Raw genomic sequence first — 72089 nt, forward strand, 5'->3', positions numbered from 1 at the left:
GAAGATAGGGCAGAAGGAAGGAAGGGAGGAAGGAAGGAAGATCACAAGTGGGGTCACAAAGAGTCAGACCCAACTGAAACAACTGAATAACAATTCATTAATTATCTTGGAAAAAAGTTTCTCCCTTACCTCTGGCAATGAAGAACCTAAAAAAATACCAATAAAAATGGCTGACCAAATTCAACTTTAAAAAAAAAAGGGGGTGTAAGAAGGAAGGAAATGAGGGAGGGAGGGAGTAAGGGAAGGAAGGAGAAAGGAAGAGAGGGAGGGGGAATTCTAAAAAGGCAGAGGGGAGAAGGGAAGGCATTCCAAGCATGGAGAATAGGCAAAACAATGTCATGGAGACAGGAAATAATCTTCATGTATGAAAATTACAATGCAAGAATGTCAGTTTGACTAGACAGTAGACTGCAGGAAGTAGAGTGTAAGGCTAGACAAGTAGGCTGGGACCAGGTTGCAAAGGATTTTAATTGACAAACAGAGGAGTTTATAGTTGATCCTGGAGTCAGAGACACTGAAAGTTATTGTGCAGGGCAGTGACATGCTCAGAACCTCACTTTAGGAGAATCACTTTGACAGCTGTGTGTAAATGGATTGGGGCAGAAAGAGACTTGAGACAAGGAAACCAGTTAGGGAAGTATTACAACAATCCAGGTGAGAGTTGCTGAGCATCTGAAAAAATGTGGGGCTCATAGGAGCAGAGGAAAGGGGACAGTTGTAAGAGAAGTTGTTGAGATAGAAATAACTGATTGGATGTATGGGGTGAGTGAGAGTCAAGGATGACACTAAAGTTGTTAAGCTGGGTGCCCTGAAGGATGGTGGTGCCTTTGACAGAGCTAGAAAAATTTGGAAGGGGGATGAATTTGAAGGGAAATATAATATCTGCAATACAGATTACAATTCATCCCCAACTTCTTGTTCTATATCACTCAATCTCCCCAAAAACAAAAGGGGAAAAGAATTCTTACAAGGCTATTTCCTTGGTGTTCAGAGTCATCTAAAGAGTGTTTCCAATAGCCACAAACTGATGGGAGAGGTGTACAGTACACGTTGTGGGTATGGTAGAGGAGGGAGGGGATTTTTATCATGGCACCTGCAGGGTTATTATAGGTGCCTGGGTCAGTTAGGTTATAACTCCTTTAAGGAATTGACTCCAGATGGAAGGTCAGGAAATGGCACAGCGGCCTGAAAATTGCAGAATTGGGGCTTGTTGAATAATAAGGGAATATTAGGGCTGTGATTGGATACTACTGGGAGTGTGGGAAGTGACTATTCTTTCTATAGTTGTTTGATCGGGCACCCCCTGGGATGATACTACAGTTCTGAAAGCACCCAATTTTGAGACCACTGATTGAGGCAATAACACTTTTAAGGGGCATTTAAAGACTTTCACAAACTGGCTTTAGGCTTATAACATATTATACCCCTTCAAATATTGTACAATACAACCAAAGTTGCCAACTTAACATTAGTCAGTCAAGGACATTTCATGTTCCAACCTCATAATTTGAATGTACTCTTTCCTTATATCAACTTTTTAAAAAATTTAATTTTTTTTGTAATTTAAAAAATTCATTTTAAACTTAAATACAAAATGAGAAAAGAAAAAAAAAAAGATTGCCATGTACACAGCAGAACATAAGAGAGGATTCAATATAAAACAATACATTTCCATTTCAAGAAAACCTACATAATAAATTCTACACGTTGTTTTCAAACAGCTTCTTTTTGCTTCCTTGTAGGTTTACTTTTGTTCTCTGCTGTGTACTTTTTGCTTTATTTTCCTCCTCCTCCCCCACGCCTGCTCTGAAGAAGGCTACAATTAAGCATGCATATTTCTACATGTCATCTCTTTTCTTGAAGCATTTTCCTTTATAAGTCTAAGCCTTTCCATGTTGTCCTAAATCAACCAGCTCATCATTTCCTATACCACAGCAGTATTCCAACTCAATCATGTCCTATATGAGAGATTGTCTATGACAGTTTTCCCCTCAATTTTCTGCATTTCTTCTATTGTTGTCTGCATTAGTTTTATTTATACCAGAAAATTTTAATTTAAAATAATAGAAATTATCCATTTTACATTTCAATAATGCTCTCATCTTATAATATAATTCAAGGTCTGCTACTGTTGAATCTGCTTCCTTTACATCTTTTTTTCCCTGTCTTATGTCCACTTTTTAGAATCTATAGCTTCTTACCACCTCCTCTGTTATATTTCGCCAAATTATACTTGCATTGATGGGTTGGTAAGAAGACGCCTGCTACCTCAGGTTTTAGGGGTAACCTTTTGGGTGGCTACTTCTACTTTTGTAGTTCATAAACTACTACCAGCAAGATTCTCATTAACTATAAACCACTAATGGCAATTAGCTCTTAGTAAAGGTATTTACTCAGATAGCGTAGCAAGAACAGAAACATTTTCTGTATAAACCTGGGGCTCACTCTCTCACAAATATACAAAATGTTCATAGGAATTGCAGGTGCAAACCTAGAGAACAGTGGTAATGGGTTACATATCTGGGACAAATAGCTTGCATTGGTATTCTGTACTTGACTCTTTGAAAAAGGATAGCTGGCCTAATGATTTGACATGACCTTAAGAGAAATTGGCCTGTTCTGAACAACACTTTGGGGACTGAACCTGAGGGCAACTGATAGGAGTTATCAGAAGAAAAGAGAAAATGGAGATTTAGTAGATGTAAGAGTTAAGGGACTATTTATGACAAATAGAATATTGCTCCTAAGATGCTCACTTTTATGGCTAACTTCGCTATGCGAAGTAATATAAATGCAATATAAAACTCATTAAAAACACAATTTCGATTTATAAGTTTTCATCTACTGGCTGATTTATGCTCAGAGTTAAGATGAGTTATGCATTTCTATTACCTAAATAGAAATGAAGATTTTTTTCCAGAGAAATTAACCACAAATAACTATAATTTAGTGTTTTGCTATTTTCCCTCAGAATAACAATAATAGTTCAAATTTTTCTTCTGAAGAATTTCTGGAATCTATACACATTCATTGAAATCCAGAGAACTTTTGTAAATAATAGTTCTTCAAAAAGACCAATAATTTTTATCCATTGATTCATCAAGTATTTCCTAGACACTTACGATATGCATGATCCTGGCCTAGGTGCTAGGAATCTGGAACTCCTTCCACAGGTGAAACAGTTGTATAGGAAGGCCAAGGAAATTTAATTCACATATGCAAATAATTCCTTTGATCTTCAAAGTTCTATCAAATTCATGTAGAAGTAATTGTCTATCTGAAGACAGATCAGAGTGGAGGGATTCTCAGATAAGGGTGCTTGCATTTGTAATTGCCTTTTTAAACTTTTTTTTTCTCTTAAAGGTAGAGGGTTCTTTAGATATGGGAGCATGAGAGTAGGTAGAAATAGTAGCATTTTGGCCACTTAATTTTGAAAACTTTAAGAATATACATATGAATATGTATAAGAATATATATATATATGTATGTATACACAGTTGTGTACATATACCTATATAGCTTTCATTTGGGGAATCATGTATGTTTCAGGAGAGAGGGATAGTGCAAATAGAGTGGATGTGGTACATTATTCAACTAAGGACAGGAGACCTAACATATATTCCAATTTTGTCCCATTCAGGCTTAAGCAATTTGCTCAGCTTTCCTGCCTTTCTATCTCTGAAAAGGTGTACAACATTTTAGCTATATCTCTGTGACTTTGTCAAGGATTAACAACTTGCTTCTTAAGATAAGATGAGGTTCCTGCAAAAAAAAAATGCCTTTAAATCTGAGTACTGTTGGAAAGCAATTTGTTAAGCAATTCTGGCTCTAACATGGGGAAAACAATCAGCCTTGTATCTTAATCATAGATCCTGGGAGAATTCTATGCCATCATTTGTAAGAACCATGATTAGCGAAGAAATGTCAAAGTAAAAACTGGTACTTTGTACTACAACTCACTCAAGAATATTAGTCAAATAAAAATTGAATAATACCTTGTTTTATTTTTATTGGCCAATTGGAAAAGCAATAAGAACCTAAGTATGTTAGAGTCACAATAGGTCAATTCAACTGAGAGCAAGAGTCTTGAGGAACATGCCTAAAATACTAGAAGTGTCTTTTTGGCATCATTAGACATTTTAAAGTTTGTTTACATTGGACAGTTGTATCTAAAAGTTATGTTTTGAAGTGTTTGTTTTGCCTCCCAAGGCAACCCTGTCAACTGAAATATCTGTTCCTTGAGCAAGACAGGGAGGGTGGGAGTTTGTCACTCTGCCATTCCAAATGAAGAATGGTCTCAGACTCATGCATGTTCATGGATGAAGAGATAGCCATTGCCCCTACAGTTGTGTGGTTTGTCCTTGGTTCTCAAAGAGGACTTTGATGTCAGGGAGATAATGACATGACTTGCAATTGAGTTTGATTTGAGTGAGGGAGGGCACCCCTATAGCTACCAGAGTAGCAGTGAAACCTAAATTATCCAGAAAATAGTTAACTTTAACTTTCAACTGTATTGTCCCTCCTGGAACAAGACTGGACTGGTTGCAGTCTGTGCTGAGTGATTCCATGCCACTGCTTCATTATCTGTAGAAGCCAGGACCAGGAAGTACCTGCACAGACAGAGTACAGAAGCACCATGAGATAAACCAAGGTTAGAAGTTAGGATTCTGGTTGTGCAAAGACACAGGAAGAAAGTGGTGCCATGAATAGAAACAGGATCAAAATCAAATCAAAAAAAAGTTCAATGAGGCTTTTGAGAAAAGGGTTCCAGGGTCAGGCTATAGAATTGCAGTATTGAAGAAACCAATTGGGAATGTTCAAGCATGACAAAGGATTCTTTCAATTTGCTGCACTCAATGATCTGTGAACATGTGCACTTTTTTATTTGTTTGTTTTGACAGGCTGTGTGAGGCTAGGTCCACCTTCTATCTTCCTTTGAATTCAATGCACAGAGGAAGCATGTATTAAGAATTTAGCACAAATACAAGGTATAAGCTGGGTGGGGTGAGCATAAATTCAGCTCTATTGTCTTTGCCTTTGATTGCTACAACACTGAGCCATGATCAATAACAAAAAGGATGATTACCTTGAGGCACTGAAAAATTCTCAGTCACCAAGCAGATGGCAACCTCTCTTCATTCTATTGACTGACTGAGAAAAATAGACTAATTTGGCAAAGATTTTCAATAATTCTTGACTCAAAATTTTTCATTAAATTTGATAAATATAGTCATACTCATTTATTGGTAACAGAATCCCATTTCTTCTCTCAAAACATGTAATGCTTTAATCTAGCTTCTTAAGAAAACCACTAAAAGGTGAAGAGGATATTGGAAATTCCAGGCACCATTTCAAGCCAGTAGGGGAAAGATTTCTGGCCAGAAGTCTTTCTGGACTTCTCAAAACAAGAAGCGAGTAACTCCTCTGCCCATGGGTAGTGTTGTCTGGCTTCCAACTTTAGCTTTGACATGGTAAATATCCCCTTTTACAAGTTGTCTGACCATAGTTTAGCAAAAAGAGATGCATTTTACATAATTTATTCTTCTTTTTAAGCATTCCTTTTAAAAATGTTGAGTTTCAAATTCTTGCCAGCTTCTTTCCACCCATTAAGAAGGTAAGCAATATAAAACTCATTATACCTGTGAAGTCATGTAAAATGTAATTTGACATTAGCCATATTGGAGGAAGAAAAGTAAGAAAAATAAAGTGAAAAATATGCTTCAATCTGTACTCAGAGTTAATCAGTTCTCTCTCTGGAGGTGGATAGCATTTTTTCATCATAGGTCCTTTGGCAATGACTTGAATCACTGAATTGATCCAAATAGCACAGTCTTTCACAGTTGATCATCATTGATGTTACTGCATAGATTGTTCTCCTGGTTTTGTTCACTTCACTTTGCATCAGTTCATATAAGTATTCCCAGGTTTTTCTGATATCAACCCCCTCATCATTTCTTATAGCGCAATAGTATTTCATTGCAATCATAAACCACAACTTGTTCAGCCATTCTCCAATTGGTAGACATTTTGTCAATTTCCAATTCTTTCCCATCACAAAAAGAGTTGCTATAAATATTTTTGTACATATAGATCCTCTTCCTTTTTCTTTGAAGTGATGCATTTTTTTACATTTAACAAATTTTAAAAAATACCTCCCTTATGAATGTTACTATTTTTATTTTCTGTATTGATATAAGGGAACATGGATTTAGTTCTCTCACCACCTCACCCATAATTGATGTAGTCACAGAAAACAAAGAGTAGATAAAAGAGGTAATGAGTTGTTATTACCTGGAGATAACTTTATGAAATTCAAAAGCCTTTCTCTATGGAAATTAAAGAGAACAAGCTTATTGTATGATCTAAAATGGCCATTCCTTTGCAAAGCTTTAAATAACTACAATTTGAGGTAGCCCAAGCCAAGATTGAGCAGTAGAGGAAGAACCCAGTCCCTTAAAGGGAATTGTAGAGGAAGAAAGGGTAAAATAATCCAGATCCTGGACCACTTAGAGGTGCTACAGGAAAAAAATCAGGACCAGATATAGTTATAAGAAAATTCTATTAAATATTCAAACAACAATAAGTTCCAATATTCAAAAATGGAAGGAAAGGGGATCCTACCAATTCTTTTTGGAAGATGAATGTGGTCCTGATATCTAAACCAGATATCAATGACAGAGATAAAAGAGATGGAAAAAAAAAACCCTACTCTAAAAACTACTTTACTGAATATTAATATAAAAATAGTGGATAAAATATTTTCAAAAAGGTTAGAGCAATATATTTAAAAAAACTACACACTATATCCAGGTTAGATTTATACTAGGGAGGAAGGGTTGGTTCAATATTGGAAAACAGTAAACATAATAAATTAGGTTAATTATAAAGCAATAAAATTCCCATAATTATGTCAATAGATACAGGAAAAATATTTGACAAAATACAATAACCATTTATGTAAAAAACATTAAAAAGAGGAATAAATGGAACTTTCCTTAGTATGATAAATAGTATCTAACTAAACCAAGAGCTGGTATTATCTATAATGAAGAAGCATTAGAAATCTTTCTAATTAGATCAGAGATAAAAAATGAAGTCCATTGTAACCACATCATTAAGCTCCAAAGAGATGTGTGACCTAGATATAAAAGGTCTTATAAATAATTTAAATAAATTGAGAAATAAAGAAGATACCTTTCATAGCTATGGATAATAGAAGGGATCTTGACCCCAAAGAATGATCAAGGAAGAGGAAATGAGCAATTTCAATAATGTAAAATTTGGAGGGTGTCTGCACAAACAAATCTATTTAGAATTAGGAGGGAAACATTTAACTTAGGCAGAAATCTTTGTAGCAAATATTTCTGAGAAAAGTCTGATAATCAAGATATATGAGGAAATGATACACACACACACGAGCTCAATATGAACAGGCAGTTTTCAAAAGAAAAAATAGAAATTATCAATAAACATGTGAAAAACACTATAAATCCCTAATAGAAGTGCAAATTAAAACAACTATGAGTTCCATCTTATATCCATCAGATTGCCAAAGATTACAAAAATGACAGTTGTTAAAAGAAATGTAGGAGAACAGGCACAATAATCCACTGATAATGCAGCTGAGAATTAGTTCAACTGCTCTGGAAAAAGTCTTGAAGGAACCATTCCCCAATTTATTAAACTGTATGTAACTCCCACATATCTGTTAATGAATTTTCCTATATGCTAAAGAGAAAAAAGATAGAGGGAAATGATGCACACATATATATCATAATTTTTTTTTTTTACACAAAAGCTCTTTTTCTGTCCCTTTCAACAACCAAACTGTTCATGTACAAAAGGGGCAATACTTTTCACTGTCAATGAACATTAGTGGCACATCTTCTGAAACTAGGGTTCTGTGACAAGTGGATGTCAATCCAGAAGGTGATTTTGGATACTCACCATCTTAGCAGGATACAAAAATAAACATAAAAATCATATGTAACTTAAAATGAAATTTTTTCCCTGAAGGAATAGATTGCTGTTATTTATATTTAAAAGAGTAAATATTTAGACTTTTAGTTTTCAAAAAGTGAAATTTAATAGTCTTGGGTTTGACTCAGTAACTAAAATTTATGCTACATCAGTGATTAAAATGTCACCATTTGTTTCCAAGATATATTAGTTTGGCCATTCCCTACACTTTCCTTCCCTATCAGAATAAATTCTGTGGTCCTACTTTTGGGAAAAATGATACATTAAAAAAAGTAATTTACTACAGAGTATCCACACTGTTCAAATTTTATTAGATCCTTTTTATCTTGCTAACAATATCATAAAACTATACATTTCCCAAATTCCATAAAACCACAAAGGAAACAATTGCTATGGTAAAAAGATATGATTTCAGCCATAATTTAATTATATCCCTCAGAATGGCAAGTATAAGTTCATTGTAACATCAAACCTATGGAATAATTTGTTTTAATTAGAAGTAATTCAATGGTTTAACAATAAGATTGTTTTCATTTTAAAACAGATTTTACTCTGGTCCATTTTTGAGGTTTTTAAAAAGAGGTCTAAGGATCTCCAGGAAGTCTATAAATAGATTTCAGTGGGTCTGTGAACTTGGAACTTTAAAAATTTTTGCTAATTGTATTTTGGCATAATTGTTTTCCTTTTCAGTTCTATGTATTTTATTTTATATATTTAAAAAACTCATTCTGAGAAGGGGTCCATGGGTTTCACCAGAATGCCAGACTGACACAAAAAAGATTAAGAACTCCTGGTCTACTATATATAATGAAAGTATTAAAAAGAAACATATTCTGGGTCAATACCCCTGGATCTGAAATCTAGGACAAAGGGCTAGTTGCACAATCAGACCAGGAGTACTTGGGGAGGTGAGAAGAAGAAGCGGTCTTCACATGTAATCTAAACTCTCTGTGATGAGCAGAAGGGAAAAAAAAACAGCTCTTGAGAAAGTCTAAACCCAGTATTTGGCCTCTGGGCTGGGGGACTATTAGTGGCCAAAACATATGCTACATTCTCTAGGGACTTATACATTTAACAAATAAATGAATTTATTGATTGATGTTTTCTTGCTCAGATGGTTGCAGAAATAGAGTGGAGAAGGCAGGTCTGAATGGGCATAGCTTCAGCAACACTACCAACCCTATACCTAGCACTTCCATCATCTGTCACATGTTCACATTCTACAGGAATCTCTCCCCCAAAAAGGAATCACTGTTTATCACATAGCAGAACAAGAGGAAATTTTGGATTTCTCAGGATTACTAAGAAAAGTAAAATAAAGTCTCTGACTAAGATAATGTTCCTACTGTACAGGAATATGATAGATGTGATTATTCACTTTATCTACTAAACACGTACTAGATGAGAACCCATCCCAGACACATAGCAAAGGCTAAAAAATGCTACTTATTTCATCAACTGATGAGGTCCCTATTTGTCATAAAACAAAAACTTACTCCTGGCTAAGAAAACAAATTTGTAAGCATGATAGTAAAGCCCATATTCCTAATAAAACTTTAAGGAGTCTGGGTTTTTCTAAGAGACACGCAGATTCCCAAAATATCAAGTATAAAGAAGCCACGAAGATTCTTAAAACTGTGTGAGGATAAATTCTTGGGCAGACAAAAATCGGTGTTACCAATCTAGCTTACTAGTTGGACCCAGGTGATTATGTTAGCACCAGTTCTGGTGTCTTCTAGTGAATTGCCTCTTCTCTGGGATTAATAGGAAAAATTTTGCACACAAGAAAATACTGAACTTAATGACATCAGGAAAAATCTGTCTCTATGGATTGGATTTTTCATAGCAATTTGTGTAGGTGACTGTTTCACTTCTAGACATAATCCTTTGGAGAATTCAGTACAGAGAATTTGTCTTACTTATTACTAGTTTATTGATTCAGACACCACCTCTTAGAACTAGAGAAAAAGAGAAGAAAGTAGCATGCTGTAGTTTAAAAAGTACTGGACTTGAATGTAGAAGGACCCAGGATTGAATCTGGCTTCTGAGACTAGAAGTTTGATTTTGAGGAAGGCACTTAACCATCCATAAAATGGGTATAATAATGGTGACTACCTCTCAGAACTGCTGTGAGGTTCAATTGTGATGACATGTATAAAGTGCTTTATGAACCTTAAAGTGCTGTGTAAATGCTAGTGATGATGGTGATAGAATAATGATGTTAATGCCCTTTGGCACGATGGATGACAAAAATTTTTTTTTTAATTGATTCATTAGTGGGCTCTGAAAGAAGACTTAGCAACAGTAACATGTGAAAGGAGAAAGAAAAGACAATGGGTACCAATTAATATTATCATTAGCTCATGGTAACAGGACCCAAAAAAGTAATCAAATTAAATGCAAATCCATTCTTGCCTACAAGATTGGTACATGATCAAATTCTCTGTTTATCACAAGATGAAGATAGTAACAATAATAATAGTTCACATTTATGTAGTGCATTAATATTTGCAAAGTGCTTCACATTTATTATCTCTTTTGACCCTCAAAACAACTCTATGAAATAGGTGCTATTATTAGTCCCAATTTACTGATGAGGAAACTGATGCTGAGAGGTTATATCACTTGTTCAGTTGCCTATAGCTAGTAAGTGTCTATCTGAGGTCAGATTTAAACTCAAGTCTTCCTGACTACAGGCCCAGCAATCTATTGTACCACCTAACTGCCTAATTAATGATAATGATGCTAAAAAGGATTAATGATAATGATGCTTTAAAAAAATGAAAAGAACTAGCTGTGTGACTCTGGGCAAGTCACTTAACCCCAATTGCTTCACCAAAAAAAAAAAAAGAAAGAAAGAAAGAAAGAAAGAAAGAAAAGAGCACCAAAGGAACATTTTAAAAATACACACGGAGAACTGAGATTACACAGATAAACTGGACATCTTTGGAATTAACATTTTGAATTTATTGCATAGTATAAGAAAACAAGTGGTGCATAATAGATATTTGTGGTTTTCTTTATAGCCCTCTTAACTCTCTTTTTCTCTGTTCTTTGTATATGGAAATGCTCATGATTGTTGATATTTGTTAAGTTCAGAATAACCAAAAAATTAAAATTAGCATCTTGAAGAAAAATCCTTCAGTGGTATAAGACCTTTGCTGGGACCAAAGATAGATTTCTACGCTCTTCCCATCCTTAATCTTTTCTCTCTACAGACAGTCCCAATGCATTCATTCTCTTGGGAACTAGAGTTTCCCAAGGCTTATCCCCAGTGATATGACGCAGGCAATCTAGGCAGTGTGGCTACATTAGGGTACAAACAAACAAAGATATTGGTGGTCTGAAGAATAAGGCTCAATGAGAATTCACTCATATACTGATTGTCCTTAGTGTCTTATTTCCTTCTGATCTCTCCTGCTTCTGTACAATCCTGGCCTCTGTCTGAGGCCACATTGGTCACTTTCTCCTTAGACCTGCTTCATGTGCTGGTCTTTGAGTCTTTTGAGTTTTCCCTCAAGGCAATTGGTGATTAAAAACTATTAATTAGGATGTTCATTCAGTTCCATTATTCTTAAGCTATTTGGAGGAAATGGGTCATAATGATCATAAGTGGCAAATGCTAAAAATTATTTCTGTAGTCATAACATAATATGATAATATTAGCCAATGCAGATCATTCTCATAGGGCATTGGAATCATCACGAGCAACATATCTTACTGTATTTCCTAACACTGGGTTAACAGAAGATTCAACACAAATCTGTCTTGTATACTGAAACAGGATGATGAGTAGACTTAACATAGAAAATACAAACCCTCTTTTTATGGCAAAAGTGGGAAGTGAGCAAGTATCAACGGCAACAGCGTCCAGGCTTCCCATATTTGGATTATAAAAGACAAAGAGATGTGACAACGAAATTTTTTTGTAATTTGAAGATGTAAGAGAAAACAGATTTTGTGAACAAAAGCTTTACAGAGATAATGATCCTGTAATGCAAATAAGTAGGACTTTTTTTAAAAAAAGTTTCCATTACTAGGTCACGAATGCTAATTTTTATAGTTATGTGATGATAGCAAAAATTTAGATGTCTCATGAGAAGGGAGAGGAAAGGAAATGAATCAGTCTTTGAATAAATGATCTATTTTAGGCTATCAGAATGGACCAAGAATGATGATTTGCTTGCCTAGGTTATACACATTTATGATTAAAATTAGTTACTTAAAAAAAAAGACAGAGGAAATGTTAATATCCTTGGTAATATTCCAGGACTTTCCCAGAGGTTCTCCAAAAGATTTATTTGAGGTTGATCAAGATAGCTGGTTGAATCTCAACTAGCCAACACATTGGAAAATTTTTAAATGCCCACTAGGTATCAATTAACCTGAATTCCTATGGAAATTAAATCAATGTCACCTCAACTTTTGACACTTGGTTGACTATGCCAGAATCTAGGCTTTTGTAGCTATTTATTCTGAACTGATTGTATATCTCTATTTTCTGTTAAATCAAGAACCAGATCATGGTCAAACCTAAAATATTACACAAATCACTCAAGTTCTCCAGGCCTCAGTTTTCTCATCTGTGAAATGAAGCACTTGAACTAAATTTATCTCTATATTTCCTTCTGTGTCTTAATCCTATAATCCTAATGGTTACACAAAGTCTTCTTGGCAAAGGTAGGCCTTAGGAAGGGACATTGCTAGGAACCCAGAAACATTTTCCCACTCCAGGATTTAAGGTTTAAGCCATCTCTGAAGACAAAATATATAAAGAAAAATAATCCTCTTCCTCAGCAAAAAGCCCTATAACAGTACAAATCATAGGGCTTACTTCCTAGACTCTGCTGTATTTGCAGTGTGGAAGGTATGGAGTTATAGGCTCATTGGGAAATGAAAGATTCCTAGTTTCCCTTGACCATTTTTAAACTATTAAACATTCAGAGAATTTCCATAGAAGAATAAATTCTTTACTAGAAAATATTGATGTCAGGCAGGTAATGTTTGAAAAAAAAAACCAATTTGAAAAAAAAAACCAAATCCATTGTTCCCTATTTGTTCACCTGATCTCTCACTTCTGTCCTCATTTTCTCTACCCACATGGCTATCACCCTAGTTCTGGCCCTCAACATCTCTTACCTTGACTATTGCAATAACCTCCTAATTGGACACTCTGCCCCAAATATTTCACCTCTCTAATCCATTCTTTATACAGCTGCTAAGATGATTTTCCTAAAGTACAGGTCTGCCCTATCTCTCCTCTACTCAATAAAATCCAATGACTCCCAATTGCCTTTAGGATAAAATATAACTCCTCTCTTTGGCACTTAAAGCCCTTCACAACCAGACTTCAACCTACCTTTCCAGACTTATACATTACTATCCTTCATGCAATCTACAATTCATCTCAACTGATTTTATTGCTGTTCTTTGCATAGCACAACAATTCCTATCTCTGCTTTGGCATGGCTACATCCCATGCACACAGTTCTCTCTCTTCTTACCTCTACTTTTTGGGATCCCTTGTTGCTGTCTAGACTCAGCTCAAACATTACCTTCTATATGACTCTTTACTGATCTTCTAGTATCTGGCTTCTACCACCCTCCCTTTCCATGTTGCCTTATAAATACACACATAAGTATGTGTGTATATTCTATGTACACCTACTTATGTACAAGTACATGTTGTCTCATCCAATTGAACGTGAGTTTCTTGAGGGTAGGGGAAGCTTCATTTTTATTGTCATGTGCCCACCACTTGGACCATGGAAAGCACTTAATAAATGCTTATTAATTGGTTATGGGCATTTTTCATCTTTGTATTCCATGAACCTATCCAAGTATCTTGCATGTAGTGAACCTTCAGTAAATATGGAAGGAAGAGAAGAAAGAAAGAAAGAAGGAAGGTAGAAAAGAAAAAAGGGAGGGAAGAAGGAAGGGCTGATGGGAAGAAGGTAGAGATGAAGTAAGGGAAAGAAGAAAAAACTGAAGAAGAAAGGAAAAGAGGAAAAGAAGAAGGGAACAAAGGAAGAGAAGAAGGAAGGAGAGAGGACAGAAAGAAAGAAGGAAGAAAAGAAGAAAGAGAAGATTGGATTGAAGAAGGAAGGAAAGGAGAGACAGAGGCAGGAAGGGAGGAAAGGAAAGAGGTAACAAGGAAAGGAAAGAGGGGGAAAGGAAGGAATGGAAGAAGAAAGGAAGGGAGGCAGGGAGAAGGGAGAAGAAGAAAGGAGGAAGGGAAAGCCAATTTGTCAAGGATGAGAAAATCTAAATGGAGAAGTTTATATTTTATTTTAGAAGAAACAGATAGCCATTGGTGTTTGCTGAGTAGGGCAGTGACATAGTTAGAGACTCACTTAAGGAAGGGAGAGACTGAAGAAGGAAGGAAAAGTGGAAAGGAAGGAGGGAACAAAGGAAGGGAAGAAGGAAGGGTGGGAAGACAGAAAGAAAGAGGGAAGAAAAGAAGAAAGAGGAATGGTAGTAGTTTGGAGGATGAACCAAAGAGGGGAAAGACTTGAGGCAAAGGAGACCAATGAGGAGGCAATAATTTTGGTGAAAGATGATGAGGTCCTGAACTAAGGTGATAGCTCTCTGAATAGAGAATGGTTTGGGTGTGAGAGGTATCGTGAGGTAGAAATGGCAAATTTTTGCAACTGGTTAAATATGTAGGGTGAGGAGGATTGAGGTGTTGTGGATAAGATTAAGATTATAAAGCTGGGAGAGTAAAAGAATGGTGGTGCTGTTTTAGAAGAGGGTAGGTTTGGTGTGGGGAAGGGGGTGAAGAAAATGCTTTGGATGTATTGGATGTATTGAATTTGAGATCTCTGGGATATCCAGTTTGAAATGATCAGCAGGCAACTGGTGATGGGGAAGATCACATTAGAAATAGAAGGGTCCTTAGAGTTCATCTCATTTAAGAAATGAGGAAATCAATGACCAAGGAAGCAAAATGACTAATCCAGTTCACAAAGATAATAAATGGCAGAGGTAGGATATTACTAAAATAGACTTGACCATGTCTTTTGACTCCAAATACAGTATCCTTTCTACCACATCATGCCATCTCTAATGCGGATTGGTGAGAGGGAAGACTGAAGGCAGAAAGACCCATTAGGGAAAAGTCTACTCTGAGGAGGAATTCCAGGTGACTGAAAAACAATGGTACTGAACATCAGTACCATTCAAATAACCATCTGAAGAATTGTTCATAATCATTGATAATTTAAGGAATGCAGATTAAAATAGCTGAGATATCACCTCACATTTGTCAAATTAGCAATATGGGAAACAATAGAAGAATACAATGCCATAGAGATGTTGGGAATATAGACACATCATTTACTACTAGTTGAACCGTGAATTGGTTCAGTCTTTTTAGAAAAAATTTGAAATTATGTAAGAAAAATTAGCATAATGTTTATACGGTTTCATCTAGAGATTTGAATTACACCTCCTGGGAGATTATTGACAAGGAAATGTCCCTATGTACGAAAATATTCATAGCAGCATTGCCAATAAAAAGCTAGAAATAAAATTGTGTTCAGTGATTGAAGAAATGCTGAATAAATTATAGTATGAGAATGTAAAGGAATATTACCAAAGCGTAAGGAATAATGAATGTGACAAAATTCAGAGAAAAATGAGAATTCTTATTTGAAGGCACCCAGAGTGGAGAAAGCAGACCCAAAATTTAATGACTGCTATGAAAATACAGTTGGCATTATACTTCCAAAATTTAGTCATACACCCTTTCTTTCTGTTAATAACTAGTAAGCTACAAAAGTGAAAAGTTCTTTGCACTGAGTCATAATCTTATTATTAGGTAGCATTGCTTAACTAACTTTGGGGATATACTTTGTAGAGGGAATTATTGGGAGAGAGAGTTGTTAAGAAACATCTGTTATTTTAAGCATATGTATTTATCATTTATCTATTTACCTTTAATTAAATCTAAAGAAAAGATTATAGATAATCTCATAACTTAGCTTATAACATAACTCTTTCTAATGAAGATACGATTGAACCTGCCCCAGACTTAAATGTGTCCTTGGATAGTGAGTTCCACACTCATGCTGCATCTATTTGATAATTCTTGATTAAAATGGATAAAGTCTCAGGGCAGCTAGGTGGCACAGTGGATAGAGCACTGGTCCTGAAGTCAGGAGGACTTGAGTTCAATTCCGGCTTCAGACCAAACACTTGACACTTATTAGCTGTGTGACCCTGGGCAAGTCACTTAACCCCAATTGCCTTAAAAAAATGCATGAAGTCTCAAATCACTTTTTAAAAATTTCTTCTTTTTGGAAACCTTCAAATAGATAATTTTTTAATTTGTTCATCTCAACTTCTGCATGTCTGTACTAGAGATCATCATAATTCAAGTCATCCTTGACTCTGATGGGAGGCAGCGTGCCATGGTAGAAAGAGTACTGACTTTGTAGTCAGAGGACCTGGTTTCAAACTCCACCTCAAATATTATTGTGTGACATTAAGCAAGTCGCTAAAATGATGAAATTGAACTGGATGGTCTCTGACTTGCCTTTCAGTTCTAGATCTATGATACTATAGTCTTCTCCCTTTTTCACTTCTCACATCCCATCAGTTGCTCAGTCTTGACAAGCCTACCCACACAATACTTTTCAAATTGGTCTGCTTTGCTTTATTCACATGACCTCTTAGTTCAGGCTCTCAGTACCTCTGTCTTGAATTAGAAAACAGTATCTGAATTGGTGTCTCTTCCTCAAATCTTTCTCTCTCCAAAACATCTTCCACAGTGTCACTAAATTGATATTACTAAAATAGACGACTATGTCACCCTACTAGTCAAAAATTGACCTTGGATCTCCATTGATTTTAGCATATTTATCAGGTTGGCATTGAAATTCCTTCACAAACTTGTTCTTACCTCTCTTCATTGCTTTATTTCTTATTGTTCCACTTCCTGATCCAGCCAAACTTGCCACCCCTATGCCTTTGCACAGGTTATGCCCTGTATCTGGAATGCACTCCTTCCTCACCTCTGCCTTTCAGAATCTTTAGCTTCATTTAAAGCACAGCTCAGGTATTTTTGCATCTCCTTACTCCCATTTGCTACCACTCTCTTCTTAAAATTATTTTATGTATAAAATATATGTACTAGTGTAAATACTATACCCTCCGAGGAATCAATAAACTCCTTATAGGAAGAAATAATTTTATTTCTGTCAAGTATAGTGCCTTACACATGGTAGACACTTAAAATATTAAATTTAATTATTCTCATCCCTTAGCTTTAGTGCTTCCAACTTATACTTTTCATAGACTTGGTGTCTGGGGACTGGTTACAAAGCTTCCAGTGTTTTGCTGTTTTTTTTTCTGTTACATTATAAATATTCTTGCCTTCCTAGGTAATTCATTTTTTGATAGCACAATCTGATGTTTTCCATTTTGTGTGTGTGTCCCTCCCTAGTGCCTAGGAGAGTGCTCTACGCAAAAGGATTCTCAGTAAGCATTTTTTACTTGTGGAATGAAATTGTTGTGGAACCAAGGGTATTTGACCTTGGTGGAACTTTGCCAACACGAACATTGGTTTCATGTAAACAGATGTATAATATGACACAATTCCCCCATGCTCTACCGATGTTCTTTTTTATCAATTTCTTTTAAAATTCACTTCTGAGAAGCCAAGGGCAGCAATCAATAAGAGAAGACCCAGAAACATTGGATTTAAAGTTTGGTTTTAATTGTATCATTTTTTAAACCAACAGCAAGTCATTAAAACCTGACAAAGAAAACATTCACTTTTTTGTGAAATAAATCTATATACATCAATAGCATTTGTTCTTTCTACTCTCATGATTCCTGTAAAAGATAAATGTATACTTTAATATGTTATGTCAATATTATTATGATAATTTAAAATTAGCAAATAGCAAATCTTGCTATTGAGCATGACCAAAACATCAAGGTACAATGGATTTATATCAGTCTTTTAAGACAGGAATCATGGCATAATAGATACAGAATGGGCCTAGAATCTGGGAAGACCTGGGTTTCAGTCTTGTCTCTGTACTGGTTGGATGACCTGGGGCAAGTTACTTAAACTTTCAGTGCTCTTAGAAACTTCTAAGACTATAATTTGATGACCTGAATTGGCAGATGGAGTTCTCTTACTCGGGATTTCCCTATAGCAATGACACCAAAGGTCCAATTACTATCCCTTGTTCTTTATGCTATGTGGTTATAACTCTGGTTGTTCAGTAGACTTGTTTTGTATATTTAGCCTGAATAGTTGCTAAAGGAAGCCTAGGACTGATCCTGGATCTCACCATACGTACTTGAATCTGTCTTCTATGTAAAGACATTATGAGGGTAAATTTGTGCTTGTTACCAAGTTTCCTGGATAACTGAGTTTGGAGCCTACTAAGGATGGTGGGGAGGGAGAGGGTGCTGTGCATGTCAATACCTCATGATGGTGGAATTCTTGGGGAGTCTGAGAGAATAGCTTTTGTCAAAGGAGTTTTAGTGGATTTGCCTCAAAGGTAATATTTTATTTCCCTCCTGAGTAGGTTTCAAGTATACTAGTTATTTGTGTCAATTCAGAATGAATTTGAGCTGTCTGGGTAACTTGTCAAATCAGCATATAATTGTTTTATTTGTTTTTTACTTAGATACATTATTATGTTAGAGTCAGCTCACATTGGCTCATGAGTCAATTAATTTTAAAATTTAAAATTTCGGTGTGAATATTTACATCTTGGAAATAGGCAAATACTGTAAATCAGTCCTTGTTTTTTTTTGTTTTGTTGATAGTCTAGATTTAAGAAATTGAAGCAGAAAATGTTAATAATGCAGATTAAATTTAAAAGTGGGTCATGTGTATTTTTTTTCCTAAGGGGCTGGATGTTAAACATTTGCCAACATTTTCCTGTTGAGATATCTAGTTTCACAGTAACAATAATGATTTCTCAAGTTAAATATAGAGCATTCTATAGCACTCTTGCTTAGAGTAATATAACACAAATTGGAGCTTTCTGGGTAGACTTATTGTAATGTATTTGAGCAGGATTTTTTTTTAAACTTGAATTTCTAGCCTCCTTGTGATAATTGTTTCCTCAGCTATATTTAGAAATTCTAACTACATGCAATGATCCCATAGACATTAGAGATTTCACGGTAGATTTGGTTCTATGTACCTGAATACTAAGGCCTTCAATTTCTATGGTACTAATGAGAACATTAATTTTCTTCATTTACATTTCCAGGATTCTAACTAATTGAAGCAGTCCAACATGAATTGGAATTTTCTGGAAGGACTGTTTTTCTTTTAATTTTAATTGCACTGATTTTGTAAGACAAATAATTGAAGAAACAAAAAAAAAAACCTTTCAATATGCCAAGTATCCTCCTTTTATGGCAATTACTTGGAATTTTTTTTTATTTCTTTTACAATTTGACATTGAACTAATGAGATTTCAACCCATTTTAAAATTCTTCTTAAAACCACATATCACACTGGATTACTAGTGTACCTTTGATGTAGTCATTACCAAGTGTCTATTTTCCCAAGTTTACCCTTGATTAAAGCCCACAGATTTTCATTGGAGGTTAAACCAGGTGAGTTCCTAGCTCAATGAAACATTTTTTATCTCTATCACTTGAATAAATTTCTTAACTTTTTGTTAAACATGTCATTGTGCAGTGTCATACTGTAGGATACCATCTCCATTTAGGAATTTGTAAAATTCTAGAACAGTTTTGTTTTTCTAAGCATATCAATACATTCATCAGAATTCAATATTTTCTTAATGGAGGAAAGACTCCTACATGCAGTAGAAATAAAAAAATATATTTTTGAATGGCTGTTTAAAATCTGATATAGATGCTCAGGTCTTATAGACTTACCTGGATTTCTTTTAACAACAGTTTTGGCATAACTTTCAATAAAAAGTAAGTTTCAACATTAGAAACTATCCTTTTTCAATTTTCAGTAACATACTTTTTATATTATTTTGCCATGACAAATATTTTTTATCCAAAGCATTGTAATCTACCATCCAGATTCAATCATGTGATTTTCTCCTACACTGATCATTGTATCTTCCACTTTTACATAGGAGAAGGAAATCCATAAAGAAGTTGGTGCATTCCTTCTACAATATTTGGGGCATTTTTTTTCTATTTAAAACTGTTCACCACAAATTGAAGCTAATAGTTTATTTGACTATGTAGTTGCAGACATGATCCCTAAGTTCATTTAGACCTTCTCAGTGGTAATATTGCATTTCTCCAGCTAATTTTCAAGTATTTGAGAAAGGAGGGTAGATTAAGGGAGGTTGTTGACAGAAGCAAAACACTGGACAGGATGAAAGGAGAGAGAGAAAAGGATAAATGGAGGGGAAGAATGGACAGAAATATGCAGTAATCATAATTGTGATTGTGAATGAGATGAACTCATTTCATAATATGAAAATAGATAACAGAGTGGATTAAAAACCAGAATCCTACAATATGTTGTTTACAGGAAACACATTTGAAGCAGAGAGATATAGAGTAAAATTTAGGGACCAGATTCATTATTATGCTTCAGCTGAAATAAGGGGAAAAAAAGCAGGGGTAGTAATCCTGATCTCAGACAAAGCAAAAGCAAAAAATCAATCTGATTAAAAGAGATGATGAAGGAAACCACATCTTGCTAAAAGGTACCATAGACAATGGAGTGCTATCAATATTAATCATATATGCACCAAGTGGCATAGCATCCAAATTTTTAAAGGATGAGTTAAATAAGTTACAGGAGGAAATAAACAACAAAACTATACTGATAGGGGACTTCAATTTTCCTCTCTCAGGACTAGATAAATCTGACCAAAAAATAAACAAGAAAGAAGTTAAGAAAGTGAATAAAATTTTAGAAAAGTTAGATATAATAGACTTCTGGAGAAAATTTAATGGGGATAAAAAGGAATATACCTTTCCTTCAGTGGTACATAGCACCTTCACAAAAATTGAACATGTGATAGGGCACAAAAACTTCACAATCCAATGCAGAAAGGCAGAAATATTAAATGTATCTTTTCAGATCATAATGCAACAAAAATTACATTCAATAAAGGGCTATGGAAAGATAGATTAAAAATTAATTGGAAACTAAATCTAATCCTAAAGAATGGATAGATCAAAGAACAAATAATAGAAATAATCAATAATTTAATTAAAGAGAATGACAGCAATGAGACAACATGCCAAAATTTATGGGATGCAGCCCAAGCGGTACTTAGAGGAAAATTTATATCTTTAAATTTTTAGAAAATTGAGAAAGAATAAATTAATGAATTGGGAGTGCTGCTGAAAAAACTAGAAAAAGAACAAATTAAAAATCCCCAATTAAACACCAAATTGGAAATCCTAAAAATCAAAGAAGAGATTGATAAAATTGAAAATAAGAAAACTATTGAACTAATAAATAAAAGTAAGAACTGGTTTTGTGGGAAAAAAATAAACCATTGGTTAATTTAACTTAAAAGAAGAAAGAAGAAAACCAAATTACCAGTTCCAAAAATGAAAAGTGTGAATTCACCACCAATGAAAAAGAAATTAAAGCAATTATTAGGACAATTTAGCCCAATTATATGCAGGTATATCTGACAACCTAAGAAAAATGGATAAATATTTACCAAAAAAACATAAATTTCCCAAATCAACAGAAGAGGAAATAGAATAGTTAGCCCCATATTAGATAAAGAAATTGAACAAGTCATTAATGAACTTTTTAAGAAAAAATCTCCAGGAGTAGATAGATTCTCAAGTGAATTCTATGAAACATTTAAAGAATGATTTATCCCAATACTATATAAACTATTTGAAAAAATAGGCAAATAAAGAATCCTACCAAATTACTTTTATGACACAAATAAGGTGCTGATACCTAAACCAGGAAGAGAAAAAACAGAGAAAGAAAATTATTCAGTATTGTACTAGAAATTTCTCTATCTCTTTGTGCTGGACTTTGCTGGTAACAATAAGAGAAGAAAAAGAAATGGAAGGAATTAGAATAGGCCACAAAGAAGCAAAACTATCACTCTTTGCAGATGACATGATGGTATACTTAGAGACTCCCAGAGAACCAACTTAAAAACTAATTGAAATAATCACTAACTTTAGCAGAGTTGTAGGATAGAAAATAAACCCACACAAATCATTGGTATTTATTACTAGCAAAGTCCAGCACATATTACCAGCAAAGTCCATATACTATATGGACTTTATATTATATGGACGAGCAAAGTCCAGCACAAAGAGACAGAGAAATTTCATTTAAAATAACTGTAGACTATTAAATACTTGGATGTCTACCTGCCAAAACAAACCCGGGAACTATATGAACACAATTACAAAACGCTTTTCACACAAATAAAATCAGATCTAAACAATTGGAAACTATGTATCTAGACCAACATTTTACACTGTATATCAAAATGGGTACATGATGTAGACATAAAGGGTGATACCATAAGCCCCCCAGGTTGATTTTTTTTTTTGGACTAGGTAAAAGAGGCCATTCTTTGCCTCATTTATTACCTAGCCTTATTCAGTAAATGGATATTGCTTCAGTCATACTGAGACTTGGGAAAAATTCTAGCTTAAAAAGGCCAACGTCCCACTGCATCTAGGGCCATCTCCAGTCATTCTGATCTATATCTTGCTACTGGACCTAGATGGCTCTGGAGGAGAAAGTGAGGCTGGTGACTTTGTACAGCCATTCCTCACTTAAATCCAATTCACTTGCAAGATATGGCATCACCTTCCCAACATCATGGTCCTCTTCAAGAACAAAGGAGAAACAACAGCAACAACAACAGCAACCTTATGGTTGTTATAGAAATACCATATTGTTGTATTGTTATTATAGGAAACTATAGGAATAGTTTATCTGTCAGATCTGTTGAGAAGGGAAGAATTTTTGACCAATCAAGAAATAGAGGGCATCACTAGATGTAAAATGGACAGTTGTGATTATATTAAATTAAAAAGGGTTTCCACAAACAAAATCAATGCAGCCAAGATTAGAAGGAAAGTAAAAAGCTGGGAAACAATTTTTAAAGCAAACATTTCTGATAAAGGTCTCATTTCTCCAATATTTAGGGAAGTGAGTCAAATTGATAAATAATGTGTCATTTTGCACTTGATAAATGATCAAAGGATATGAAGAGGCAGTTTTCAGACAAAGAAATCAAAGCTATCTATAGTTATGTGAAAGAATGCTCTAAATCATTATTGACTAGAGAAATGCAAATTAAAAAAATTCTGAGGTACTACTTCACACCTATCAGATTGGCTAATATAACAGAAAAAGAAAATAACAAATGTTGGAGAGGATGTGGGAAAATTGGGACACTAATGCTCTATTGATAGAATTGTGAACTGATCCAACCAGTCTGGAGAGCAATTTGGAACTATGTCCAAAGGGTAATGAAAGTGTGTATACTGTTTGATCCAATAATACCACTACTAAGTCTGTATCCCAAAGAGATTTTTTAAGAAAGGAAAAGGACCTATTTGTACGCAAATATTTATAGCAGCTCTTTTTGTAATGGCAAAGAATTGGAAATTTAAAGAATTTCCATTAATTGGGGAATAGCTGAACAAGTTGTAGTATATGATTGTAATGGAATACTAACATACTATAAGAAAGACAAGCAGGATGATTTCAGAGAAACCTAGAAAGACTTACATAAACTGATACAAAATGAAGTGAGCAGAACCAGGAGAACATCATACACAGTAACAGCAACATTGCAACATTGTATGATGATCAACTATGAATAATTTAGCTATTTTCAGCAATACAAAGATCTAAGACAATTCCAAAGGACTCATGATGAAAAATGCTATCTGCCTCCAGAGAAAGAACTAATGGAATCTGAATGCAAATTGAAGTATACTATTTTTTACTTCCTTTTTTCCCCCACATTTTTTAATCTGTGTCTTCTTTCACAACATGAATAATATAGAAATGTTTTGCAAGATTGCACATGTATAAGCTATTTCAAATTGCTTACTACATTTCAGGGAGAGGTGGGGAGAAAGGATGGAGAAAATTTGGAACTCAAAATTTTAAATGAATGTTGAAAGGAGGAGGAAGAAGAGAAGGAGGAAGTGAGAGTGAATGTGAAAAATAGAAATTTGGAGTTAAGGTTCTCCTGATCCTAAGTGACATTGTTGATGTTCAGGGACTTGTAAATAAGTTTGAATAAACTGAGCCTTGAGCCAAGTTTTTTTAAGGCTCAAAAACTGAAAGCTAATTTCGTGTGTACTTGGTGAATTTTCACATGCTTCCTCAGTGCCTGTTTCCAGCTGGAACTGAAAATGGAAATACTAATACTGAAATAACATTGGAGAGGGAAATCTTGGTAGATTTTTGGTCAAGCTGGAACAAAGTCACACAGCAAATCTCAGGAGAGTCCATTGGACAGTATTTTTATCCTTGCTTCTACCACATCGTAGAGTCTGTGAAGCTGTGGATTAGAGGGTCATATGAGACTAGATGGTCCCAAAAAACCTCAGAAATAAAGTTTTTAAAGAAACTCAACATTTTAGGAGTTCCCCTCCAAACACCTCAGTCCAGGAATCATTGTTTCTCTAGTAAGGACCATCAGCAACTGATATCAACTGATACCTTTTCAAGTTGAGTTTTTTTCTGAATCATGGCAAGTGAACTGCATAAAATTCTTGAAAAGTTACAGCTCCTTAATCCTTCAAGAGTCTCTGGAGTATCACCAGAGTACATTAGTGTCATAAAATCTCTGCTTTCTCTCAATGTCTTCTTTCAAACAACAATTTTTGTTATCTACCCATGGAGTGAGGAAGAGTTGAACATGACTGAAATAACTAAATAACAATATAGAACAACAACTGTAACACCAACAACAACAGCAACAACAGTTGGCATTTATTTAGCACTTCAGGATTATAACTGAAATGAATTTTTTAAAAAGTCAAGATTCAAGTCTAGGTTCAATGATTCTAATTCCAGTACCTTTTCCACTGTACTCATTAAAACTTATCTTTCTTGTGTTCCATTCCTTTGTGGCCCTGCCACATGACTGGCTAGATAATTTCCTCAATTGCTTCATGATAATAGATGATGGGGGCTCAATTTGTTATCCAGGGAATACATTTGCATTTTAATAAGGGCCTTCTAGAGACAAACCCCAAAGAATGACTCTAATGGTGAGAATTTCATGCACCATGACAGATCGATAAGAGAAATGTTTCAAGGAAAAGATAGCCCTATAACATTCCTGCAAATATGCCATATAGACAGATGACAACCCATTCTGCCTATACATACTTCAAGCTGTGACCTTAATGACTGAACAGGAAACAAAACTTGCCTGTGAGGTTGATCAGTCTTCTCCCTCACTTTGCAGATAAGAAAATTGAAACACAATGAGGTTAAATGATGGCTCAATTTCACATAATGAGTGAGGGTCAGAGTTTGAAATGAGAACAAGGGACCTACTTCAGTACTTTGCTATACTCACTTCATATTTTCCCCCAAAGATATAGAAATTAATTTGATACATAACTATGAACTCTTTTTTTCATTTAAGAAGGGTGATTATTTTCCCAGTCTCTGAAATACTATGTTGAATAAATCTATATAGACTTCCTTGCCATGAGATCTTGGCATATCCTTTAATAAACAGTCTCCTGGGTTAACATGTGTCATAATCACAGACTTTGGGAAAACTTAAAAAAAGACTTTCTGCTCTGAGGATTTTTTTCTTTATAAAATGAAATTTTATTTACTCTTTGCAATATTTTGGGGAAGTCTTTTTCCCATATCCATCATTTTAGGTGAGTGCTAGAGACCAAGTAAAAAAGATCCCATTTACAATGACCTTGAGATTATATTTATCTGGAAAGACAATTTAATATCTTAAAACAATTCCTCAGAGGTTAGGTTTTTCAGCCATTTGTGACTTTATTAAGGTCCATTTATAAATTGTAGCTTTTTTATTATTTCCTTAGATGCTATTTAATAAAGACAAGAGAAAGCTATTAATCTTTAAATGTGTATTTTTCAGGGATAGGAAAGCATTACAAACAAGGCATAAGTTTAACTAAGTGTTAATTTATTTAAATAGGAAGAGTAACTTAATCTTTTATGTCAAATTCTGTCTGAAGGCTATGAATTAAGTTTCTGAGATATTCTCAGAGATTTTGGAGCTGGACTTAGCCATCTAGTTTAACCATTTCCCCCATTTTACATATGAGGAGGTGGAGGCCCTGGGAAGATCACAGATCCACCTAAGATCACATAGCAACTAAGTGGCAAAGGTGAGATTTTAATCCAGACTCTTAGCTTTCAAATCAAGTCTCTTGGGAGATGATTCTGGGAAGATGGCAGAGTAGGTAAGAAAACTTCAAGCTCCCTAGATTTTCCTCACAAATAAGACAAAATAGCATTTCAGGGCAGACATAGAGTGGTAAAAATAAACAAGAGTTGGGGCAGAACAGTGATTCTTCTGGGACAATCAGAGAAGATCTAAAAAAAAAAAAAAAACCAAAAACCCAGGACTGAAGTTTTGTCCCTGTAAAGTGTAAAAACCTCCCAGCTAGTTCTGTTGAAACAGCAAGTGGAGAGCCTTGGAGCTAACTGGGTTGGGAAGTAGCCTCCTCAGACACAAAATTTCCACCTCCTGGACAGTGTGGGGAGTTGGTGTCTGAGTGAGGGAAGATTGAGGGAAAAAGTGTTGATAAGGTACTCCTGTGCTGGAACCAGAACACACCTGGTGAGTGCAGAATCAGTGGGTGGGATGCTGCTGGCTGTGGGCACTTAAAGGAGTGCAAAGATCTTGGTTTCAGTTCCAGACCAGAAGGGAGAACTGAAGGAGGTTCTGAGGCCAGAGGCACCATCCCCCATACCCCAGGACTAGAGGTGATTACAATAATAAGCTGCTACAAATTTTTTAAAAATAAGCAGGCAAAGGAGAAAGAACCCACCTATAGAAAGTCACTATGGGAATAGAGATCACAGGGGTTTATCTTCAGAGGAGGATATTGAAGCAAAAAAAAAAAACCCTATCTTACCCCCAAAGAGCAACATCAAATGGTCACCTGCCCAAAAAGAATTCACAGAACTTTAAAAAGACTTTAAAAGTCAAATGAGAGAGATTGAGGGAAATTTTATTTAAAAAAATAAGAAAAATCCAAGAAAAACAAGATGATTATGAAAAGAAAGTCAACCAAATGGAAAAAGAGATCCAGTTTCTTGAGGAAGAGAATCACTCCTTGAAAATTAGAATTGGGCAAGGGGAAGCCAGTGAAGTTATAAGAGACCAAGAAGTAATAAAACAAAATATAAAGAATGAAAAAATAGAATAGAATGTAAAACATCTCATAAGAAAAACAACTGATCTGGAGAACAGATCAAGAAGAGAAAAACATAAGAATAATCAGACTACCTGAAAGCTATGATCAAAAAAAGAATCTTGATGAAATAATTAAAGAAAATTGTCCTTAAGTATTAGAACAACAGGGGAAAGTAAAAATAGAAAAAAAAATCTACCAATCACCACCTGAAAGAGATTCTACAAGAAAAACCTACAGGAATATCATAGTCAAATTTCACAACCTTCAGCCCAAGGAGAAAATATTATGAGCAAGAAGAAAAAAAACAATTCAAATATGGTAGAACTGCAATTAGAATCACACAAGAACTAGCAGTGGTGGCATTAAAAGACCACAGGTCTTGGAACAGAATATAGCAAAGAGCAAAAGAACTGGGGTTGTGGCCAAAAATACTATACCCTGCAAAGTTAAGCATAATCCTGAATGAAAAAAATAGATATTCAATGAATTGCAAGACTTTCAAGATTTTGTTGAAAAAAAAATTGAACTAAATAGAAAATTTGACATAGAAGAGCCAAAAGAAATATAAGGTACACATCAAAGACTAATTATAGGAGACTTGATAAAGACAGACTGTTTATTTTCTGTATGAGGAAATGTAAAACTGAGATTGTTATTAGTAATTGGGTAGTGTGAAAGAAAGATTGGGGTAGATCTGAGCATGATGTGATTCTAAAAAGTAAAACCGTTTAAGGTAAAAAGAGCAATTATCTAATACAAATGCAGTGTGAGAGGAAGAATTGACACAGAGGAATTAGATGGAGGAGGAGGGCTGGTAGTTCTGGAGCCCTACTCTCATTGAGAATGAGTTAAAGAGGGAAAAATATACACACACATATATATGTATGTAAGTATGTATGTATGTATGTATAAACGTTCAAAATTCAGAAAGAAATAAAAGGTTAAGGGGATAGGGAGGAGGGAGAGGATAAGGGAGAGACTTTTAGAGGGAATCCTACTCACATCAGATCTGGGTTAAAGAGAAAACAATATATACATTTAAGGGAATAAAAGTCTTCTAAATTTATAAAGAAATGAAAGGGTGAGGGAATAGGATAAGAGGGTATGGAAGGGTGTCTAGATTAATGGGAATGGGATGAAGAGAGAATAACATAACATATATTCGGAAAACTATAAAAGTCTTCTAAATTCAGATAGAAACAAGAGGGTAAGGGGAAAGGGTGGAGAGGAGAGGAAAAGGGAGAAATCTTTGGAAGGGGGTTAGGTTAAGTAATGGGAGAGCAAGGTAGTGGGTAGAATGAAGTACAGCAGTAAGGTGGGAGAGAAAATAAGAGATACACACAAACAAAATGAAGATCAGGAATAGAATTTTTTAGAAAAAAAGCAGAAGTAGTAATCATGATCTCAAAGTTAAAGCTAAAAAAGATTTAATCAAAAGAGAAAAATAGGGAAACTACACCATATGTTAGCCATATTAATCAATATTATTTTAGAGTATTTAAAATAACTAGACAGCAAAAGGTAGGAATATTGCTGTGGTATAGGAAATAATGAGTTGGTAGACTTAGAAAACTATGGAAAGACTTAGACTTATGTAGGAAGATGTTATCTACCCTCAGGGAAAAAGAACAAACAAGAATAGTTCAGTCTTACATAGATACATATGAATGTATGTCCATATATGAGTATGATTATAGATATCTAAGTATATGTATGTATATGTATATATATGTATGTATATATATAAATATAAATATGTATCTATATATATCTGTGCTTAATTGTACCTTTCTTGGGAGAGAAAGGTTGAGGAAGGGGGGGAAAAGAACAAAGTTAATGGTGCACAGCAGGCAACAAAAAAAAGGCATACAAGGAAGCAAAGAAAAGATGGACATCTCCTAACACAATGGTTAGTGTTTATTATATGGGCTTTCTTGAAACGGAAATTTATTTATGTATATGTTGAATCCTCTCTTACATTCTGTTGTGCACATAGCAAAGCTTTTTTTTTCTCTTCTTAATTTGTATTTAAGTTTTAGTATTTGAGTTTATAATGTTTCTTGTCTTATTGTGTATTTGTTTTAGCATTTTAGTTCAAAATAAATTAATAAAAGAAAAAAGTAAAAAACAAACAAACAAACAAACAGAAACAAATCAGGGCTGGCTCTTTCTATTATACCACACTGTGATAGGCCTTACCTGTTGTGGTTCAGATGTTTTCAGTTGTGCCCAACTCTTTGTGACCCCATTTGGGGTTTTCTTGGCAAAGACACTAGAGTAGTTTGCCATTTTCTTTTCCAACTCATTTTACAGATGAGGAAACTGAGGCAAACAGGGTTAAATGACATGCTCCAGCTCACATAGCTAGTAAGTGTCTGAGGCTAGACTTGAACACAGGAAAATAAGTCTTTTTGACTTCAAGCCTAGCACTCTATCCACTATGCCACCTGCCTCCTCTCCCCCAAACCACATTCTCTCACTGTCTACATGTCATATTAAGTTAATGATTACAGGAATATATAAAATCTTTTAGTATACTAGAAAACTATTTAGGCAGCTATACATTTCTTGAAGCAGTACCCTTCTTTCCACTCCCATGGATACTACCCTAGTTAGGAACTTCAGCACTTTTCAGTTGGACTATTGCAATAGCTTCCTAATGGGGGGTCCCTGCACCCACCAGTCTCTTCATTTTCCAATTTACCTTATCCCTTACTGCCAAAATTATATATCTAGCATTGACAACATTACTGTTTTGTTCAAAAAATTCCAGGGACTCTCTTTTAAATTTGGGCAGAAATGTAAACTCCTCAGTCCTACACCAAAAAGTCATTTGTAAATCTGGTTGCTACTTACCTTTTCAGGTTTATTAGAAATTATGCCCCTTTATATACTTTCATGTTAGGACTAATGTTTCCCCAATACACCTTCTTTTTCTCACCCACATCTGGAAACTTTATCAAAAAGAAAACAATGCTGCTGGATTCAATTCATTTTAGTCTGGAGAGTTTTTAAATAATACAAAATGATAGTTTTTGATACAAGCTAAGTGATAAAGGTACTACATTAAGCCAAAAGGTTTACATCTGTAGTCAGCTCTCTCTTTTCCATAGGTGGGCCACTGACATTAATATAAATAATATTTATTATGGATTCCAGAAAATTAATACCCTGTCTTAAGTACTCTCATTTCTTTATTGAGCTCTAGTCCTATATATCTATAACTGCTTGCTGGATGTTTTTGCTTGGATGACCCACAGTCAGCTCAAACTTAACATGTCCAAAATGGAATTCATAATCTTTCCCCTTAAATGGACCCCTTCTCGTCACTTCCCTGTCTCTATCAAGGGCAACATAATTCTTCCAATCACTCTGTTTGACAACTGAGGGATTTTTGTTAACTCTGCACTCTATCATCCCCCAGCCAGCTGCCAAGTCTTACTGATAGCACCTCTTCAATATATTTTACATCTCTCCCTTTTTCTCTACTTATATCACAACTACCCTAGGCCAAGCCCTCATCACCTCTCATTTGAGCTATTCCAATGGTCTCTTACTTAGGATCCCAGCACCCATATCCCTCCTCTCCATTTGATTCTCCAAATTGCTGCCAAGTGGGTATTCCTACAGAACAGGCTCCCCTGCTGAAAATGTCCTGGTGGTTTCTTCTTGCTTCCAGAATAAAATCCAAATAGCTTGATTTGGCATTTAAAGTCCATCAATACCTGACTCCAACCACTTCCCAAACTCATTTCATATTACTCCCTTGTATAATCTCCAACCTGGACTATAAACTGTTTCCTCTACAGGATGTTCAATCCCTTCTCTCTAAGTCTTTGCACAAGTTATTTCTCATTCTCTGAATTTTCTCCTTCCTCACCTAGTCTTCCTTTTGGAATTCCAAGGTTCATTCAAAGCTCAGCTCAAGGTTAATCTCCTTTAAGAGGCCTTCTCTGATGTGTCCAGTTGTTAGAACTGTCCCGTCCCGCGGGACATCAACGGAGGTCCGGACCTGTAAAAGAAGGAGGGGAGCAGGGGACACAGGAAATGGAGACAAGGCAGGCTTTCTGATCAAGTCTCGTTTATTGAAGGCAAGCTCAGGGTAGTTATACACACAGTAAGAGGGAGTGGGGGAGTTCCACCAATGGTATAGGGGCAGGGTATTCCAGGAAGAGATACAGCTTTGTCCGTAATCTGTTCTTATCACAAGGACCACCAAGGGTATAGGGGCGGGGTATTCCAGGAAGAGATACAGCTTTGTCCATAATTTGTTCTTATCACAAGGAGGCCTTGACAACTGCAACCTAGTAATTTTCCAGAGGTCATACTGGGCCTGTGGTCCCTTACATAGAACCCAATTAAAAGTCATTGTGTCTTTAATTTTATATATATAATATATATATATGTATATGTATATATGCATACATACACATATGTCTATATATGTATACTTACATACATATATACATATACCTGTACATATGCATATGCATACATGTGTGTGTGTGTGTGTGTGTGTGTGTGTGTGTGTATACCAGCAAGTAGTAGACATTTAATATGAATGGCCTGTAATTTTACCACTAAATTAAGAAGAGCAAAACCTACTTTAACAATGGGCTGGGAAGTTGGGAAACCAGTCCTGTACCAGGAAAGATCTCTCTCTCTCCTGTGCTTCCCAGAGCTGTCCTATGCTCTCATGCCTTGAACAAAGGGACACAAGGAAATTCTAGGTCACTCATAGGAGAGGAGGTGCCCGAACCAGTTCATATTGGTTCCCAAGAGGCAATTGTTAAATTTTTCAGTGTGACAATTTATACCTTGGATAGCTACAAATTAGGACTTGGTTTATTGTTTGTTGATTGTCTAGAATTAAGAAAGTGATGAAGAAAATGTTAATGCAGATTAAATTTAAAAGTGTATTCAGCTGAATTGTTTTTTCAGAGAGCTGTTTGTCAAACATTTATCAGACCACCTCTGACCACTGGTGCTTATCAGAAATAAGATTATTTCAGTAAAATGTAATCTTCAACAGACTAGATATATATGCTTAGAAATGGGTGCCAATCACACAACTATTTGAAGGAGGCGGGAGTAAGAAATATCAGTTTCTGTGTCTCTTTTTCTTAAGCTTGCCAACCACCTTCGTCATATACCTTGCCCCTTTATCTTTCACCTGGATTTGAGAAGGGGAACTGCTAATGTAACAGCTGACACTTCATGTTGGGGGAAGCCCAGGGACCTTTCTCTTTGTGTGCTCTCTCCCTTCCCTCTAGAGAGATCTTTAGAACTCCCACTGTCCAATCCTAATCTCAGGTTAGCTTCCTCTCTTCTCCAACTGGGAAGAAATACAACCCTGAGGTTGCCTGTGTGAAATGTGCCTTGTATGTAATTGCATATGTTTACTGCTATCCATGTAAATTATTGTGTGTTTGAGTATGTTTGTGAGAGAAACGATTATTTCTCTCGTATTAATAATCAATTATTGAATTAGGACCAGGATTTTTTTCATACGCCTGTAGGTTGTTCAGTCTCTGAAGGGTATTGTTGATAGATGAGGTTACCCAAATCCCTGAAGTACATACCTTTCCAATCCTGGCTTCAAGACACCACCCAACTAGAAAACCTTACAACGAATTTAATCTAAGGTGAATTCCAGCCCATTCTGTTCCACTCAGCCAGATCTGATCAGAGGTGGACCCCCTTTTGTCAAGATTGCCCTAAGCAGGGGTAGTCTGGATAAGAGATATTTCTGTTTATCTAAGACTGAGTGATCAGAGCATGACCCCCATCCCCTCATTACAATAGGTTCACCTCTCATTATAATATTCATTCTTCTCATTAATTGTTAACCAATCCTTTGTAGAGTGTCATGTCTATTAAATGTACTGCTGATGTGCATTTATTTTATTTCATTTTCAATGGTACTTAAGGTTGGTTACCTGGAACAACAGAAAAATCATCTTTGTTGTTTTAAAGCATGGAGGCTTGTGTTTGTATTACATCATCACAGGTTTTAGACTTGCCCCAGCTGATCTTTGCAAGAGATTGTAAAGATTTTTGATGAAGGAAGGAATATAAAAATTGTTATGCAACTCTTTCCTTATTGGTAGAGATCAATGCCCCAGAGAGGAATGGCAGAGTGGAGTGGGTGAGAGGGGAGAGAGGAGAGCTCCAGTTTCTTTAGTTTCTTTAGACATTTCTTCAAGTCTCTTTGGGCTCTGCCATCTTTTTAAGAGCTTTTGCCTTCCAGCTTCAAGAGAAAAGAGTGCCCACCCCACTTCAGGTTGCTGAAGGGAGAATAAAACTCTGGGAAGAAGTCCACATGAGAGAAGTTGGCAGTCTCTATCATGTCTCAATCCCCAGCTCACTGCACTAGAAACTTCAGGGAACTTCTCCTTGGATGAGATCTGAGATTCTCTCTCTGTCTCTCTCTGTGTGTCTCTGTCTCTCTCAGTTTCTTTCTGAGTTACTTCACTCCTAATGGGAGAGCTTTTTCACTTTGCTTTGTCTCATAAATATTTTTCTCTGTATATTCTCTAATTTCTGTTTTCCTATTGACTTGTGCAATTTTTTTTTTACCTAGGAAACAAAAATCTAAGAACCTTTAGTGACAGGCCCTTTTGCAAGGCTGTCTGTTCAAGCTTTGCTAAGACTGTTACACTTATCTCTATCTCTGTTGTATACCCTTAGTAGAATTCCAGCAAGGCAGTGTGTTTCAGGGGAAAGAAGATGAGATTTGGAATCAAAGGACTTGTTTTTGAGTTTTGGCTCTGTCACCACCTCTTTGTCCCTGGGCAAATTTCTCAACATATCTGAACCTCAGTTTCCTCATTTGTACAATGAGTTATTGTGCTAGATAACTCTGAGGTCCTTTTTGGCTCTAAATCTGGGATCCTTTGAATGGAAGCTCCTCGATGGCAGGGACCATTTTGTTTTTATCTTTGTATCTAGGACATAGCATAGTACTTTTCCCTAATATTCTAGCTGGGGAATCTTGTCACCTGGCTCCACTGTGATCACAAGGACTATGATGATGTGAAGAGGTCATAATTAATAATTAAATGTTATTGTCACCAGAAGACAGAGCTGGAAAGATGCATTCTATAATAAATCAACAATAACAAGCTGATAAAGGCTAATTTAAATGTAGGAGGCATTTCCTTGTCCTGATAATGAAGATAAAAAGTGATATGGTAAGATTAGAGGTGTGCTAGGATAAATTTTTATGCATTCTAGCCAAATAGAAGGTAAGTCTTTTGGATCTGTTAATCTTGATAAAATGTGTACATATTGAAGTAAGATGGTATTGAAGAGGTTTATCTTTGCCCCTTTTCCTTTCACCCCTTTTCGTCAAAAGGAATTTGACTCCTTTGTTTACAATTCCCAGAAAAACCTTAAAACTTTTAGATTCCTTGTAGACTCACTTATCTCTCTTTGACATCTTTCCTCCCTGGCCCTGAAAAGAACCTGGCTCTTGTTTGTCTCTTTTTCTCTCTTTGAAAGCCTTAGCCTTACCTTTTAAGCTTATTCAAATACACTTTCTTTCCTGACCCCAAAAAGAACCTGGCTTCTGTTTGTCTCTCTTTATCTCCATTTGAAAGCAAACTTCCCCCTTTTCAGCTCCCTTCATTATCTATTCTCATTATTTATTACCTTCCAAATGGACCCAACCTACCCCCCCCTTCTCTGACCACCCTTAATTCTAGCTAGGTGCCACGCGGTCTGGGACCCAGGAGTTCTGTTCACCCCAGCTTACTAGCCACCCTCATCCAGATTTCCCTAGGCCCTGCCTCCCCTCACCCCAAACTGCTTGGCCACTCCTAGACCCCTCCCCCAGTCTTTCTGTACTTAAGACTCATCTTTGCCCCATTCTGACGCTGAACTGTCCTCAAGCCTAGAGGCTGAGGCTCTTGCCCGCTCGTCCTCACGGGCGTCACGTGGCCTATCCACCCCAACCCCCACTCAGACGCTGAGCTTTCTTCATGCCCAAGAGCCTGAGACTGCCTCACATCACTAGTCCTTATGAGCATCACCTGACCACCTTAAACCCCATTTAGGCCACTGATGTTTGGGTTCCTTGGGAGTCTGGCCTATATGCTTCATTTTTAATAAATTTTTTCTCTGGCTGGAAGAAGATCTGGGTCGAATTCTTTCAGGCAGATCCATGCTGCAATTTGGGCTTTTTCCTGCCACCTTGGGGTGCCTCTGTGCATCTAGGAACACCCCAAAAAACCCCACCCTCTTCAGTATAAAAGCTTTTTCCAAGTACAGTCCGTTTGTACTATAAGAAAAAAATTGGCTGAAGTCAAAACTAAGCAATTTTCAAAAACATCACAATGTATTATTTGGTTCCCTGAAAATGTGATGGCTTACTTGACTTTTTAAATTAAAGCAAGGCTATTTCTATGGAAAAAATGGATTCACTAAATTAAATGGAAGTGTTTCATTTCCATTCTCCACAAATTCAAGGAGAATGATTACTATTTGTTTTTATCCTTTGTTCTTATCCATATCCAGGGGCACAGTGAGCTGGGAATGATACAGACACTTCTGTTCTAATCAAATTGAATCTTTCAAAAACCTGTAAATTCAACACATATCAAGTACTTTCAATGTTAACTGAGCTTTCTGCAGGATACATTTGCATATCCAATCTGAAGCATTGACAACTGACACACTTTTATTCATGTTGCTTATTGTGTTCAGTTCTATGTTCTACAGTTTAACAAAGACAATTGATAAGCTGAAAAGGGTCAAAAAAGAGTTACTAGGACAGAAAGGGGTTTTGAGTCCATGTCAAATATGGAGTGGAGATGTTAAGCCTACAGGCACATAATACCTGTATTCAAATATTTAAAGGGCTATCACGAGGAAGAGGGATTGTTTGGTCTATTTGGCCTCTGCAATGTTCTGAAAGGGGTGTAGCCTACTCTCGTATTCCTGTTCAACTCTATACCCAACTCTTTGTCTGCTTGTATTGTCTGTGTCTGATGAACAAGAGAGAGCAGTGCAATTTAAAAAAAGAAGAGAGAGAGGAGAGAGGATTCAGGAGGCTAGTGTGCTTAATAATGTTGAATTCTGCTAAGAGGTGAAGAAAGGAGAGGAATGAGAAAAGGCTATTAGATTTGGCAATTAGAAGGTCATTTGGTGGGGAAGATCCTTTGTAACTTCAGAAAGAATATTTCAGTTGTTTAATGAAGTCAAAAGCCAGATTGTAAATGATTTAAAAGACAGCAAGACCAAAGGACTTAGAGGCCAGAAAGGTAGACAGATTTTTCAAGGAGTTTGACTGAGAAAGGGAAGAAAAAATATAGCATGACAGTTAGGGGAGATTGTAGTTTTTTTTTTTCTCAAGTTTATGGAGGCTTGGATGTTGTTTAGTCGTTTAGTCATATCTGACTCTTCATGATCTGATGGACCATAGCATGTCTGGGTCTTCTATCCTCCACTATCTCCTGAAGTCCATCTAAGCCCATGTTCATTGTATCCATGATGCTATCTATCCATCTCATTTTCTGCCATCCCCCTCTCCTTTTGCTTTCAATCTTTCCCAACATCATAGTCTTTTCCAACGAGTCCCATCTTCTCATTATGTGGCCGAAGTATTTAAGCTTCAGTTTCAGTGTTTATTTTTCCAGAGAATAGTTTGAATTTGTTTAGGTCTATTGCAGCTCATAACTCCTAAAATCAAGACAGCTCTTTGGTTCAGCCTCCCCCGGTAGCATGACTTACAGTCATGTACCACCATGCTGGGCTTCCTAGAAACTCACTGTGGTATAGAAGAAACAATATTTAATTTGGAATCCTAAAACTTGGATCAAATCCTGATTCTGCTGCTTATTGCTTATGGGATCTTGGGCAAGTAATTTAACATCCCTGGGCACCTTCCAGATCTCTGTCCTATGATAATTCTGTTCAGAATGTTTGGATTTCTGAGAAAGTTAAATGGGTTCTTTAGGTAAGAAAAGAATGTAGGTGGGTGCATTTCTCGATATCTCAAAGATGCTTCAATGTTATTGGCTTTAGAAAGGACTTATTTTCGAACTTCTTTTCTATTCTATTCTGATAAATGTCATTTTGATCCATTCTGGAGCTTTGGTCTCTGTCTTTCCAAGCTGGCCATTGTTTGTAGCTGATAATAGAAAACAGGGAGACAGCAAAATTAATAATACTTTGTGCCTTCAACTCAGCTTTCATGAGCAAAGGCAGCTGGTTTATTACAAAGCTTGTTGAAGCTGTTATTTCATAGCTTGTTGACGATTTCCCCCTTTAAATTCAAATTTCAGTGATACCCTTTTGCTCAATACATGCCAAAGCTGTGGGCATGATATAAGTGGATTGCAGCCTGGGTGAGATGACTTTCATTATTTTAACAATCAATTTGGCTGCAGGACAAACATGTCTTATTTCATGAAAACACAATGCACATAAATCAAAACCCACAAAACAGATTGATTAGACAGGAATTATGCTCCAATTCCAATTCTCAAACGAGTCCATGATCTCATTGATAAGAATGTTCCTGTCAATGATACAAACTAAAACCTATCCATACCTGTATAACCTGTGTGACACTTGCCCATATCCTTCTATAAGTTCATTGAAAGGAGTCCAGTCAATACCTCTTTACTTTCTGCTGACATTGTAAGGATACTGGTGAAGCTTTCAGGCTGTCCACCTGTCATCATTCTTCCTCACCACATAGCCAGTTCATCTTTTTCACTTACATGCTTCCCTGATGACGTTCTTTACACCAGGTCTTTTTTGAAATTTATTATACGTTGCAGCCTCCTCACACTCAGAGTATACCTCTCCATTGCCGTTGTTTCAGTTCTTTGGAAACTGTTTTGTTCAATGTTTCTCAGCCATATAGCAACACCAATCGAATGCCCAAATGTTTAAATTGATGCAGACTCCAACTCTTCCATACCTGGTCATTGTGTGACTCTTGTCAATGTCTTCTCATAAGTTTGTCACAGGAAGGATACCTAGAGTGGTTGTCTTTTTCTGTTGCCCCTCCTGCTCTTCCTCCTCTCTTGTCCTTCCTCCTCCCCCTCCCCTTCCCTCCCCTCCTCCTCCTCCTTCTCTTCCTTCTCTTCCTTCTTCTCCTCCTTCTCCTCCTTCTTCTCCTTCTCCTTCTCATTCTCCATCTTCTTCTTCTCCTTCTCATTCTTCTTCTTCTTCTTCTTCTTCTTCTCCTCCTCCTCCTCCTCCTCCTTCTTCTCCTTCTCTTCTCATTCTCCATCTTCTTCTTCTCCTTCTCATTCTCCTTCTTCTTCTTCTTCTCCTCCTCCTCCTCCTTCTTCTCCTTCTCATTCTCCATCTTCTTCTTCTCCTTCTCTTTCTTCTTCTTCTTCTTCTTCTTCTTCTTCTTCTTCTTCTTCTTCTTCTTCTTCTTCTTCTCCTTCTCCTCCTCCTCCTCCTCCTTCTTCTTCATCATCATCATCATCATCATCTTCTTCTTCTTCCTATATCAGTAACAAATCTTTTCCTCTCTGTTGTAATATATTTCATTTTATGATTATATTTGATTCTCTCCATGTCCAGAGTCTGCAAATTTTTTTCAAGAAGAAAGCATTCATGATATGGCTATATGACTTCTGTGTAATTTACAAGTCTTTGGCCTCTCTTATTTCCTCCTCCTGAACCATACTTTCAGTATATTTCTCCCCATTTTTACGTTTTCTCATCTTTGCATTGCAGTCACCAATTATGAGAATATATGTTGATTTAATTTGGAGAGAGGGTCTTATTAAGTTTTTCACAGAATTTGTTTGCCTCTTTGTTTTTCACTAACTAAAGTGCATGAGTTGGAATTATTTTCAAGGTGATCTTTTTGCAAGTTTATCATCAGTCTGCATTATTGTTGTTCACTCATTATAGATGTGTCTGGCTTTTTGTGACCCCATTTGAGGTTTTCTTGGCAAAGATATTGGAGTGATTTGCCATTTCCTTCTCTGGCTCATTTTAGAGACAAGGAACTGAGGCAAACAGGGTTAAGTGACTTGCCCAGGGTCACACAGCTAGTAAGTATCTGAGACCATATTGAACTCAGGAAGATGAGTCTTCCTGACTCCAGGCCCAGCACTCTATCCACTGCACCATCTAGCTGCCTTGTAATGACCAAATATGCAATGCAATAGCATTTTTTGGTGGCTTTTGGGCATATAACAAAACATACTCTGCCAACTTCTTTATTTGCTTCTTCAAGGAGTATTTTTTTTCTCCCTCATTTAATTCAATTTACTTGGCACTTTCTTCCTTCTGGTTTCATTTGTAGATGGAATGTCAAGACTGATATGACTTAACTGCTCCAACCATATGTATACTCATCGGCCATTGGACAAAAAACTCACATTTAGGGGCAGCTAAAAAGTGCAGTGGATAGAGCACTGGCCCTGGAGGCAGGAGGACCTGAGTTCAAATATGACTTTGGACACACAATACTCACTAGCTGTGCAACCCTGGGCAAGTCGCTTAAGCCCATTGCCCTACCACCCCCCCCCCCAAAAATTCACATTTGACACGATAGAGTTCCAATAAAATATAATTATTTTTTTAAAATGGGTCTTTGTTTCAGAAGCAAGTCCTTAAAAGAATTTTGCAATTTCTTGTAAGCAAATCAACCCGCAGTCCTCCATCTGTTTAACCCTGGGCCTAACTTATTGATTTGTACCATCTACTACAGGTAGATATATTAATGGACAAATTGTATAGGCTGTCCAGCCAGTGGTATGCCATAGTTCCAGCAAAAGATATTTTCCATCTACTTGACTTTTTCTATTGTTACTCTAAATGTAAGATCCTTGTCTAAGGATCCATGTCTGTATTACTAGAGGAACTGAATCATATCAATCAATCAACATTTATTAAGCATCTTATCCATCTTGATATTTTCACTATTAGCAAAACCAGAGGAAAGTGGATGCAGCTAAATGGAAGATTGGCTTATGGGTATTCCCTGGAGGGTCAAATAAAGGAGATATACAAACATATACAGGAAAAAAGAAACATCCTTTCATAGGACACTTATTCATCTTATGAGTGCTCATAAGTATCCGCAAAAAGACCATAATAAAAATAATTATGACTTATCTATCAACAAAAGTTGCAGAGGAGGGGCAGCTAGGTGGTACAATGGATAGAGCATTGGCTCTGTAGTCAGGAAGACCTGAGTTCAAATCCGGGCTCAGATACATAACATTTACTAGCTGTTTGACCCTGGGCAAGTCACTTAACCCCATTGCCTAGCAAAAAAAAAAAAAGTTGCAGGGGACAAAGACTGGAGATTGTGAATGTTGCAAAGTAAATCTTTGCTTTACTAAAACCTTCTCTGTTTAATAACAAATTTGTCATAAATGAAAGGGAAGGCAGAAAGACAGGTTGGGAGGAAGGAAGGAAGGGAAGGAATAAGGGGGAGGGGAGGAAAGAAGGGAAGGAAAGAGTAAGGGAAGGAAAAGAGAGAGGAGGGAAGAGAAGGGAAGGAGGAAGGGAGAGAATGAAGAAGAAGGGAAGGAAGAAGAGAGAGAGAGAAGAAAGGGAAGGGAAGAAGAAGGGAAGGGGGGAAGGAGAGAGGAAGAGAAGGAAAAACATTTATTAAATGATAGGTACTGTGCTAAAAAGTAGGCATACACTTAGAAGCAAAGCAGACAGTCCTTGCCCTCAAGGACTTTGTATTTTAATGGGGGAAAGCACTACATAAAGAGAACTGGAAGAGGAGGTGGTATGCATATTTTTGTGGCATTGTTTGGAAATGGCTGAGGGTCTCAGAGACAGAGTTCAAGTCAAGATTACTTTAAATAGTCAGCACCTCTTCCCTCCCCATTCAATTCATTATGAAAAAAACTAACAAAAATTAAATAACATTTATATATATCTTTAGATTTTGCAAAGTATACATTATTTCATTTGAGCCTCACAACAGCCTTGAAAGGAAAACAGGATAATGATTCTGATGAGGAAATAGACAGAGAGATTAAGTGATTTGCCTAGAGTCACAGTTAGTAAGTGCCAGAAGTAGGATTTGAACCTAGGTCTTTCTAACTTCAAATCTAGCTCTCTATTAAGTATGTCACATTACTTCTCAATTTACACATTCATCTACTGGAGTCCATTTATTACACAAAGAGAAGTTTACTTAGAACTGCTAACACTTGAGAAAGTGGCCAAAGGATGCTGATTGGCACAATTTAGTGGTCATGTGTAAATTGGACTTTTGTTTAAAGAACAGCATGTTTCTAAGGACAAAGGTGGCTCCTCAGTGCCTCCAGCTACTACCATAGCAAATGATTTGTTCCCTTAAATCTAACAAATAAATCAACATTGCCTCATTTGCATTTAAATCCTTTTCCTAGTATACAAAGGAAATTATGTTTTTTAAATGTTCAACAGTTAATAATACCCCAAGAAACACACTTAGTTGTAAACACACTTAACTGCTGTTAACAACGGTTGTGTCTTTCTAGGGATATTATTTACATGAATTATGAGCATTTTCAGTTCTTAAAATGCATTTTTCAGTAATAAACCTAGTTACTGCCAATAAATCTGTTCAAATCCTTCCATTTGAAACAAAAAAAATGTGTCCTGATGTTTCCTTTTCATTCTGGCAGCCTAAAGATTCTAGTGTCATGTCTTCCGACTAATCACCCTGAAATTGGAATGCTTACCAACAGCTGTTTTGTTTAAATCTTTGATTCATGTCATTGACATTGATTTATGTCATATAACATTGACAACTCTACTCTCAAGGCATCTTCTATCTCATCTGTCTCATCTAGTACAATGTTTTGTTATTGTTGTTTTTGTCTAAATGACTACAGTGTGAGAGCATTTTCAGTTTTAAGCATAATTAGAAATTAGAATGGATTGATGTATCACATGCATGCCTATCAAAACTCTGTGACTGACAGACATTTACAGACAGAAAGGCTGTGTGAGCTTGAAATGTTCTTCACTGGTTTAGTGGAGAAAGTGCTGAGCTGGGAGATAGTGAAATTTGATCATATTCTTCCTGTTACGCCAAATACAAAAACTCAGATCAAGAAGTAACCAGTAAATAATAAGGCATTTTATTCAGGGGCAAAGAATTGCAATCCAGGGGCACCATGATGCTTTTTCAGACAGGGGTGTCCAGAGAGGGGAATTACAAACAGGTTATATACACTCAGAAGGCTTTGATTAGGTAAATAGATGGAACAGTGGATGGGTCATAAGTTGTTTATTGCAGGGTGATAGTGATATGGAGGCAAAGAGTGCCCTAGGATTAAAAATAATATTAAGGGTTACTATACCAGGCCCCTGAGGGGGTTTGAGGCTCATTCTGTAGCCAATCCTGTACCTTGAGATGCTGGAACTTGAGAACTTCTCAAGTCCTTTGCCCGTTATCTTGAAATGCCATAACAACTTGTACCAAAAGAATTGCCTTTGTTTCCCTTACCCTGTGTTCCTTATCCTCTCATTCATCTTCCTCATCCTATGTCATGACAATTTTTCCTTATCTTGTAAGCAACAACCTTCCTTACCTTGTTTGTTCTTATCCTGTCCCTAATCTCCAACCCCCATAAGAAACCCTAAAAATACATCATCTTTCTACAGGCTATACAGTTTTCAGTCTATATAAGCCTGGGTCTTTTCCTATATCGGCGCCCTTTGTTTAGCTCCTTGCTAACCTCAGGCCTGGGAAGCTTTGAGGAAATAAAGCTCCCAATGGCTGCAGAGAAGTTCTAAGTGAATTCTTTCACACCTGAACCAGCTCTCTCAACTCTAAACCTTAACAATAGCACCTTCCTGGAAAAACCCCAGGATCAGTTTAAGCCACTTATAGTCAACAGAGGCAGGTTATTAGCTGGGCCCCAACCTGAAGTCAGCAGTAGGGTCAACAGAATAGCCAAACTGCAAGGAGGGAGGGGTTACTGAAGTGCCCTTGGAGCTACATCTGTCCAGGAACTGAGGCAGTCAGAGACTGCTGATCTCAGCAGAGATTCCCAGGAATTTATCACGGGGGCAAGAATGGTGATTAGAAACTTCTGGTCGGAACAGGGGTAGGGACTCAGAGTTTCCCCAGGGTTGACACCCTGATGCTTACTGTCAGCTGTTTTGGTTAAAACTTTTATTTATGTCATTGACAGAGATCATATCCTACTCTCAAAGGCATCTTTTGTCTCATCTAGTGGCAATGTTTTTTATCCAGATGCTGATAATGTGAGAATATTTTCGGTTTTAAGCAAAACTAGAAAATTAGGAGAATGGATTAATGCTCTGCACCCATGTCCATCCAAAAATGTTGACTGATGGATGTTTACAGACAGAAAGGCTGTGTGGACTTCAAATTTTGTTCACTGGAATGGAGTAAGTGCTGAGCTGGGAGATGGGGAAATTTTATCAAATCCTTCCTGTGAGGCACACTAACTGTAACACCTTAAACAAGTCATTTAACCTTTGTTTACCTCAGGCAAACCCCTAAGATTTATCTACTAAGCCATGAGCAGGTTATGAGTTATATAAATAGAAGGAATCTTACAAATGGTTCTCCATGCTGGGGAAATTGCAGATCCTTCCCATTTCCCTGTATCCTGTGCATCCTTCTCCACTAATCACTATTCCATTAAAGATGCTTTACCATGGAGTGGTTATATGGAGATAACAACTTATATTCATATATTTTAAAAATATTAATATATTCTTATGAAAAGTATTCATTCATATTTATATTTCATATATTCATAAATCTCTTTAGAACCTGAGGTAACCTCAGGTTCTCTGCTTGGCATGTAGCAGTTGCTTAATAAATGTTTATTGATTGGCTGTGAGAGTGGACTGTACCTATTAGATCTATCAAGGCCAGGCCCAGTGATGAATCAGATGTCTTTTTTCCAAGCACTAAAATTGCTAAATCTGGAGTCATCACTCAGCTGGCCAAAGGACGATGAAATTTTCAGCCTCAGGGAAAGGTTTATCTTTAAGGTACTGATGATCTTCCTTGGAGGTATAGGTTCCCACACAGATGTAATCAGAAACCCTAGAAATAGTGAAGCATCACACGTGTCTATCCTGATTAATAAGAAGGTCTAGTGGCTCCTTCTTCCCTCAGAATAAAAATGCAGACTCCTCTGTTTGGCACTGAGAGGTCTTCATGGTCAGACTCCAACATCGTTTTAAAATTTTGCTTTTAGCCTATCTCTTGAGGGCGCTGACATATCATTTCCCTCCTTCTACTTTTCATTCCAGCCAAACTAGTGGATTTGATGTTCCTTGTACATGATGGCCCTCCATCACCCTTCCCTATTTCTTTTCAAAGACTGTCCCCCATCACCCCATGCTCTCTCTCTTCTCATCCCCTTCCTCTTGGCATTTTTAGCTGCCTTCCAGGATCATCCCAAGGGCTATCTCATACCTCTGTACTTTCCTGATTTCCCTGGTCCTTTGTGTTCTGCTTAAGAGCTAACATTTAAATAGCATGTTAGGGGTTGTGGAGCACTTTGCAATTATTACCCCATTTTATCCTTGCAATAATCCTGGGAGGTGATGCTATTATCCCCTTTTGACAGATGAGGAAACTGAGGCAGAGGTTATACAACTTGCCCAGGGTCACACAGATAATAAGTATCTAAGGCTGAGTTTGAACTGGTCTTCCCAACTCTAGGATCAGACTCTATCCGCTGTGCCACCTAGATGCCCTGTTACTTTGTATGTCTTTTGCAATTTCTTTTCTGTAATACATGTTGTCCACCATCCTTCCCCTTCTGTAGTATGTAAACTCCCTGAGGCCAGAGACATTTCATTTTTATCTTGCTAACTCTAGCGCCTAAGAGAGTTCCTGGCACCTAAATGGAATTTAATAAATGTTCATTTGATCAAATTGAATTAAGGGATTTCCTTGATTAAATTTTATTAAGGGATTCTTTTGACTGAATTGAATTAAAGACTTAAGAAATGTTATCTGTTTCTATGCAAACCGTTTGCTGCCAATCATCTGTTCAAATCCTTCCATTTGAATCATAAAGTGGATCCTGATGTTTCCTTTTCATTCTGACATCCTAAAGATTCTTGTGTCATGTCTTCCAGCTGATCACCCTGAAACTGGGATGCTTACCAATAATAAAAAAATACCGTGTTTTGGTTAAACCTTTCCTTTATATCATTGACAGAGATCATCTCCTTCTCTCAAAGACATCTTTTGTCTTATCTAGTGACAATGTTTTTATCTAAATACCTAGAGTGTGAGAACATTTTCAGTTTTTTTGTTTTGTTTTGTTTTGTTTTTTGGTGAGGCAATTGGGGTTAAGTGATTTGCCCAGAGTCACATAGCTAGGGAGCGTTATGTGTCTGAGGCCAGATTTGAACTCAGATCCTCCTGACGTCAGGACCAGTGCTCTATCCACTGTGCCACCTAGCTGCTCCCTATGATTCCTATTTCTGATTGACTTCCATGCACACACACACACACACACACACACACACACACACACACAAATTTTCATAGGACCATAGAAAATCACGAGAGCTCTTTTAGTTTGAGGTTCTAACTATAGTTTTCTAGCAGAAAAAAATTTTCCCTTGGGTGTAATAAAATCACATGAAAGAAAGCTGTAATCTGGACAATCATGTATTTTTACAATATATAGAATCATATAAACATATTAATAATAGCAAAATATTAGTAATTACACAAATATAATCAAAACCAATTGAACACTAAGAACTCTGAAATTGAAAATGTGGACTGCTGCCAGGAACTCTATCCATATGGTCATGCACTTAACCTTGTCTCCCATATTTTTGCCAGCATAAAAATAGCAGTTCATAAGGTTTTAGACATGTGGATGTTTTTTCATCATCTTTCCATATAGTAAGCACTTAAATGTTTATTGAAGTGAACTCAGCATTTTAACTTTATATATCTTACATACATGTAACATGTTAAAGTTTGCCAAATATCTTTATTACAACTTGGACAATTCACTCCATCTCTAGGGGCCATAGCTTCCTCAGCCAGTTAAACTAGTTCAGAGATTCTTAACTTGGGGTCCATGAACTTGTTTTCAAAAATATTTTGACAACTGTATTTCAATATTATTAATTTCCTTTGTAAATTTGTTTTTAATTTTATGCATTGAAAAACGTAATTCTGAGAAGTGGACCATAGGCTTCACCAGACTGTCAGAAGAGTCCAGGAAACAAAACTTGGGTATTTTTGTACATGTCCTTTTCACTCATTCACTTTCTCTCTCTCTCTCTGTTTCTCTCTCTCTCTCTCTCTCTGTCTCTGTCTCTCTCTCTCTCATACACACACACACACACACACACACACACACAGACAAAATGTAAAGGCAGCAGGTAACTAGGTGACACAGTGAATAGAGCACTGGGCTTGGAATCAGGAAGACTTAACTTCATGAGTTCAAATCTGGCCTCAGACACTTACTAGTTGGGTGACCCTGGGCAAGTCACTTAACCCTGTTTGCCTCCATTTCCTTATCTGTAAAATTAACTGCAGAAGGAAATGGCAAACCATTCCAGTATCTTTGCCAAGAAAACCCCAAATAGGGTCATGGAGAATTGGACAAGACTGAAAGAATTGAACAACAAACACCAAAATAGTGAAAGAGTCCTGAATTTAAAGTCAATGAATCTGGGTTCCAATTCCAGTTCTGTGAACTTGGGCAAGTCTCACATCTATGAACCTCAGTTTCCTTCTCTGAAAAGTGAAAGAATGAGACAACACTATCTCTAAGGTCTTGCTATCTGTAAACCTATGATCCTAGAATGAGAACAGAGGTTAACAGTAAACTGATACAGAAACCGGGCCATACAAATTTTGATCTTCTTTGTCACCAAAGAAAGTTTCTATGGTCTGACTTTTTTTTTGTGCAGTTTGCTTATTATCCCAGCCAATTACTTGAATTTTAAACTCTTTGTTAAGGTAGGGGTCTGCTTCCAGTGTGGAGAATGTACTGTCCCAATCTTTGGGGATTTTGTGCAGCTGTTTTCAGAGATGCTTCTAGGGACCTGTAAGTTTTCAGTTTTTCCAAGGTGGTATGATCAAGGGTGAGGTGTTTACTCCTTTCTTGGACTGTGATCTGGTCTATGAATAAGCACAAGCACTCTTTCCTGCCTTGGAACTGTGAGGAGGATTCCCTCTCCACTGTCACTACAAGCTCCAACACCCCATTGCTCCTCCTCACCTCAGGATTGCCACCCAGAACTGTGACCCAGATCCAAGCACAGGCAAAGCAAGAGAATCCTGCCTGAGCACCGGCAAAGAAATCCCTGCAATCACCCTCTGATCAGCCACTAGATTCCCCCTCAGTCTGTGGGCTGAGCTCCAGAAGCAGCCGCTGCCCCTGGGCTGCAGCGGGGACTGGGGCTGGGACCAAGCTTATCTCTCACAGTGGTCACAGACTTTTCCTACTGACCTTCTAAGTTGTCTTTGTTGTTTGAGGGTTGAGAAGTCTGCAAACTACCACAACTGCCCCTGATTCAGTCCTCTGAGGCCTGCTCCAAGTTCACTGAGGCAGGGTCTTTGACTGCATGCCCACACTGAACTGTGTTTCTCTCCCAGCCCAGTATGATAGACCTTTCTAATCAACTATCCAGGTTAACTTGGGCTGGAGATTTGTCTCGCTTTGTCTTTTTGTGGGTTCTGCTGCTCTAGATTTTGTTTAGGGCCATTTTTTACAGGTATTTGGAGGGGTTTGGGGGAGAGCTCAAGCAAGTCACTGCTTTTACTCCACCATCTTGCCATACAAATTTTGATGCATCAATCAATAAATGTTTATTAAATGCCAGGCACTGTGTTAAGTGCTGAGAATACAAAAAGAAGTAAAAGACAATCTCTGCCCTCAAGGGCTCACAATTTAATTAAGGAGACAACAAGCAAACAGATATATGCAAGGAAGCTATATACAGGATAAATAAGGAAATAATTAACAAAAGGAAGGGACTAGAATTAAGATGGATTGGAAAAGGCTTCCTCCGGAACATGGGGTTTTAGGTGTCATTTAAAGGACTCCAAGAAAGTCAGTAAGTGGAGATGAGGAGCAAGAACATTCCAGGCATGGGGGAGAGTCAGTGAAAATGACCAGAGCTATGAGAGATGGAATATCTTATTCCTGGAACAACAAGGAGGCCAGGACCATGGGGTCAAAGAATACACAGTGAGGAATAAGGTACAAGAAGACTAGAACAGTAGGAGGGGCTGGCTGTGAAGAGCTTCGAATCACAAATTCCCATGGGTATCAAAACAAGAGTAAAACTCACAACAGAGATACGAGGGGATTTGTCTTCTCTGGATCTAACTTGCTTTTCCTGACCGGCTGGTGGTAACTCTTTGGCCTGTGCAGATGAGGGGAAATTGTTATCCCTCTAGGGCAATGGGATGTAAGTGAAATGATAAATGAACTTGTGGTCAAAAGAAGTTAGTAATCTTTAAATCCCACATATTCCACTTATTACCTGTGTGACTTAGCTTGAGCAAATCCTGTAACTTCTATAGACCTGAGTTTACTCATTTGTAAAATGAGGGAGTGAACTGGAGAGCCTTTGAGGTTCCATCCAGCTCCAAGTAATATGAACGTATGCCTTCTTGTGGTTTCCTTGTTAGTACATGAAGACAAGAGAAGCAGCCTCATTTATTCTAAGAGTGATAGGAAAACTTTGGATGTGTGCATGTCCAAAGCCTTCTTGGGACGCATTCCTTACTCTTGTAAGTTACTTACGAGTTCTTTGTAGTTGGAACATCTATTTCATTGAATTTCATATTTCACACTGTGAAAGGGAATTAAGTCTTTTGAATGCATCTTTTGCATTAACTCCTAATGTGAATAATTAAGTTGCATTTTCTACTAGTCAATTACAGTTCTCCCAGCAACATATAAGAGAAAGACAATTAGTTCTTAATAGGTCCGACATTCATCTTTGATGAGATGTTTTGTTAACTAAGTAGACATTGAACACAACAATTATGGGGACTGTGCTGTTCCCACAATGAATTTAAGAATTCTAAACATACTATTGTTATTATTTTCATTATGTACATAACACGGCAACTACAAGGTGCCATACCAAGTATAGGATAATGGCAAGTCAATACCAAGTCCTTGTACCACAAAAGAGCCTACAATGCACCCACAGATTCATTAATACAACCACCAGGAGTGCTTTATAATGTAGGTTCTTAATTGCAAATTCATTCCCTAGACTCATTTCTGGGGTAGCTTTAGGTCTCTGTAAGATGTTAAGCTGAGAATACTAGCAACAAGGTCCAGCCTTATTAAACAACTGCCTATATGGTGTGATTTTCAGAAGCACCAAAACTTCAGACTCCTGAAATTTCTGTCAGTGTCATTTCTTAGGCTCCAGACTTTGTCTTCCTGTTAAAATTCAATATCTGAAAGAAGGGCACTCAATGTGTAACACCCTGTTACAATGATTGGTTCATTTTAAGTCTAGGGACAATGTCATGGTCCATAATATCTACATCTCCTTTCTTCCCCCTACACCTGCCCCCCAGATCTCCTGTGACTTTAGGTAGTTTATTTTAGATGAGAAGTTATGAGTTCAGTAACAATTGTTCCAAACCTCCATTTAGGGAATTTCTTAACATTTAGGCAGAAGTTGAACTTTCCACCTTAATCTACATTTATATCTGTTCTTCAGGTAAATTCTGGCCTCTTTGTGGTTGAGGCAAACCCAACCATGCTGAAAACATTTGGGTAACAAAACAGTAGATTGTATTATAAAGTCTGTGGATATATAGGACTCAGGTGAAGAAATTGGAGAAAGATTAGGTTTTTTCTTAAGACATCCTTCATTCCTTGAGTAGGTGAGTACACTGGTGGTATCAGCTTTAATCTTCTTTTCTAAGATATCTGTAGGGCTTATGTCTTTTTTTTTTTAGGCAATTGGGATTAAGTGACTTGCCCAGGGTCACACAACTAGTAAGTGTCAAGTGTTCAGTCTCAGGCCGGATTTGAATTCAGGTCCTCTTGACTTCAGGGCCAGTGCTCTATCCACTGCGCCACCTAGCTGCCCCTGCTTATGTCTTTTCTTGCTATTTCCTTTCTCTGATACAACTCAAGAGCCACTTTCTCTTTCTCCTTTTGCTAGTTGGCTCTGGGCTGTTGGTTCTTTGTGGCTCATATCTGGGTGCCCTGCTCTTTTCTCTCTGCCTCCACACCCTCAAAATGTCCATTTCTTCTGAGATATCTTCTACCTCTTGTGCAAGTTCCTCAGGGAATGACCAGACCCTTCAGAAACTCACTTTGTTTGATTCAAGGAGGTGTACAGGCCCTGTTCACACTCAGTTCTGATTGATTGTTTCCATCAACAATTGTTCTTTCTTAATTAAGGTGATTGCTTTTAAATGGTACAGGACATACAATCATTGGAGCCCTACTCTTACAGAAGGGTGGATAGGAATGGGTGAAGAGAAGGGTATGGACATTCCAGGAATATATTGGAAAATTTTTCCTTATATTAAGCCAAAATCTTCCTCTGTAATTTTTATTCTTTGGACCTGGTTGTGCCCTTAAGAACAAAGCAAGTTATATTTAATTCTGTTTTAACATGATAGCACTTAAAATATTTGAAGATAGTTAACACCCCCCCCACACACACATCCCAACTTCTCTTCTCTAATTTAAATATTCCCAATTGCCTTGATTAATTTTTGTGTAGCCTCCTTACTAGAAAAGGGGCTGATGGGAAGTCTTGTTTTTCCCATATGGAGGAAAAGACTGAAAGATTGAGGCAAAGACATGGGATGATAAGGGGAGAGGGAAATCCAAGGAACTTTTAAGCCTGTAGAGAGAAAAGGAATCCCAGAAGAATATAGTCACATACCAGCACCAGTGACTAGCTTATTAGAAGGGAAAGGTGTTGAATATAATCCTGACTAGCTAGTTAGAACCTTGTCTAGCTCATTAACCCATTAATGAGTGGTCTGCCTATATAGAATTTGGCAGTTTCCCTGACTGTCTCTGTTCCTGAGACCTGGTGAACTTATCCTTTCTCCACTTTATCTCCCTCTCCTGCTTCATTACTGCATGGTGAACTGGCGTAACTGATTTCCTACCCTCTTTAAACTTTGTTATACGTACTTTTACAATGGATATTGAGTCCAGATAAAAATAAACTGATTTTTATTGCATTCTGAGTATTTTAGACAAAGATGTTGACCTCACAATAGAGAAAGGAAGAAAAAGGAACCTCATTGATAATGGTCCCAAATTTAACCACCAGCATAGATTTCAGTGCTCTCTCTCTCTCTCTCTCTCTCTCCCTCCCCCTTCCATTTTTATATCATAATTTTTAATCTTTCACTATTCTACATATACTCTCTAGGACATGTTCTAGTTTGTCCATATCTCCTAAAAGATGGCACAAAGATTGAATGCTATTCTCCAGATGCAGTCTGAAGAACAGGGGAATTATGATCTCTTTCATTTTGGGTACTATGCTCCTATTTATTCCATGTTAGTTTTCATCAGCTTTTTAAAATCTTATTTTTTTAACCACTGTTTCATTAACATAAAATCCTAAGGTCCTTTTCATACAAACTATTATCAGTTCAAACATTCTCAATCTTGTTCTTGAGCAACCAGTTTTTAGAACCAGTATATGATATTTATCCACACTAAATTTTATGTTATTTGAACCTTTTGTTTTTTACTGTGATAGGAATAACAAGGATTTTTCCCCAATGGAAAATGGCATTTTGTTTTTTGGTATTAAGTATGAAATTGCAAAAGAAGTTTCTAAATGTTTATCATTAAATTTAGTAAAAACGCATGATTGAATATCACATGACCGAACACCACTGATAAGACTGAAAAGGGTTTTGCTTTATGTTCGGGGTGCATGGTTCTTGGATATCTTGCTGATTATGATGGCTTCCTACTATCATTCAGTAATATTAGAAGGCAAAATATATATATATTTAGAGTGAGGTTTAGCATAAATGAGAGCATATATAAATCCATTTTTCAAATAATTGATCATTTCAGTTTTTTGGCTGACTTGTCAGAGCTGTTGGATTCTCCATTGTTTTTGCCTCTTAATGTGGCTGACAAAGAACATTGGAGTTGGAGCAGGAAAAATGTCAGCTCTGGAATTTTATTGTTCTTCACTTGTACATCATTAGTATTATCTTCAATCTGTGATTTACTTATAGGAGTATTTTTAAGTTACTTGTCTATTTGGGGATGGTTAATTTAGATAAAACTAAATAATAAAAGCCATTACTGGGTACACATAAACTATGATGAATCATGAGATGTTGAAAGCAAACTGAGTAAGGACACCACCGTTAAACCTTCTGACTTGTCTGACTCCCAATCTTCCCTCAAGATGTAATGTATATGAGGGCAGCTAGGTAGTGCAGTGGATTGAGCCTGGTCTTGGAATCAAGAGGATCTGAGTTCAAATCTGACCTCAGAGATTTGCTGGCTGTGTGAACCCGTGCAAGTCACTTAACCCCAATTGCCTCCAAAAAACCCAACAGGAACAAAAAAGATACCACATATACTGTAAGTGACACATGGACATTTTACAACTGTGACAGAGCCAACGTCGATATATATTAAGTATTTATTGATTATTAATTATATTAAGTAATAATATATATTAAGTATATATTACATATCAATTTCTTATTTTAAGACAAAAATAAATAGAAATAGTTCTAGTTGTTTTTTTTTCTTATACTCAAATGAGTTATCTTGTATATTCCCTGGGGTATATGAAATTCTATTGTCTATTCTAGTGAGATGAGATTGCTTGACACATCCTGGTCCTTTGAAAAGGAAGGAGACAACTTCCTTCTTTTTGTCCTACTTGGAGGGCAGTCAATGAGTCACTTACATAGTGCCAATCCAATAAGAAGGGGTCTCTTTAGTAAGCTCCAAAGCATGTTTCTTTTTTGGAGGGAGGGGAGACTTTATAGGACTCTGGGCAAGAGTTTCTCGCTGAAATGATAGAAGGCTATGCTGAGGGTAATCCCAAATTTAGTTGTCTGTCTGGTGGATGGGATGGGAAAGGGGACTGATAGTCTATTTGAGTCCTTTATCCTGTTATTTATTCATGGGCTCATCTGAATCCTTAGTTTCTTATGCATTTTCTGTGTAGTATAATAGAGGCAATTCTGTGAATAGAGACTGGACTGGACCTAATTTCATTGGCATAGGAAAATCCTGGATGAAGAAACTTTTTTCACCAGTACAGGCTGGTAACACCTGTGTAATTTATAATTTTAGAAAGGTGCTTATCATCTCACCTATTTAGCCTATTAGATTGGCTAAAATGATGGGGGAATGACAAGTGTTATGGAAAAGTGACATGGAAATTTTGGGGCACTAATACACTGTTAGTGGAACTGTGAACTGATCCAACCATTTTGGAGAGTAATCTGGAATTATGCCCAAAGAGTTATAGAACTATGTATACCTTTTCACCCAGCAATGCCAAGGTGATGTTTCCAAGGTGATCAGGGAAAAAGAAAAAGAACCCATATGTTCTAAAATATTTGTAGTAACTCTCTTTGTGGTGGCAAAGAACTGGAAACTGAGGGGATGCCCATCAGTTGGGGAATGGCTAAACAAATTGTGGTAATATGATTATGATAGAATACTGTTGTGCTATAAGAGAAGATAAGCAGGTTGATTTTAGAAAAACATGGAAAGACTTGCATGAAATAATGAAGAGTAAAATGAGAACCAGGAGAATATTGTATACAATAACAGCAATATTATTCAAAGAATAAATGAATGACTAAGCTATTTGGAGTATTACAAATACTCAAATCAACTGCAAAGGACATACGAAGGAAGATGCTATCCACCTCCAGAAAAAGAACTGATAAATAGAAGTGTGTATAATATGGTTTTACACACACACACACACACACACACACACACACACAGACATGTGTGTATATATGTATATATGTGTGTATCTATCTATTGCCAGAAAATTGTTAATAACAAATGTTACTTGCCACTCCCTTAATGATGCTAGTAATGTCAGAATTTCAGTAATGGCTTTACATTTCTTTATGTCACTAACTTGCCTGATGATTTTGGGCAGATAACTAAACCTTCAATTTTAAATTTTCCACCAAAATATACCTTTTACCTAGACTATTTTTTTTTTACTAAGGAATCAAAAACAAAATCTTTAAGAACCTCAGGATAAAACTGCCAGTAACAATTTTTTTAATAATTAAAAATATTTCTGTTGGCAATTCACTTCTATGCATGGGGAACTAAAAATTACAGAAGGTTTTTCATAGGATGTTTTCATCCATTTCTCACTTCCTCTCACCTACTAATGCTGTTTTCACCCACCTTTCAGGCTCTGAGACCAAACTCTTTTTTTCTTAAATGAAACAAAAAGTCCTGCTTTTTATTGATGGAGAGGCACAGTGAAAGATTTTTTAAATGTTATTTGAAACAACGGTTCTTTCATTTGTGTTATTTTAATGACTGTTTTAATGTTGCACTTATGCCTTCCTCAAAGAACACATTTTGGAAATGTTAAATAAGTGTTAACTTATTTAGTGTTAACTTTCCTTGCTTATGTTGGAAGGACATTTTTTTCTTATACTTGTTTATACTCTAAAACCTCTAGGCACATGCCAAGAGAGATTTCTTATTAAAAAGATCTAATTTAATCATTGCTGAATATGGGACTTTATGACTTTTGAATATAAAAAGGTGTTGTAGGATTTTTTTTCCTCCTTGCAATTGCCTGAGATTTGTTTGTTATGAAAGATGTCCTCAAGCATGTGTTAGACCAAAACAGGAGGTGGGTGGCTCAGATAGTAAGAATGAGAGATAAAAATGGTTGATCTGAGTACTGTATTGGTAACTGTGAATATCAAGTAAAGGAGCCAAATAAAGGCTTCCAGACATTTAGTGGATCATCTGGTGAGGATTTATGGGAAGATGTGGAGAAGAATTACATAGGCTAAAAATGTATAAAGGAGTTTTGATCTGTTCTGTTGGATGGAATATTAGTGCTGATGAAATAATATTCAAAATAACTGATATTTGCATTGGTGAAGGGAGAAACTAAGCCATTGAAATTATGTCTGTAGAATATTAAAAATCAATAACTAATATCTGATGAACAAAATGTGGATGTTATTATGCTATTCCTTTCATGTGTATCAGGACCTGGGTTCTTCAGTCCTCTCCATGAATTAGAAAACCTGGGCCCTAAAATCATGGAAGATTCTAAACTTAATGCTTTATAGTTGATCAATTTGATAAATTTCCTTCAATCACCTTGATGGTTTTTCTTTGAAGGGTACTTCTCATGGTACGTATGTGTCCTAGTATCTTGTCAAGAAGACCCAGGGAACTCCTTTGATTGGTCCCCAACATCTGGAGCTTCCTCCTGATGACTGGCTGACTGAGGATTAGGAGCACAGACACTTGTCCGGAGCCTTTGACATAAGAATGAAGTATGTAATGACTTACCGTTTATTTTCTTGCCATGATTTTTATCCCTTGGACTGCCAGGACAGAGTACAGGAAGGAAAGTGGAGGGATTTCTCCTCCCAAGCACTGGAGCAGAAAATGATGGCATATAGAAGAAGCACATGGCAAACAGCCTGGACTTGACAAGACAAGCCTGAAAGGGCAGATTTTTGGATCTTCAGTTCCTGGCTTTCTTCTGCCTTTTTTCCCCTTTCCAAAATATGGGTTAGAGACAAATGATCCCCAAAATGGATGTTTCTGGTCTCTGATGTTATCACATGAGTAATATTGAGTTTAAGAATTCCTGAGCTTTCAGGAAAACATTGAACACAGTAACAGCGACATTGTGTGATGATCAACTGTGAATGACTTAGCTCTTCTCAGCAATACAATGTCCAAGACAATTACAAAAGACTCATGATGGAAAATGCTATCCATACCCAGAGAAAGAACTGATGGACTCTGAATGGAGGTCAAAGCACCATTTTCACTTTCTTTATTTTTTTTTTTCATTTTTTCCCTTTTGGTCCATTTCTTCTTTCACAACTGTGACTAATATGGGATTTATGTTTTACATGATTGTACATATGTAACTTATAAAATCAAATTGCTCACCACTTCAGGAAGAAGGAAGGAGAGACATGGAGGGAGAAAATTTTGTAAAAATGAATGCTAAAAATTGTCTTTACATGTAATTGGGAAAAAATACTATTAAAAAAAGAATTCTTGAGTTTGAGTATCAGACATTATACCTCCAGTGGGAGAAGATTTCCCTAACAGTGTGTTTTCTTAATAGCCAAAAGACTGAAGTCATGCTACAAGGGGTTTAGGAAACCTGAACCTTTCCAACACTCCATGATATTGTTGTAAATTATCCAATTCACGTCAAAGTTGAATGGGAAATATTTAACATTCCAATAGAAGGTCTTAAACTTCTTGGACAGTATAATGAATCTAATTGCTTATCTGGGTTTTTATATTTCTATATTTGTTTATGGGAACCTTATGATTCCTTCTGTGTCATGAATTTCCTGTGATAGGTGAAATAAAAGTTATCCCAAGAGTGCCTTTGTATGAGGCTATTATATACATTTGAGGTATCTAAGGTGACTTAGGCACAAACCATATTTAAAAGGTATCTTCCCTGGAAAAACCTGGGTGGACTTACAATAAACCAAAGAGAGCCTTCTTGGGTTAGTTCCCCAGGATGAAATCCAGTGTGTGTAAACCTAGGTGGGGCACATAGTTAAGTAAAGTTTAAGAACAGTATTTCATGTGAGTCTTAGAATTCTCTTACACTACATTGCTTTCCCATTGTCTTTTACCTGATACACAAATAAAATTTATGATTTTGATATGGGTATTCCCTCCAGTGACTTAGATTACAACCCATCCATATTTGCTCATCCTCTGTGAATTCTGTCCATATCATTTTACCTCCACATCCATCACAGAGCACCACCCAAGATTCTGAGGCCCTTCTCATATTCTTAATAGTTTGAGAACAGCAATGAAGCACAAAGTCTCCTTGTTCTGGTTATGTAACTGGTCCATCTTCTTGTCCTTTTATATATTTCTTTGATGACATCTTTTATGCAACTTTTGCTGCTTAATTCATTTTTCATAATATGTCACAGCCTACTTATGCTCATCAATTTTTGGAGATTATAGTATGCCATGATGCCCAACCTTACAACATAACTGGAAGAACATTGATGAAAATGCCAATTTGGACCAATCAATTAATTACTAAACATTTAAAAAGCTCCTATGGTGTGCCAGGCACCATGCTCAGTGTGGAGATATAAAAAGAGGCAAAAGATAGTCACTACCCACCAGGTATTTACAATCTAATGTATTACATGAAATTAAGAAGGTTTTTTTGTTTTTTGTTTTTTATCAAAAAAAATTGATGTAGTCAGAATTAGAGGGGAAACAGTCAAGTGGGAAAAGATCTTTAGTGAATCTCTCTTATAAAGATTTGATGTATCTATGGAATAGATACATATATAAGAAAAGAACAATTTCTCAATAACTAAATGTCAAAGGATATGAATAGGCGGTTCTCAAAAGAACAAATGTAAACTACCAACAACCTTATGAAAAATGCTCCAAATCACTAATAATAATAGAAGCAAAAATGAAAACAACTTTGCTGTTTTAACTTAATGCCAGTCAGATTGATAGAGATGACAAAAATGAAAAGTGATTTCTTTTGGAGGTACTGTGGATAAACAGCTACATTAATCTCTGCTGAAGCTGTGAATTAATTGATCTAATGATTCTGGAAAGCAATTTGCAACAATACCCCAAAAGTCACTAACCTGACCATATCCTTTGAGCCAGCAATACCACTAGTAAGTAGATACCTGAAATAAACCCAATACAGAGGAAAAGGATCCATATGTACAAAAGCATTTGTTGTAATGTCCCCTTGGAGATGCAGAATAGAAAGGACCTCCCTCTCACTCATCTTGCACTTAAGAAAAGGTGCAGATATCTTCTGACGGCTTCCTATCAATCACAATATCACAATCACTTTTAATTGACTAAAGCAGAACTCCCTGCATATGCTAAAGGGATGATCCCTAACCCTCTAACCTCTTCTTCCAGCTGGCTTTGAAGTATTAGGAGAACTTGCTGAAATATGTACATTACAGTGGATGGAAATATTTCCCTTTACCTGACTTTAAGTCATGAATTTACAGCTTCCTATGTAAGCCAGAGCCAGGAATGGGACTGCCTCCTATTTCTGATTTCTTTCCTTTGGCCCAGGGGCTTGTGAGATCTCAGAAAATATCTGATAACTTCCCCTTCCCAGGCACCTGTGAGGCATGGTAGCAGCTACCAGAGTGCTGGCAGTAACAACGGCAGAAGAAGTAGTCTGGACAAGAGGAGAAGAGTTGCCAATACAGAGTGCCATACCATGGGAAAGAAAGTGCCCACTTGGTATAGAAAAGGTTATACTCAATCAAAGTGAAATGTAAAATAGCTGCTAAGAAGCTCTTGCAAAGAAACTGTTTATAGACATCCCCAAACAGCTTGAACATTAGCCTCTCAACTGATTACAATTATTCTATGACGCTTTACTTAGTATTCCCTTTTCTGTGTTTGAGAATAAAACTGCTTGTTACAAACCTGATTCATATTTGTACTCTGTATTTCCTCCCTTCCTCCTTTTGCTGGGGAGGATCCCTTAACCTAGATCCAAAAATGGAACTGCTTCAGGAATATGAGGTGAGACAAGAATTGAAGTACCAGGAAGCCTAGTTGAGGTGACAGGGAACCCCAGAACATTAATGCTAAATCATATCAGAATATACAAAATAATAAAGATGATAATAAACACAAAACAAGCATTAGTTTTAATAGTATGATATATTATTGTTGGCAGGAAATTTAAAAGTGTTGAAAAAATTTAGGGAGTCTTACTGGTCTTTATTATCACACAATATTAGTCAGTGAAAGAATACGTCCACTGTATTTGCAATGCAATTATTGACTTTTCAACAATGTTTTTCTCACTCTCTATATTCACCTACAAGTGAGACATTTATTAAAAGCTTCTAGATTGTCTTAGCCACATGTCTTTTCTACAATGATTGCATGATGCTGAATTAAATAAAGGAATTTGTAGGGTTATTCTGCTGGGGACATTATTAGAATTCAAAAATCAGGGTTTATGAAGTGGTAAAATTGTTTAGAGGTAGGAAAAAAAGATCAAACTGGCAACAAGGCTGAGGATCAGGACAAATATTTATCTTCCTGGCATTGACATTTTCCTGGAGGAAAAGAAATTATTGTGTGGATATGGATTAGTCTACAATTTTTAAAATGTCAGACTCTAACCTTTATTATTCCCATTTCTTTATTATTTTTTCTGCTCTTTGCTTAGTTCCTCAGTGGCAAGATGCATGGGAAAGAGGAGGCAATAATAGAGATAATTCAAGCATGCTGCTTGAGGATGAGACGGGAAAAAGAATTCTCACTTGCATTGTTTTCTGGTCTTTCAGATGATTGCTGGCAACATTTCCACCAGGCCCCACCAGCCAGGTTCTAGGTGGTCCCTAATGCATTATGGGGTCCTCCTCTAATGCTATTGACCCAAACCCCCATTCTACTTCATTCTCTCAATGTTAACTGTCACTTACAGTTAATATCTCTTTTGAATCATTGAAACGCTACACTGATTGGTGCCTTAGGATCATTTAAACAATTAAGGTCAATAAGCATTTACAAAGAGAAATTCACTTTAAAGATAAAGCAAGACTGGCTTTAAGAATTGTTGGACTACCTGAAAGTTATGATAAAAAAAAGAATCCAGATTACAAGAAATTATTAAGGAAAATTGCCATGAAGTTCTAGAACAGGAAGGTAATGTAGAAATAGAAAGAATCTACTGATCACCACCTGGAAGAGACCTTAGAAAAAAACTTATAGGAATGTCATAGCTAAGTTTTAAAATTCCCAGATTAAAGAGAAAATATTGCATGCAACAAGAAAAAAATCTAAATACTGCAGAAAAGCAATCAGAAAAGCCAGCTCTATGATATGGCAACCAAAAATGCTAACTCAAGAAGTTTAGAGATTTAGCAATGGAAGGGACATTAGAAATTATTTAGTTCAATCCTTTCATTTTATAGGCAAAGAAATTGAGGACGAGGGTGGTTAAGCTACTTTCCCAAGGTCAGTCAGACAGTTGTTTATTAATGGCAGAGCCAGGATTTAAACCCAGGTCTTTTGGCTCCAAAGCTACTACCTTAGGCTGTATTGAGACATCTAACACAGAAGTAAGGCCATGGTCCTGTTGTTCTCTTCTCCAGACAGACCTTATTTGAAGTATTATGTTCCATGTTGGGAATTAGATTTTAGGAAACAAAGTGATTTGATGGAGATCACACAGAGGAAGGCAAATAGGATGGTGAGGGAGCTCAAGATGATGTCATGTCAGTTGAAGGAAATGGGGATATTACTGTGGAGAAAAGGATGTTTAGGTAGGATTTATGGCTATCTTCAAGTATTTGTAGAAGATGATTTTAACTTTGTTCTGTTTGTGTCTGAAGGGAAGAACAAGGAGCAAAGGATAGCTGTTTCAGAGATGACGATTTTGGCTAATTGAAAGAAACCACTTCTCAACAATTAGAAATATACGAAAATATAATAGGTTATTTTGGGACGTAGTAGGTTCTCCCTTACTGAAAGTCTTCAACTGAAAGCTAAATGACCACTCATCAGGGATGTTGAAAAGGAAACTCTTCAACCAAGACTGGGCCAAATTGGAACTAGATGAATCATAGGATTATAGATTTAAACTGCAAAAGACCTCAAAGTCAATAGGAATTTATTGTTGCTTGTCCTTCATTCTCAAAGAGGACCAATGACACCAGAAGGGTGATGTCTTGATTTGCAAATGAATTGGATTTAAGTGAGACAAAGCTCTGCAAAGTCATCACTCTCACTCTCTCCTCCAGAGTCATTGAAGACCAGTGGCAAGATAGTTCAAGACAACAGGCAAAGTCCTGATGCAGTGGGAATTTATTGAATACCTCTTATATACCATGCACTGCCCTAAGAACTGGGGACACAAAGAAAAATATCCCTTATTTTACAGATGAAGAAACTAAGTAACTGGTCAAGTAACCAGTTCAGGGTCACCCAGATAAGGTGGCAGAATTAGAATTCAAAAACATATTCCTCTGTCTTCAAATTGAGTCCTGTGAGCAGTCCCTTTGACTCTGAGATTCTGTGATTCTGGAGGAGACATGGGATTGGAGGTGGGTTGAGGGACAGTCTGGAGGCAGAAAAATCAATATGGAAGTCATTATAATAGCTCAATTATGAGGTCATAGCGGCCTGAACTAGTGCCCGTGGGCAAAATGATGGGGATAGATATAAGAGATGTTGGTGGGGGGGAGGATCAGTGGGACTTCGTGAGTGATTGGATATAGCACGTAAAGGAGAAAAGGAAGAGTCAAAGACTACTTTAAGGTTGGGTGACTGGAAGGATGATGATCCCTTCAACAGAAATATAAAAGTTTAGAAAATGGGTAGACTTAGGGAGAAAGATGGTGAGTTCCATTTTTTTCATATTCATTTGGAGAAAAAAATACAGAATATTGTGTTGTCATCCTTGTGCAGAGTTTATGGAAAGAGCTTGTGTATTTACATGAAGATAACTCAAGATAGAAATGAGAGAGCTCTTTTAATAAGAGCACTAGTTCTGAGGCCCTGACCAAGTCACTTAACGTCTCTGCACCTCAGTTTCTTCATCTTTAAGATGAAGGGGTGTGCTCTATGGCCTTCAGTCTCTTCCACATCTAAGTTCATGATCCTGTGAAAACCTTCCTCTTCTCATTCTGGGATCAAAGTGAAAATTCATTCTAACTTGGTCCCTTTCATCTCTAAGTCTATGATTCTGTTTCTCTTCTTCTTGTCCCCCAAAGTTTATGTATTAGGAATTTAATATATTTCCTTGTTGTGTTTTCACTGTCCATGTATTAGAATTAATAAGCTAAAATACAAAAAAATCTTTTTTTCTTAGACCAAGGTTTCATAATTATTTGTTGAAAAGATAAGAAATGGATAGAATCATAAAAGTACAGAAAGTAGAGTTAGAAGGCACCTTAGGTATCAGTTAATTCAAATAAATTAATGAATACAAAGGCAAGAACAAAATAGCCCATTCCTTCAGGGAGTTTACATTCTAATGGGGGGGGCAGGGCACAAATGTACACAGTAAGTAAGAACTACATAAATGCAACTTTAACGAGTGAGAGAGCACAAATTAGGAGGATCTGAAAAGGCACCAAGATTTGATAGGAGGTCATATCTGAACTCGGCTTTGAAGAAGGCTAAAGATTTTAGGAGGGAGAGGTGAGGAGGGATGACATTTCCAGGCATAGGGGACCAGCTGTATAAATTCACAGGGGTGGGAGATAGAACACCATGCATAGGACACTTGAGTTGTACTAGAATGGGGAAGAAGAATAATATGAAACAAGATTGAAAAGGTAGGCAGAAATTGCATAGGGAAGGGTTTTAAATGCCAGGTTGTCCTAGAGGAAAGAGAGAGTCAGTGAAGTTTTTTTGATAGGAGAGTAACATGGTCACCTCAATATTTTAGGAATACCAATTTGACAGCTGTATGGAGGATCATCTATTTGAACCCTCTTATTTACAGAAAAGAAAATGTGGGCTAGAGAAGTTAAATAAATTGCCAAGCTCCCTGTCTCTCTATCTGTCTGTCTTGCTCTCTGTCTCTCTCTCTCGTCCATTGAGGAAATCAGTAGAACAGTCTGGAACCTATAGCCACTGACTCCTAACCTACTTTTTATATTACATGATATACCTCTGAATCTTTTATGTATTTATTTTACTTACTACAATTTATGAATAAGCCTTTTTGACATCGTATATAGAATGTTATAACTTTCAATGCTGAATACTCAGTTACAGAACGTCATCACGGTAAAAAATAGCATCAGTTTCTATAGTTTTTAAATCTTTCCACATTTTTGTTTTTGGAAAGTAGAAATATTTCAACGTTCGTTAAAATATTCACATTTGTCCATGGCTCTAGGCTTCTCTTGTGGGTAACACTTTTGGGAAGACTTCCTTAAAAGGGAGGCTTCGGGCACGTAGAAGATAGCTGAGCCTGGGAGAAACCATTTAATCACTGGCATTTTCCCTATGGTAATGTGGTACCCACTGCTGCTCTGATCCTTTCCAAAACCCTGGATTGACACAACCAGTGCAACTTCCAGGAAGGCAGTGGGCTGGATACATAGAAATAGTTGCTTCCCTACTGGTAAGTCCCATGTTAAGCACTTTGTGGGAAATAACCTCTTCTGGGAGAGAATTCCCAGTAAATGTTCTTTCTATGACACAGCATCACCATGATCCTAACTCTCCTTCTATGCCATACCACTGTACTCAGAGGAATTTTGATTCTGCAAGCATTGGGAGATCCTGGTGTGGGAACCAACACAGATCTGAACCCTCTTAGACCTTACGCAATAAATCTTAGTGAAGTGTCTGAGGCATATGGAAGTTCAATAACTTACTCTGGGCCATATGGCAAGTAAATGTCAGAGGTCACATTTGAACCCAAACCCCCCTGACTCCAAGCTTTGCACTTTGTTCACCATACAATGCTGCTTTTTATACATCCAACAACAATTTGGAGAAAGGGAAGTTTCAGGCCAGTGTTCTACAATTAGGTAATGATGAAGTACAATTTGTTCAATGTGTTCAAAAATGTTCTTTACCAGATGTTGCTCTAAAGCATTAATTCACTACAACATAATAGAAATCCATTCATTAAGATCTGCTTTCATGTAGCCTAGGCTGGTTCTGGAGAGAGAGTAATTCATATAGTCCCATTCTTGTTTAAGGAAAAATGAAGTAGAATCTTATGGTTGAAAGGAACCTTGGATTACCTAGTTTAACCCTTTTGCTATGCATTTATAACATCCTGAAAGGAGTGATCCATACCAGACTAGAACACTTCCAGGGATAGGATACTCACTATCTTATAAGGCTCCAGTTGCTAAGAAGTTGTATATATTGAATGGAAATCTGTCTCTCAAGGTGCCCCATGTTCTGGACATTTTTGAGGCAGGTTTTAGGTTTGGCTTCCCTTCTGAGAAATTCCCCCAATTCACACTCATTCATGGTTTGGAGTCCCCAGAGAGCAGATGATACATACTTATTTTCATGGTGCTAGGGCTCACCCTGAGTTACTGTGCATCTAGCGTTATTACTCCTGTGCCACAACAGCGTGCTTCTAATGAACAATCATCCAGGTGAGTCAATTAGCTTTTGGCAAAGGAATTTTGTATACTACAGTATTTGTATATTACACTATACAGTATGTTAATGGTATACAGTATAATTACTGTATAGTAAGAAAAGTTTGTATAAAACATTGACCCCTGCCAAATCCTGGGGTGTACTCTCCAAAAACACACACACACAAGTCCATGGGAAGAGTGGACTCAAACTTAGAGTACAGTGATAGAGAAGCACACATATAGGATACACATGCACAAAAGAGGTAATTCCTAGTTCTTGGTGCTTTGTGGCTTAGAAGTCCATTCTTGAGTCCATAGCCAATATTCTTTTCTAGTTCAAAGGGTTGTGCTCCTTGAAGTTGCCTCTCTCCTTGGGTTACAATCATTCTTCATCTGTTTGTCCCTGGCATGTCACTATGCTCCCAGTTGGATGTCTTGTCTCTTATTGTTCCAGTTTCTCTGGTTCCAGTTGGATATGGGGAATGGGGAAGGGAGAGGAGGAAGTTAGAGAAACTGTCTTCTTTTCCAAAGAGCAATTCCCTCTCAGAGGTCTAGCTGCAATGCTGGAAACTTCAACTACCCAACTTGCAGTCCTCTATCTTTGGACTGGCCTACCACTTAACTGACTTATTTTTATATATAGACTAGAAATATGTAGACTATATATTTGACTCTTTCAGCCAGTCCCAAGATGTGTCCTATGTGGTTTCATCTACCTTCATCTAATGGTGATAGGATCAATCCTCTCAAATTGATCAATTTTTTATTCATATGTTACGGTGGGATTGTAGGAAAAATCTTTAACACCTAGTTTAGGCTGTTGATTTATCGGTTCACTTGAGGCATCAGGGCCTTCTATAATTACACAAATTGAGGTAGAGGTACATTTCCCCACCCTATCATCATGATTGTGACTTTCTGATTCCTGGTTGTTTGTGGCCATGTGTATTTGGTGAAATGATCAGTTACTGCTAACGTACCACATTTTCTCAAGATGGTATTTCATTTTATGAATGAAACAAAATGTTGCAATGGCTTGAGGGTAGTTATGTCACATTGTTGACTCATTTTAATCTTGCTGTCAATTAAAATCTATAAGCCATTTTCACATATGCTGATAACTAGTCATAGCGAGGTAGCTAGTTGGTGCAGTAGGCTACACTACTGGTAGAGCTCCGGGCCTGGAGTCAAGATGACCTGAGTTCAAGTCCAGCCTCAGACACTTACTAGCTGTGTGACTTTGATCAAGTCTAAACTCTATTTGTCTCAATTTCCTCAATTGGAAAATAAGGATAACCTACTTCTTAATGTTGTTGTGAAGATCAAATGAAATTTTATTTTTAAATGCTAAGCTCATGGGTGCTTGTAAGTACTACATCAATGCTAGATATTTTATATCTTTATCTTTTGTTTATGCTATCTATCTTTTAAAAATCAAGTATAAAATTTTATATTTATTCCTATTACTTTTTAATCTGATTATATTTGGCTCTTCATTCTACCCTGTTGACATCTTGGACTGTGATTCTATTATTCAGTGTATTAGCTATCCCTCCCAGCTTGGCGCAAACAACACATTTGATAAACAAGCTTTCAGTTTTTATCTAAGTCCTAGATAAAAGGTTGGCCAGGACAGGACTAAGCCCAGTAGTGTGATACCAGAAACCTCTCTCCAAGTTGACATCTGTCCATTTATTTGTCCAGTATTTCATGGATTCAGCTATAGTCATGGAAAACAATGAACATGGCAGTTGCAGGAGGTCTCTAGACTGCAGGATTTGCAGAAGAAATTGGAAGTATAGCTGGTCACACATGGCTGAGCATAAAGACATGTATGTGCCCACAGAACCATGAGATTCATCAAACTGGCATAATATTACATAGCTTGACACCTTTTTAATTGTTTGTTATAAAGCTCTTATAGCTCGGACTTCATACTTCATCTCTTGTTAACTCTCTTGAGCATAACTGTTGGTTTTCATCACTTCCGTTTTAGATACTGCCTACTGTCTCTGGCCGTGCCAGCTTGGCTTATTCAACATTATTCTGACCTCCTCTGACTTCTAAGCCACAAATTCCTTTGCCTTGTCTCATCCTCCCATCACTTGCTGCTCCTGAAACAAGAGAAAGTCCAATGAACAACATGGATTCCACTGATTTGTAGCACTTGGTCAGCCCCAGCCCTGAGAAGAGTGGTGGGAAACTGTATCAGCAATATTCAGTAAGTATGGTCCTCCCATTAGGCTACAGAACCACCTAACTCAATCTATTAATTATTATTATCATCATCATCATCATCATCATCATCATCATCATCATCATTATCACCAGTAAGCATTTATTAAGTCCTTACCATGTGCCAGACTCCAGGCTAAGCACTGAGGATACAAAGAAAAACAAAAACATCACTGTTGTCTTCCTAGAGCTTATATTCTAATGGGGAAGATAGTATTTAAACAACTACACATACACACATTCAGTAGAAATATATACAGTACATAAAACATATATATATATATATATACAGTAAAAATACATAAAGCACACAAAACATATGTATGCATATATCAATACATGTGTAAACAAATATATATGTGTATATATATATACATGCAGTATAAATACATACAGCATATAAAATGTATGTATGTAAATATATGGTATAAATACACAAAGTACATAAAACATTATACATATACATATGTAAATATATGTATATGTACAGAGAGGAAAAGAGGAAGAGAGAGAGAGAGAGAGAGAGAGAGAGAGAGAGAGAGAGAGAGAGAGATTTGCCATATAAATGGGATATACTCTCAGAGGATGGGGAGGGGATTGTGAAAATCTTTTCACAGAAGGTGGGATACAAGTTGGGTCTTAAAGGAAGCCAAGGGAACCAGGAGGGGTAGATGATGAAGGAGGACACATTCCAGGCATAGAGGAATAGTCATTGAAAAAACATGGAATCAGGAAATGGAGTATTAAGTTTGAAGAATATTAAAGAGGCCAGTGTCATTAGATTATAGAGTATGCAGAAGGGAGTCAAGTGCAGAAAGACTGGAAAGATAGGAAGGGCCTAGGTTGTGAAAAGTCTCTAATAGTCAAGTCAATGATTTTATATTTGATCTAGGAGAAAATAGTTTATTGAGTTGGTGGGGGACATGTTCAGACTTGAGCAGTAAGAATTTTTTTTATTAATTTATTTTGATTTATCAATAATCACCTCCATATGCTTTTGAGTTTAAAACTTTTCTTCCCCCCCACCCTCCCCAATACAGCACACAATCTGATATAGGCTATACATTTACATTCATATTAAACATATTTTCATGTTAGTGATGTTGTAAGTAAAAATGAAAACCAATAGGAGGAACCATCAGAAAGAGGAAACAAAACACAACAGAAGAGGAAAAAAAATAACAATATGATTTCCGTAGTTCTTTCTTTGGATGTGGATAGCATTTTCCATCACAAGGCCTCTGGAGATATCTTAGATCCTTGTATTGCTGGGAAGGGTTAAGTTTATCAATATTAGTCATCACACAACGTGGTTGTTATTGTGTGCAACGTTCTCTTGGTTCTGCTCACTTCACTCAGCATCAGACCATACAAGTCTTTCCAGGTTTTCTGAAGTCAGCCTGTTCATCATTTCTTATAGCACAATAGTATTCCTTCACATTCGTATACCACAACTTGCTCATCCATTCCCCAACTGATGGGCATCCTTTCAATTTCCAATTCTTTGCCACCACAAAAAGAGCTGCTATGAATATTTTTGTACATGTGGGTCCTTTTCCCATTTGTGTGGTCTCTTTGGAATATAGCCCTAGAAGTGCCATTGCTGGGTCAAAGGGTATGCACATTTTGATAGCCCTTTGGGCATAGTTCCAAATTGCTCTCCAAAATGGTTGAATCATTTCACAACTCCACGAAAAATACATTAGTGTTCCAATTTTCCCATATCTTCTCCAACATTTATCATTTTCCTGTTTTGTCATGTTGGCCATTCTGATAGGTGTGATGTGGTACCTCAGAATTCTTTTGATTTGCATTTCTCTAATCAATGGTGATGTAGAGCATTTTTTCATATGATTATAGATGGCTTTAATTTCTTCATCTGAGAACTGTCTGTTCATATCCTTTGACCATTTATCAATTGGGGAATGGCTTGTATTCGTATAAATTTGACTTAATTCTCTATATATTTTAGAAATGAGGCCCTTATCAGAGAGACTGGTTGTAAAAATTCTTCCCCAATTTTCTACCTTCCTTCTAATCTTAGTTGCATTGGCTTTGTTCATGCAAAAACTTTTCAATTTAATGTAATCAAAATTATCTATTTTGCTTTTCATAGTGTTCTCTATCTCCTGTTTGGTCATGAATTCTTCTGTTCTCCATAGATCTGACAGGTAAACTATTCCTTGTTCTCCCAGTTTGCTTATAGTATCAGCCTTTATATCTAAATCATGTACCCATTTTGACTTTATTTTGGTATATGGTGTGAGATTTTGGTCTATGCCTAGTTTCTGCCATACTCTTCTCCAGTTTTCCCAGCAGTCTTTTTCAAAGAGTGGGTTCTTATCCCGGAAGCTGGGTTCTTTGGGTTTATCAAATAATAGATTACTATAGTCATTGACTGCTGTGTCTTGCATACTTAACCTATTCCACTCTATTTCTTAGCCAATACCAAGCAGTTTTGATGATTGCTGCTTTATAATACAATTTAAGATCTGGAATGTCTAGGCCACCTTCCCCTGCATTTCTTTTCATTAGTTCTCTTGTTATTCTGGACCTTTTGTTCTTCCAAATGAATCTTGTTATTATTTTTTCTAACTCTATAAAATAACTTTTTGGTAGTTTGATTGGTATGGCACTGAATAAATAAATTTGCTTAGGTAGAATTGTCATTTTTATTATATTAGCTCAGCCTATCCATGAGCAACTGATGTTTTTCCAGCTATTTAGGTCTGACTTTATTTGCGTGAAAAGTGTTTTGTAATTGTGTTCATAGAGTTCCTGGGTTTGTTTTGGGAGGTAGACTCCTAAATATTTTATAATGTCTACAGTCAGTTTAAATGGAATTTATCTTTCTATCTCTTGCTGTTGGGCTTTGTTGGTAATATATAGAAATGCTGATGATTTATGTGTGTTTATTTTATAGCCTGTAACTTTGCTAAAGTTGTTTATTATTTCAAGCAGTTTTTTACTTGATTCTCTGGGATTCTCTAAGTATAACATCATGTCATCTGCAAAGAGTGATAGCTTTGTTTCTTCTTTGACTATTCTAATACCTTCAATGCCTTTTTCTTCTCTTATTGCTAAAGCTAACATTTCCAGTACAATGTTAAATAACAGTGGTGATAAAGGACATACTTGTTTTACTCCCGATCTTATTGGAAATGCTTCTAGCTTATCCCCATTACATATTATGCTTGCTGAAGGTTTTAGATAGATTCCATTTATTATTTTAAGGAAGACTCCATTTATACCTATGCTCTCTAGTGTTTTTAATAGGAATGGGTGTTGTATTTTGTCAAAAGCTTTTTCTGCATCTATTGAGATGATCATGTGATTTCTGTTAGTTTTGGTGTTGATATGATGAATTATGCTGATAGTTTTCCTTATATTGAACCAGCCCTGCATTCCTGGTATAAATCCTACCTGGTAATAGTGTATTATTCTTGTGATAAGTTGCTGTAATCTATTTGCTAATATTTTGTTTAAAATTTTTGCGTCTATATTCATTAGAGAAATTGGTCTATAATTTTTTTTCTCTGTCTTGACTCTTCCTGGTTTAGGTATCAGCATGATATTTGTACCATAAAAATAATTTGGTAAGATTCCTTCTTCACTTGTTTTACCAAATAGTCTATATAGTATTGGAATTAATTGTTCTTTAAATGTTTGGTAGAATTTGCATGTAAATCCATCTGGCCCTGGAGATTTTTTCCTAGGGAGTTCATCAATGGCTTGTTCAGTTTCTTTTTCTGAGATGGGGTTTTTTAAGTATTTTACTTCCTCTTCTGTTAATCTGGCCAATTTATATTTTTGTAAATATATATCCATTTCACTAAGATTGTCAAATTTGTTGGCATATAGTTGGGCAAAATAGTTCCTAATTGTTGTTTTGATTTCCTCTTCCTTGGTGGTAGCTTCACCCTTTTCATTCTTGATACTAGTAATTTGGTTTTCTTCTTTCTTTTTTTTTAATTAGATTAACCAAAGGTTTATCTATTTATCTAACCAGCTCTTAGTTTTATTTGTTAGTTCAATAGTTTTCTTAATTTCAATTTTATTAATTTTTTCTTTGGTTTTCAATATTTCTAATTTGGTGTTTAATTGAGGATTTTTAATTTGTTCTTTTTCTAGTTTTTTTTAGTTGTGTGCCCAATTCATTGATCCCCTCTGCTTCTATTTTATTTATGTAAGAACATACATAAATAAAATAGAGCAGTAAGAATTTCTACATCTCATCCACAAGCTTATTATGAGAAACTTTATTGAATATTTTGCTGAAATCCAGTTGCATTGTCAGGTCATACAGCTCCTTTGCTGAAGGGCTCTTGGAAACAGAAAAACACTTTAAAAAGCAAAAAACAAAAACCAAACCCAGACAATAGCCACTAAGAACTGGCCTCAGATGAATCTGGCTGTACATTTGTCTGAAAGTGTGACTTCTGAGATTCACCTGCCTCTGCTGGCTGGTGAGAGGTATCAGGGAAGGCTCACTACCCTGCCCTTGTCATGGCTGAGCTTCTTTGAGCAAACCCCAGCTGGCTCTGTTAAGCAATTGCCAGAATCTAAGCTTCCCTCTAGTGGCTATTTGGCATCTCACCTCAGCCTGTATGATGGAGTGTTCAAGTGCTTGAACAGGTTATCTGGAACTAAAATATACTGTTAGTGTCTCTCATGCTCAGGTATACACTCCTCTCAGGGGCTTGCACTTGTTCTCGTCGGGCCACAGAGAAAGCAGCTAAAATCCTTTGTGGGTCGAGCTGACAATCAGGAGTGCTAGGGAGATGAGGCTTCCAGAAATTCTGCTCTGTCTAAAAGCAGAATCTGTCCTCTCAAGTCTCACTCAGCTTCTCTGTAGATACATCTGACTCAGCTTTTTGATATGACCTGATGTCCTGCTGATGATTTGGGACTTTGATCAAAATGTAGTCATTAGATGGGACCACAGCACCTAAAGGATACCTCTCTGGAAACTGTTCTTGCTTCCTTTATGCTACACTAGGATAAAATGCTTCAATCATTGGTTTAGGATGAGACCATCCATAAGAGGAGGTGATGGAGAGGAGGTAGGCAGAGGGTGTGGTAGGGTAGAGACAGCCCTGGGAAATGGACAACATGGCAAAAGATCTATGGGATGTTAGCCCAGGGATAGACAAGGGAACAGGGAAGTCACACACAGACCATAGGGCTAGTGGGACCAGAGAAGTGTCTTGGACTCCTGTCTTGGTAGGGCATCTTAGAGGTTCAG

Source organism: Vombatus ursinus, unplaced genomic scaffold, assembly GCF_900497805.2.
Source record: "Vombatus ursinus unplaced genomic scaffold, bare-nosed wombat genome assembly UNPS02010320.1, whole genome shotgun sequence".
NCBI classification, from domain to species: domain Eukaryota; kingdom Metazoa; phylum Chordata; class Mammalia; order Diprotodontia; family Vombatidae; genus Vombatus; species Vombatus ursinus.